The sequence below is a fragment of the Lactuca virosa genome, chromosome 2 (genome assembly GCF_052849685.1).
Source record: "Lactuca virosa cultivar CGN04683 chromosome 2, Lactuca_virosa_CGN04683_v6, whole genome shotgun sequence".
Lineage (NCBI taxonomy): Eukaryota > Viridiplantae > Streptophyta > Magnoliopsida > Asterales > Asteraceae > Lactuca > Lactuca virosa.
In genome coordinates this window covers 4303330-4375418 of record NC_136427.1, presented here as the reverse complement: position 1 = coordinate 4375418, position 72089 = coordinate 4303330, and the positions used below count along the sequence as shown (strand labels likewise).

At 37.2% G+C, this 72089-nt stretch overlaps 1 protein-coding gene and 2 pseudogenes across 2 annotated transcripts; 2 read left to right on the top strand and 1 right to left on the bottom strand.

Annotated features, from left to right (window-relative positions):
• Window positions 1–31518: 31518 nt before the first annotated feature.
• LOC145156211 (homoserine kinase pseudogene) lies at window positions 31519–32942 on the bottom strand (annotated as a pseudogene).
• LOC145158838 (MLO-like protein 9) lies at window positions 32850–40360 on the top strand. 2 transcript variants are annotated; one of them, XM_079077689.1, is made up of 16 exons: window positions 32850–33113; window positions 33833–33939; window positions 34058–34115; window positions 34196–34419; window positions 35607–35723; window positions 35953–36013; window positions 36112–36200; window positions 36472–36546; window positions 37430–37518; window positions 37677–37726; window positions 38017–38057; window positions 38393–38566; window positions 39184–39219; window positions 39304–39371; window positions 39464–39524; window positions 39932–40360. In XM_079077689.1, the coding sequence occupies exons 1-16, from the start codon at window positions 33107–33109 to the stop codon at window positions 40163–40165; spliced, it is 1491 nt and encodes a 496-aa protein (XP_078933815.1). In that variant the 5' UTR covers window positions 32850–33106; the 3' UTR covers window positions 40166–40360. The 2 variants fall into 2 exon arrangements, with proteins under 2 accessions (XP_078933815.1, XP_078933814.1); XM_079077688.1 differs by having other exon boundaries at window positions 33745–33939.
• Window positions 40361–46511: 6151 nt separating this feature from the next.
• On the top strand, window positions 46512–65072 carry LOC145156210 (uncharacterized; annotated as a pseudogene).
• The last annotated feature ends 7017 nt before the right edge of the window (window positions 65073–72089 follow it).

Genomic DNA, 72089 nt, shown 5'->3' with positions numbered 1-72089 from the left:
ATATAACACGGTAAGTACAAAGCTTAGTGAGTTCCCCAAAATACCACACACATCTCAGTAGCCTCTCATGGCTATACTCAGATAAGACCCTCCGGTCAATGTGTCTCAGTGGGACCCTCCGGTCCCAACTCAGTAAGCTCATAATAACAACACTCAGCATAAATCACAAAGACTTAATGCAGAATATCAAATACACAGATAAGCACAATAAACAACTCAATCACACAAAGGTACCACTCAAGTAAATATAGTGAGAAGACTCACCTTGCAAGACGTCAGCAAACTCGAACTCAAATCACCGGTCTAGCCTCCGCCTAACATACACAACAATTATCCCTAATTAATCACAGCTCTCAAGAGGCTACACTAACTCCCAGAAGGGCAAAAGACCATTTTACCTCTCAATGGCCCTAAATGTTCATAATTTGAGCCAAACCCTAAAAGTCAACAAAAATTAACGGTAGGGAGTACGCCGCGTGTACTAGCTCCTTATGCTGGGCGTACTCAGCTGCCATGCAAATATCGGGGGTGCGTGACCCCTACGCTGCGCGTACTGGAATTACGCCCGGCGTATGCTCCAGTTTCACCCTTCTCACTTGTTTGGTCTTAAACAGTTAAGACCTTGGCTCATCTCTCAGATCCAGACTCTCTAATAGCTCTTAACCCATAAAGTCAGGGACTTTAAGCCTTTGCATGGCTGGAAAGGTCCCAAACACACAAAACATTCACCCTCTTATGACAAAAAGCACATATCTCATGCATGGCTTGATCCCAACGTCCAAGATAGGATTTTTATGACACTACACCACTGAATATACTCAAAGGGTGTGGATCATGGTCTCTGGAGTACAATATCACATAAAGTCTCCAACTTTTGGGACAAAACCCTAGAATACTCTACTAAGATGCAAAAACCAAAAGAGTGAGAAAGCTCTAAGCTTTATACCTCAAAATGAAGCTCCACACTAAGATAAGCTCAGATCCAAGTCTTGAAATCCCACTCCTTCTTCTTCAAGACTCCTTCTTCACTCCAAAGAAACTCAAGAATGCTCCCAAGGTCCTCAAATGCACTCACAAGCTCTAAGAACGAAAACTAGGGTTTAGGAGGTTTGGTGACTGAGAATGGTGGCCATCATATCCTTTAAATAGGGGTCTCACCCTAAATTAGGGTTTTCACTCTGAGCCTAGTACACCCAGCGTACCCTCTGGTATGCCCAACGTATTAGGTGGCTTCCGCATCAAATGCACGCATATGAGTACGCTGAGCGTACGCTCGCATACGCTCCGCGTACTCATTCACCACCTTTTCTCATAAAGGGACTAAAATGGCCAATTACTCAAAAGACCAAGGGTTATGAGGTATACCTGAAATCGGGATGTTACAATTCTCCCCCACTAGGATCAGACTTCGCCCTCGAAGTCATGCTCCGAAAATAATTCAGGATGTTGCTCTCGCATTTCTGACTCCGGCTCCCAAGTCGACTCGGACCCTCTATGATGTTGCCACTGCACCCGAACCAGGGGCACCTCTTTGTTCCTCAGAACCTTCACCTTCTGATCCAAAATCGTGATCGGCCTCTCAATGTAATTCAGGCTCGCATCCACCTGAATGTCCTCTACGGGTACCAGTGTCGTCTCATCGGCTACACATTTCCTTAACTGGGACACGTGGAAGGTGTTATGAATTTGACTCAACTCAGCAGGTAGCTCCAACCGGTATGCTACCCTACCCACTCTGGCGGTCACTCTGAAAGGACCGATGTACCGGGGCCCCAACTTTCCCCGCTTCCGGAATCGAATCACCCCTTTCAATGGGGATACCTTCAAGAGTACAAAATCTCCGACCTGGAACTCCAGCTCGGATCTTCGCTTGTCTGCATAACTCGTCTGGCGACTCTGGGCCGTCAGTAACCTCTGTCTAACTTGCTGAATCTGCTCAGTCGTCTTCAACACTATCTTAGTGCCACCCATCACTCGTTGCCCTACCTCTCCCAAACAAATGGGAGTCCAACACCTCCTCCCATAAAGAAGCTCAAAGGGAGGCATACCAATACTCGAATGATGGCTATTGTTGTAAGAAAACTCAGCCAAGGGAAAATAAGTGTCCCAAGTTCCTCCGAAGTCCATCACACATGCTCGCAGCATGTCCTCAAGCGTCTGAATCGTCCGCTCGCTCTGCCCGTCTGTCTGCGGATGGTATGCGGTGCTGAAGTGCAACCATGTACCCAACTTCTCATGATTTCTTCCAGAACCTAGAAGTAAAGCGCATGTCTTGGTCTGACACTATCGAGGTCGGAACTCCATGCCAAGCTAGCACCTCCCTCACATAAATCTCGGCCAGTCTCTCCGCAGAAGAACTCTCACTAATAGCAAGGAAGTGAACACTCTTCGTCAACCGGTCCACAATCACCCAAATCGCGTCAACCCCACGTGCAGTTCTCGGTAACTTGGTGATAAAGTCCATATGAATCTGTTCCCACTTCCACTGGGGAATCTCCAGAGGCTGTAATGGACCATGTGGCCGCTGGTGCTCCGCCTTAACCCGACGACAGGTCAAACACCTCTCTACAACCCATGTCACGTCCCTCTTCATACAGTGCCACCAATAGTCTCTCTTCAGATCCAAATAAATCTTAGTGGCCCCTGGGTGGATCGAGAATCTCGATCTATGCGCCTCCTCCATCAGAATACGGCGAGCTCCACCTGTATAAGGCACCCAAATCCACCTATGGAAGGTCATAAAAGCCCACAACTGTCCGTCACAAACCCGGACGCCTGCCCAACCACACGCTCTCTCTTGCGGTTCTCCGGCCTCATAGCCTCCACCTAGGCCTCTTGGATGGTATCTAAGACTAGAGTCATCACTATCATCCTCATACACACATCTCGGATCGAAGCACTCTCTGCTCTGCGGCTCAAGGCATCGGCTACCACATTAGCCTTGCTTGGGTGGTATAAGATCTCACAGTCGTAGTCTTTCACTACATCCAACCATCTCCTCTATCTCATATTTAGATTGGGCTGATCCATCAGATACTTCAGGCTCTTATGGTCTGTGTATATGGTGTACCGGACACCATAAAGATAGTGGCGCCAAATCTTGAGGGCGAACACCACTGCCCCTAACTCCAAATCATGAGTGGGGTATCTCGTCTCATGAGGCTTGTTGGGTCAAAATTATGGTTTATACTTTGCTTTTCTAGGAAAATGTATTTTTATGTCTAGGACCGTAAACAACTCAGTGTTTACGGTTGTGTTGATTTTTTTTTTAACTTTTCTAGTTTTTGTTTTGTTTTTATTTCTCCCCTAAATTTGTGCATAGAGGAGAAACGAAAGTAAATGCGCAAATTTAAACTATCCTAAAAAAAACCAAAAAAAAATAGTGTTATTTCTGTTTTATTTCTTTTTCAGAAAATATCAAAAATCCAAAAATATTTTGTTTCTGTTTTATTTTTTTAGAAAATATAAAAAATAGGGGGAGAAATAAAAACAAAACAAAAATTAGAAAATTTTAAAAAATCCAAAAACATTAGAAAATCAGAAAATCCAAAAATATGTTGTTAATGGAATGTGCTTGCAGGTGATGTGTTGGGAAGTGATATCAACAAGTGTAACAGGCAATCTGAATCCGTATAACGTACCAAAGTTGAATTGTCTAGGCTCTGTGTTCGATGCGCTGGTAGGCACGAAAGATTTAAAATGAACTTGACTAGGCATAGATGAACTTAAGGAATCTAGAGACTTGAAAAATCTGGACCTAGATAGATCCATTTAGCCTGACAATACGACGCTCCGATAGGTTGAGCAGGGAGATATACATGAGAATCTGCGGATACACTAAATAATTTGTATCTAGAACCTTGGGTTAACTCTTCCTCGATGTACGGACTCTGTCCTTAATTCCAGTATTGATGGGGCGACTGGGGAATTCCGATAAAGTAGGTCTGTAGGAAATTGTTTTCTTGCTTTCTTTTTGTTAGTCATATGTTGCCTCCTCTGCGTGATCGAAAGATCCGACCTGGACTGCAACATATGCAATTCTATTTCTCTGCATCTTCTATCTATGCAATTCTTCCTATCTGTTAGTCATATGATGTCTCCTTTGCGTGATTGAAATACATCCGACCTGGTACACAGCATATGCACCATTCTACTTCTCAATCCCTCTAAATTTGGTTAGTCATATGTTTCACCCTCTACGAGATTGGAAGAGATCCGACCTGGGTGTATAGCATATGCATTCTAAATTTGACTTCTCTCATAATAATTGTCTGCTCACCTAAAGTAAGGAGTACTTTGGAAGTTCCTGATTATTGGGGTATGTCAGTAAGCGGGAAACATGTTCTAGTACATTTAAAATTAAACAATCACTAGGTTTTCTGTAGATCTCGCTGCTCAATTTAGGTGGACAACAATATCTTTGGTCGTCGTCAGCTGAATGGTCCTTTAGGAATATTATCTAGGAACATAGGATCACATTGTCTTGTTACTTGTAGTATGTCCTAATTTTTTCACAATCTCTCGTGTTTAAGTGGACCACAATACCGGCGATTGACCAGATCTATTCATGAAGGGAGAGATACTGATAAACGGATAAAGGTTGTCGAAAAACTTTGATCCCAAATCACCCTTAAAGTTAGCTATTATTTTTGTTTTTTGTTAAATTTGTTCATAGTTTTCTTCTAATTTAAAAATTAGGGGGAAAAATAAAAACAAAACAAAAATTAGAAAATTTTAAAAAATCCAAAAACATTAGAAAATCAGAAAATCCAAAAATATGTTGTTAATGGAATGTGCTTGCAGGTGATGTGTTGGGAAGTGATATAATCATGTGATAACAGGCAATCTGAATCTGTGTAAGGTACCAAAGTTGAATTGTCTAAGCTCTGTGGTCGATGCGTTGGTAGGCACGAAAGTTTTTTTTTAAATGGACTTGACTAGGATCAGATGAACTTAAGGAATTTAGAGACTTGACAAATCTTGACCTAGATAGTTCCATTTAGCCTGACAATACGACGCTTGGGTAGGTTGAGCAGAGAGATATACATGGGAATCTGCGGATACATTAAATGATCTGTACCTAGAACTATGGATTAAATTTTCCTCGATGTGCGAACTTTTCCCTTAATTCCGGTATTGACGGTGCAACTGGGGAATTCCGATAAATTAGGTCTGTAGAAAGTTATTTTCTTTCTTTCTTACTGTCAGTCATATGTTACCTCCTCTGTGTGATTGAAAGATCCGACCTGGACTGGAACGTATGCAACTCTGTCTTTCTGCATCTTCTTCTATGCTATTCTTCCTACCTGTTAGCCATGTGATGTCTCCTTTGCGTGATTAACAATCCGACCTGGTACACCGCATATGTAACCTTCTACGTCTCAATCCCTCTAAAATCTAGTTAGTCATATGTTTCACTCTCTGCGTGATTGGAAGAGATCCGACCTAAGTGTACAACATATGCATTCTAAATCTGACTTCTTCCTTAATAATTGACTGCTCATCTGAAGTAAGGAGTATTCTGGAAGTCCTTGATTATTGGGGTATATCAGAAAGCGGGAAACACATTCTAATACAATTAAAATTGAACATTTTTTAGGTTGTCTGTAGATCTCACTGCTCAATTTAGGTGGACAACAATATCCTTGGTCGTCGTCAGCTGAATGGTCCTTAGGAAGTTTATTTAGGAACATAGGATCAAAATGTCTTGTCACTTATAGCATGTCCAAAACAAGTTTGTCACAATCTCTCGTGTTTAACTGGACCACAATACCGCCAATTGACCAGATCTATTCATGAAGGTGAAGGTACTGATAAACAAGTTAAGACTGTCTCACAACTTTGATCCCAAATATTTTTTGTTTTTGTTAAATTCGTTCATAGTTTTCCTCTATGCACAAACCAAGGGGGAGATTGTTGGGTCAGAAATATTGGTTTATACTTTACTTTTCTAGGAAAATGTATTTTCTGTAATGAAATAAGTGTTTGCGGTTGTGCTTACGGCCGTGAACTGGTTCACGACCGTGAACCTGTTCAGGGCCCTTGTGCACCATATAAATAGATGTCAAGTGAGAGAGTGTACGGCCAAGAGGAGAGAAGGAGAGCATATTGTAGAGAGAGAAACTAGAGAGAAGAATAGTGTGTGTGTGTGTGAATCTCTTGTAAGGATCTTTATTCATATCATCAATACATTAGATTCATCTTATTCTTCTTCTCATTCTCTTCTATTTTGATCTGGCATCATCCGTTTGATTAGGATTCCGCACCATCAAACGGATCTGATTGATACACAAGCAGATTGGGGACTTACAAGTGGTATCAGAGCTTGGATTGTATTAATCAATTTTGTCAGATCTGGAGCTTATTTGATTGTATTTTTGAAGGATTTTTGCGTTTTGGATAGATCTTGGCAAAATAGGGGGGTTTGTTCTTTGTGTTTTTGATAAAAACGAGTTTTTGATCAAGTTTTAGAGCACAAAGAGGTGAAAAACGCTGTTTTTCACGACATCTGAAGCAGTGTTTACGACCATTGAAGGGTTTACGGCCGTAATCAGTTTGCGGCTAGGATTTCTCGTCGTCGGCGGCATTTACGGCTAGGGTTTCTCGGAGTTTACGGCCCGAAGTTCACGGTCCTCGGTGTGCGGCCAGCCTCGCACGTGTTCGGTCGAGGCATGTTCGGTCACGTGTATGGCCCGCGGCTCACGGCCAGCCACACTTCGGAGTTCACGGCTCAGCCTCGTCGTCGCATCGCATCGCGCCTCATCCTCGCATCATATTGCAGTCGCATCCTCGCACGCGCATTTGAAAAATAGGAAACGATTATGGGGCTGCCAGGATTCGAACCCGGGTGCTTCGCTTCAACACCCCAGCGCATTTTCCACTTGATCTAGCTTGCTAGATGCTTCTTTCCTTCCCTTTTTAATTCAAATATTATATCTTCGGTTCATAATTTCGCATTTTTAACACATTTAACCCAAAAATCAATTTCCTTTATTTTTAAATTACATTTTCAACCAAAAATTTTAGTTTTTAATTTTTGACTTTTATTATTGACTTTTGACCTTAAATATTGACTTTGACTTTCAAGTTTGACCTTTGACTTTAAACCTTGACTTTCTCGTTTGACTTTCAAATTTTCAAATTTAGCTTTTCGGTTTGACTTTTCAAGTTTGACTTTTTAAATTTGACTTTTAAGGTTGACTTTTGAGTTTTTAGTCAAAGGGCATTTTTGATAAACAATGAGCTCCTCAAACATCCCGGTCACTGAAGTTTCATGTTTTCAATCTTGTGAAACCACTATTAAATTTCTTCGTGAACAAATTGAGTTACTAAAAAGGGAAAATGAGGACCTAAAGTACAATGGATATCAACTTAGGAAGGCACAAAAACCCCTAAAAGAACAATTTGAGACCAAAACCAAGGACTTCCGAAAACTACAAGAAGAATATAACAATAAATGTGCAAACTATAGATATGTGACAGAACAACTTGCTGAGTTAACTGTTGAACTTAACACATTGAAAAATAAGTTTGAAAATGCAGATTTTAATTTCAAAAAATTTGATGTGTCAAGTGAAGTAGTTGCGTCAATGATGGAAAATAGTTTGAGATTTAAAAATAACCAGCAAAAGGGTTTAGGGTATGATAAAGTGCCTCCTCCTTTTAATCACACCTATCAGTACAACCCTTTGACAAAAGAGGAAATGGACAGAGAGGCACATCTCAAATATGGCAAACCTGTTGTATTTGTGTCGGGATGTGGTCCTCAGGTTGCAAGTACTAATGCTTCTACTTCCTCTGCAGATCAACCACTAAGTCATTGCAAGCAAGTAGCAGAAGAGAGTGTGTCTGATAATAAAATTGTGTCAAAGTCTGATGACTTAAATTTTTTTGATATATTTGATGATATCTTTGATAATTCTGTCGTGGTTGTGCCAGAAAGTGTTGAGCTGAACGATTCTAATGCTTCTACTTCTTGTGTAGGTAAAGTAGTAGAGGATGAGGACAAGGAGAACATAATTAATTCTAGTTCTACAAATTCTGATGATTCTCAAACCAATGTCTCCTTGAACTCTGAATTTGTTGCTTCGAACTCAGTTGCTTCTGATCAACCTGCTGTTGAGAAATACAGGCCACCAAAAAAAGCGATACAGAATGCTTGCTGTAATTGTGCTTGTGGGAACAATAAGAGACAAGGCATGGACACGCCACCAGGGGCAGGAAGAAACAACTTCCCAGTGAAGAAAAAGACATGTTTTCACTGTGGAACACCTGGACACATTGCCAGAAATTGTCCTAATCGCACATACATTCCCTACTATGCACAAGGCTGGCAGAACGCGCCAAGAGGGAGATTTTCCAAAAGAAACCCTTTGAGGCCACGTTCAAACAATGGCGACTAGAATGCCACGAAGGGCAAGAGTTCAACTCCCAACAACAAGAAGGGTATGCCGACCAAGAAGTCAAATCCAAGAGATGCTCCAGCGAAATCAAGATTAGTCAGATCAAAGTCATCTCAACGATCGGCTTCAAGTTCAAAATCAAGTGTCATGGCACCCATCCGATCCAACAAGAAATGGGTTAAACCCAACTACAGATGGGTACCAAAGGTTGAATCTCCCAAATCATCTAATGCGTCTAATATTTCTTCATCTTCTGTTTGTGATAAACATGATATTTCATGGGAGAGAGTTCCTTGCACAGATGAGAAATGTCAACCCAGTTTCAAAATGGACTGGGTTCCAAAGACCAACTGATCCTGCACTATGTGCTGGAGCAGCTATGGAGGAATATCATCAGACTTTGATTTGTTGATAGTAGTTGTTCCAAGCACATGGTAGGGTACATCTCTCAACTGTACAACACTCAGAACATTGTTTGGGAGTATGTGTCCTTTGCGGGAAAGGAAGAAAGGAGAGGATCACATGGGCTTTTGTGCTTAACGATGTGAAGAATTTTCGGATCTGTTCTGAGATTATGCGTGCTGTTCTCAGACCTTCTGGATGCAAATTCAATCGGTGACTTACGGTTTGAGTTTTCTTCTCGATACTCCTGAGTTTTTCTTAAGCTGATTCGCTTCAAAGACAAATTTTTGTTTTAGGATAGTTTAAATTTGCGCATTTACTTTCGTTTCTCTCCTATGCACAAACTTAGGGGGAGAAATAAAAACAAAAAAAAATTTAAAATTTTAAAAAATCCAAAAACATTAGAAAATCAGAAAATCCAAAAATATGTTGTTAATGGAATGTGCTTGCAGGTGATGTGTTGGGAGGTGATATAATCATGTGATAACAGGCAATCTGAATCTGTGTAAGGTACCAAAGTTGAATTGTCTAAGCTCTGTGTTCGATGCGCCGGTAGGCACGAAAGTTTTATTTTAAAATGGACTTGACTAGGATCAGATGAACTTAAGGAATTTAGAGACCTGACAAATCTTGACCTAGATAGTTCCATTTAGCCTGACAATACGACGCTTCCGTAGGTTGAGCAGAGATATATACATGGGAATCTGCGGATACATTAGATGATCTGTATCTGGAACTGTGGATTAACTTTTCCTCGATGTGTGGACTTTGTCCTTAATTCCGGTATTAACGGGGCAACTGGGGAATTCCGATAAATTAGGTCTGTAGAAAGTTATTTTCTTTCTTTCTTACTGTCAGTCATATGTCATCTCCTCTGTGTGATCGAAAGATCCGACCTGGACTGCAACATATGCAACTCTGTCTCTCTGCATCTTCTTCTATGCTATTCTTCCTACCTGTTAGCCATATGTTGTTTCCTTTGCGTGATTAACAATCCGACCTGGTACACAACATATGCATCATTCTTCTTCTCAATCCCTCTAAACTCTAGTTAGTCATATGTTTCACTCTCTGCGTGATTGGAAGAGATCCGACCTGAGTGTATAACATATGCATTCTTAATCTGTCTTCTCCCATAATAATTATCTACTGTCACACCCCTAAACCAAGGATGGCAGAAACATCCGGGGGTGAAGGACTTCATGTATAGTATCACAACAACAAGTATAATAGTGCTCAAAGTAAATACAACCATCATAAATATAATTGAAAAAGTTACACCATAGTATGTGTTTACATGTTTCAAATCAATTACACTATGATGAGAAAATGAAATGTTTGACGATTTAACGTCCCATCCTCAAAAGCTGTTGATTTCCCGTTTCACTGATTTCCTGAGAATACAAGTAGTTTTGGAAGAGTGTCAACAATTAAGTTGGTGAGTTCATAAGCTTTTGAATGTAGAGTTTGAAAACCCTGGTTACTACCAGTATGTATAGTATGTTCCGTTCGAAAACCCTTGTTTAGAAATGATATGTATAACCAAGAAAAATCCAATATTCTTCCTTATAAAATGTCATGTAATCTTAAATCCCAAGACCGAGAATATGTGTGTGTTTTGTACTTATAATGTCTATAATAGTGATGTGTTTTCAAAGAAAATCCAATATTTTCCTTATAAAAGTCATGTAGTCTTAAATCCCAAGACCGAGAATATGTGTGTGTTTTGTACTTATAATGTTTATAATAGTGATGTGTTTTCAAAGAAAATCCAATATTTTCCTTATAAAAGTCATGTAGTCTTAAATCCCAAGACCGAGAGTATGCAGTTTTAGATAAATAAAACCGCTTTTTAAAGTAGAATTTTCCCGTAAACTTGAAAGATTGTTAACTCCCTATGTGAGTCGTTATAACCATACTACAATGAGAAATAACCTGCAACAATGTTTTCCAGACGTTAAGATCCTATGACTCTTGTCACCCGCAGACCTGGAGGTCCGGCTGTAGCTAGCAGCGAGGTGTGGGGTGTCAATCCCAATATAGATCTATACACAATTATCACGCTCTCCCTACAAGAGACTCTGGTTATAACTTACAGGAATTTGAACCCGTACTCTAAGAGTACGATGGAAGAATTGTCTCACAACTTACATTAACTAGTTTACATATAGTTTGAGTATAAAACCTCTTCCGTGGTGGAAGTGAAATCACCTTTTTATGAAATAAATTAGTGATATGAAATCCATAAACTATTACTATTATAGTTGATCATGTAGTATATGAAAAACCCATTTGTTTTGAGTGTAAAACCTTTTTCATGTAGTGTGCTTTTATCGTAAAATCCATAAACTATACTTATTGTAGTTTATTATATGTGTTCGAAATGAATGAAAACCTTATCAAGGATGACTACTTTCTGCTTATGATGATAAACTAACAAGAAATACATTCAACATTTAGAAACTTATTGTTATACACTTTGCTCAACATACTACAAAGTGTTGTTAATATTGTAAACTATGTAAGTAGTCTTTAACTTATCTGCACTGTTTTAGAAAAATCATAGAAAAATAATACGAAGTCAAAAACTGAATCCGTAAACTCTGAGAGTTTAGAGAATGTGTCTAGTTTATTCCTAATTTTTATTATCATTTTTAGAATTCCCTAACTTGCTACAGTGATAGGCAGTTTTGTAAAAATCGCCATAAATTGTAGAAAAATCGTATGGAGATGTGCAAGTAGTCATTTTAAAGGTATGAACCTGAACTATTTGAATATTATATAGTTTTGAAATATATTAATTATATGTTGGTCAAAACAGTCCGTGAATAGGACTCAACTTTTCTGATGAAAGCTGTTGTTTGAATTTAGTTAAGTTTTTGGTGTTTTAACTTGTATCCCACCCCCCCCCCCTAAAACTTGAAGAAAACATGAAAATGTAGGGGTATGAACTCACATTGAGTGATTTCTTAGGGTGGATGTTGAAGGGAAGGAGTTTTCAAGTCAAGAACACTTGGGAGAAACTTGAAGATTTGAAGACCTAGTAACAAATATGACAATATTTGTGTGAGAAATTCATGACTTGAGTGAAGAAGTGTATGATAATCAAGTGTAGAATGAAGTTACTTACCAAGAGTGGATGAGAAGTTCAAAACTTCCTAGAGAATCTCAAAATCTTGGAGAGAAATGAAAGAGAAAAATGTGTAGCTTAATGTGTGAGTGAAAGAGAGTTAGGAGATGTGAGAAGAATATGGACTCTTTTGTTGTGTGGGGTTTAGTGAAACTTGTGGGGGAAGGATAAGAGTACAATGAGTGGATGTGACAACCGTCAAATTTCGGTCAAGTCAAAGTCAAACAAAGTCAACAAGTCAAACCGGTTAACTCCATTAACCCTTGTATGTTAGGGTTTACATTATACAATTCGCTATTTCAATGAGAAAACATCATTTGAAAAATTCATGTGTTTGATTTTCCTCAGCCTTAACAGTGCTAAACAACGAACCAAAGCGATAAAACACTATTGCACAATCATCGGGATTGTGTAAGACACTAAATCATGGCTTAACGGGGTTTATGGACCTTTCGTTGCGAAGCCGGACACTCAAAAAGATCACAAACGAAACCTCTCACAATCTCTTTCACTCAACCTCTATCTATTAAAATCTCTCCCAAATCTCTCCCGAATCTCTCCCAAAACTCTCTCAAAAGTTCCTTTAAATTTTTGTAATCATTCGGGCCATCCCGACCCTTAACTGGGTCAAAAACCACTTGAAACGGGGTAAAACGGGTAAAATAGGCTTAAGGACCCAAAACTGAAGCTTCAGGACCGAAGTCCCTGTCATAAAGGAAGACGACACACATTTGTCTGTCGTAACCTTACGACGCGCGTGTTGATGACACGCAATGAGTATCAAGGAAGCCCCTGTCATAAAAGAAGACGACATGCATTTTTGCGTGTCATAATTTTTCCGGTTTTTCGACAACGACTTTGTTTTAGGCCCATTTTTCATCATTTTAACGCGGGATTTTTACCAAAAACTTTATTTTTACAGTTAGAACTCTATATTTCAGTAATCCCCACGTTTTTTGGGCCATTCATACCAATAATTAGTGGGGGAGGTGCTTGAGGTGGAAAGATGACTTTACTTTACTTTATGTCACATGCCACCACTCACACCCACTACATGGCCAACTCTTTTCCACTACATGACCAGCTCTTACCCACTACATGACCAACTCATACCCACTACATGACCAGCCCCACTCCTTGTCTAAGTATAAAAACCCATCCACTCTCTTCATACTTCTTTCATTCTCTCATTCTCCTCCAAGGATCACACTCCAAATTCTCTCACCATTCTATCTCAATTCCAAGACTTCCAAGGCTGATTATCAAGCTTTCTTCCACTCTTGGTAAGTATAATTCATTCTTCTTATGATTATTACACATCCTTCTACTCAAAATCATAAGAATCTTACACAAACATCGTCACCTTCATGTTAGGTTCTCGATTCGTCAAGGCATCTTCTAAGTGTTCTTGGGTTGAACACTTCTCTTCTCCAACATCCATCCTCTAATAACACATAAGGTGAGTTCATACCCCTATATTTTCATGTTTTTCTTAAGTTTTAAGGGGGGGAATACAAGTTAAAACACCAAAAACACAACTAAACTCATTTAACAGTCTTCAACAGAAACGTTTAACTCCATTCACGGACTGTTTTGGTCAATCTAAACATTTTAGTTTTCAAAACTGTTTCAGACGCATATAGTTCAGGTTCTTACCTTTAAAATGACTACTTGCACATCACCATATGATTTTTCTACGATTTATGGTGATTTTTACAAAACTGTCTATCATTTCAGAAACAAAAACCGGACCAGTCTGTGAATATGAATATTTTCACACAAGTTGGAGATCACTAAAAATCATGAGAAACTTTATGAATAAACTAGACACACGTTATAAACTCTCAGAATTTGCGGTTTTTGATTTAGACCTTTGATGATTTTTCTATGAATTTTCTAAGAACAGTAACAAAAACGTTATTACTAGAAAAATACCATCAATTTCATTTACGCCTTGTAACTCGTTGAGCAAGGTGTATATCATTATGTAATCATATATTATTACATTATATGTCATTTTGTCTTGGTAATTGGACATACATCAGAAAACAAATGGATTTTTACCTTCACAAGTATGGTAAATAATTAATTTTTATAAACAAAGTTTACATCCGTTATACACAAACATTTGGTAAACTATGACAATTATAGTTTATGAACACTACTACTACCCTTGTTGTGATAAACTATAATAGGTATAGTTTATGATACATTTACATAACAAACTATAATTTGTATTAATACTCTATTCTCGTTTAACAGTTCCTAAACCAAAACTATTAATTATATTAGGTTGTACGTCATTTTGACCCGAACCGTCTATCGTACGACACACACATTTCGTTTTGGGACTAATGTGAGTAATCTACCCCATATTTTATAATTTTCAATACTTTTGGGGTGTATCATGTGGTTCTAATATGTTCCAACTTCATTTTATTGTTTTATCACAATTGAGACATTGTTGGGACATTTATACGTGAGTCATTAATTGTATAACTATTGTTTGTTTACGCTACATGTACTTGTAGTGCATTATCATTTTTAGTCTAATCTCCATGACTATGCCCGTATTCTTGAGGTACGTTATGGACAATAATAGCGCTATTGGGTTGACCACCCCGCCTTGGGACGCTAAGGTGATTGATCGCATGTGGTTGAGTGTGTTTGATGATTAGATGCTCCATCCTATATATATTATATATATATATATATATATATATATATATATATATATATATACATATATATATATAGGGTGAGGACTTATTGTTGTTGTTATCATTTGTTAATCAATTTTGGATTTATAAACCGTTATCTCAAATACAATTGTTTGCCGACTTCAAAAGAAAACAAATTTCGAATTATAAATGTTTCAACTTCACAAATTTTCTCTACTAAAATTAGATTACTCACCAACTCTCGTAGTTGACATGTTTTTACCCATGATGCAGATTTGAAGAATGAAGTTGATGAAAAATAGGTTGTGCCTTAGAAATCCACAAGACTATTTAAATTTGATGTAATAAATGTTGTTCGTATTTGGATTTGTATTTGTATGTTGTGGATCTTGTTCGCATACTTAGTACTTAATTGAATCTAATCATATTATAACATAGTTGTCATGAGACTTTGAACAATATATTACGCCTTGATCGATTCTGACAAGGATCGGGGTGTGACAGTGGACAAGGCTGATGTGAATAGTGACTGAGGGTGTCATGGAGTGGGTATGGGAGGTTGCTTGTGTCATAGCTTTAAGGCAAAGTCAACACTCCACCTCAATATCTTACCCACTAGATATTATTCTTAGACATAGATTCCCCTCAAAATGTTTTTAAATTATGAATATTTAGGGTCTTATATGTCAAAATATGAGTTTGGGTGAAAATCCCGCATTAAAATCACGAAAAATGAGCTTAAAACGGAGTCGGGGTCGAAAACCGGGAAAAAGTTGCGAACATCCGAAGTCTGGGCCGGAGGTTCGGTCCTTGGTGCTTAGAACCGAAGGGAGTGTTCGGCTGTTGATGAGAACCGATAGGAGTTTCGGTCCAAGGGTCTCGCAAGCGAAGTCGTCAGAAGGGAACCGAAAGCGAGAAGCGAAGCCGAAACGAAGGCGAAGGGAGGTTTCGGGTTCGGTCTCGGTGGTTCGGTTTGCTCGGAGCAGCTTCGGCTCGTCAGGGTCTCGGTCCGAAAGGGACCTTCGGCTTTGGTCCTAAGTAGCTGACTTCAGTCCTAATGAGGTGTTTCGGTCTTAGCAGGGTTCGCCTCTAAGAGGTTCGCTTCTAAGAGGTTCGCCCCTAAGAGGTTCGGCTCTAAGAGGGTTCGGCCCTAAATGGCTGTTTTTCAAATAAACTTCCCGTTTTGCGCGGTTTTTGATTAAGTTAAGGGTTGGGATGCCCCGAATGATTATAAAAGTTTTGAAAGAGATTTGGGAGAGATTTGAGATAGAGAGAGATAGAGCGAGAGAGATTGAGAGAGACTTTGTTTGTGACCTTTGCGAGTGTTTAACTTCGAAATTCAAGGTTTGTAAACCCCATTTTGCCTTGTTATGAGCGTTATATGCCCCCGAAGGGTATGTTTTAATGTTTTATCGAGTAGTTCCATCACTTACCCTGATTAGGGTTTAGATTTTCTGAACACGTGAAGACTCAAAGTGATACTTTGCATTAAGATAGTGTGTTGTACAATACTAAGCGCGATGTAAACCCTAATATACAAGGGTTAAATGAGTTGACCAGTTTGACTTGTTGACTTTATTTGACTTTGACTTGACCAGAAATTGACGGTTGTCACATCTGCTCATCTGAAGTAAGGAGTATCCTGGAAGTCCTTGATTATTGGGGTATATTAGGAAGCGGGAAACACGTTCTAATACAATTCAAATTGAACATTTTATAGGTTTTCTGTAAATCTCGCTGCTCAATTTAGGTGGACAAAAATATCCTTGGTCGTCGTCAGCTGAATGGTCCTTAGGAAGTTTATTTAGGAACATAGGATCAAAATGTCTTGTCACTTATAGCATGTCCAAAACAAGTTTGTCACAATCTCTCGTGTTTAAGTGGACCACAATACCGGTGATTGACCAGATCTATTCATGAAGGGAGAGGTACTGATAAATGGATAAAGGCTGTCTAAAAACTTTGATCCCAAATCACTCTTAAAGTTAGCTGTTACTTTTGTTTTTGTTAAATTTGTTCATAGTTTTCTTCTAATTTAAAAATTAGGAGGAGAATTAAAAAAAATTCAAAAAATTCAAAAAATTAAAAAAAATTAAAAAAAACAAATAAAAATCAGAAAATTCAAAAAAAAAATCAAAAAATATTGTGTGCTGAGTTTTATTTTAGTTTTGTTTCTATTTTTAGCTTTGTTTGTCTTGAAAAGTGAATTCAGATGTAGATGAGACTCATGGAGACTGTATCAAGAATTTCTGAGCCAAGACTTCATCCGTGAGTGTCGAAGAATTTTCATTCAAAGGAGCAAGAAATGAAGATTATTCTTTCAACATTCATTCTTTCAACCCTAGAAGCAAGGTCAAACTGTTCTTGAAGATTATGTGACAAGTTGCATTGAAGCCTCCTCAATCAATTTGCTGCTATCTATGTACCTGCTAAAGTGATCCAGAAGATTCGTTCTCCCTGATATTCTCTCTGAAGATTCTCAAGCTGAAAGCGCTATCTTTCAAGAATCTCTACAAAAAGCCTCCTCACCTAATGTGCGTTCAATGTCAAATTCTGAAGAAAATCCCAACTGCTCAAGATGAAGTCATTCATTGAAGATTCATCAAGTTCATCTTGAAGTTGTGAAGAATTTGAAGATTAATGCTGAAGCCAAGCTCCCAATGAAGATTAAAAAGAAAAGCCAGCTACTTTTTAGGGGGAGCTTGTTGGGTTAATTAGAAAAGAAAGCTATAAACCAAGGGGAGGATTGTTGGGTCAAAATTATGGTTTATACTTTTCTTTTCTAGGAAAATGTATTTTTATGTCTAGGACCGTAAACAGCTCAGTGTTTACGGCTATATATGTGTTTACGGTTGTGTGTACGGTCGTACACGGGTTTACGGCCGTAAACCCGTGTACGGCCAACTGTCTCATATATATAGGGTGAGGAGTGCTAGAGAGTTTAAGGCTAGAGAAGGAGAGCATATTGTAGAGAGAGAAACTAGAGAGAAGAATAGTGTGTGTGTGTGTGTAAATCTCTTGTAAGGATCTTAATTCATATCATCAATACATTAGATTCATCTTATTCTTCTTCTCCTTCTCTTCTATTTTGATCTAGCATCATCCGTTTGATTGAGATTCCGCACCATCAAACGGATCTGATTGATACACAAGCAGATTGGGGACTTACAAGGCTTTAGTTGCCTCGACGCATATGCTATCACATGACCCCTCTGCATCAACACTGAACCCATCCTAGAAATGGACACATCACAGAAAACTACGAAGTCCTCCACTCCCTCCGGAAGAGCCAACACTGGTGCTTCGCACAATCTCTGGCGAAGAGTCTCGAATGATGCCTGCTGCTCAAGCCCCCAAACAAATGCAACGCCCTTCCGGGTTAATCTGGTGAGAGGAACCGCAATCTTGGAGAAATCCTTGATAAATCTCCGATAGTAGCCGGCCAATCCCAGAAAACTCCTGAAGGCTGTCTTTTGAATATCCTCCTCTCACACTCTCATCTGGTGATACCCAGATCTCAAATCAATCTTGGAAAAAAAAGATGCCCCCTGCAACTGATCGAACAAATCGTCGATCCTCGGAAGTGGATAACGGTTCTTGACCGTTAGCTTGTTCAACTCCCAGTAATCAATGCACATCCGATATGAACCATCCATTTTCCTGAAAAAAAAAGGATCGACGCTCCCCACGGCGAGCTACTCGGTCGAATAAATCCCTTCCCCAGCAGCTCCTGAAGTTGTGAGGATAACTCCTGCATCTCTGGCGGCGCAAGGCGATAAGGTGCCTTGGCGATTGGCGCTGCTCCCGGAACCAAATCAATCCGAAACTCCACTTGCCTCTTAGGAGGCACACCCAGTAATTCCTCGGGAAAAACATCAGGAAACTCGCACACTATCGGAACCTCGGAAATAGAACTCGACCTCTCTGACACAATTGGCGTATCCATCACATACGCCAAGAAACCCATACAGCCCTGCTGTAAGCTCTACCTTGCCCTGGCAGCAGAGCAGAAGGCTGACCCGGATCTGGTACCCTCGCCATACATGGTATGCACTCCCCCACCAGGGTCTCGTATAGTCACCAACTGACGCTCACAGTCGATCACTGCTCCATAACGCCTCAACCAATTCATGCCCACAATGACACAGACATCACCCATCGTAATCGGTACCAGGTCAATCGGAAACTCGACACCAAAAATCTCCAGCACACATCCACGAAACTCATCAGTAGAAAAAACCGGATGCTCATCGGCTATAGAAACCCTCAAAGGTCGACTCAACTCATCGCATCGGATACTTATATGACGACTAAAAGCTAAAGACACGAAGGATCGGCTCGCACCCGAATCAAATAACACTAAAGCAGATACAAAATTCACAAGAAATGTACCTAAATATAGCACAGAATAAGCACAATAAATCTCATAAACGAAAACAATAAATAAATACGTACCAGCCATAACATCAGGTGATGTGCGGACCTCCTCCGCTGTCAGCTGAAAAGCTCTCCCATGAGCCTTCGAAGCCTCGGTCTTCACCGGTCGAACATCAGCAGCACACAAAGCAGCAGGAGCGGAACCATGAGCTGATCCCTGAACAAGCTGAGCGCACTCGGCCTTCCGATGGCCGGTCTGATTGCAGTGAAAGCAGACTGCAAATCCCTTGGGGCAATCCTTCGCCATATGCCCCTCGTTGCCACACTTGTAGCAAATCCCCGCGCTGCAAGATCCCTCATGACTCTTGCCGTACTTGCCACAAGTGTGACCCTTCTGGCCTCCTGATCTCGACTCGGCGGGCTTAGCCCACTTGGATGCCGGCTGCGACTGCACCGGCCGCCGGTCTCTCCCTTGAGACTCCGCATCCTCCCTAGCCTGGGTTTCCAACTTGATCTCCCTCCTCCTGACATTTGCCTGAAGCTCCGCAAATGTCCGATAAGATGAGTTCGCCATGAACTCTCGAATATCCCTCCTCGGAATGCTCAAATAATGGCTCATGCGTGCCTGCTCAGTCGACACATGCTCAGGGCAGAACAACACCCTCTCATGAAACATCCGAGTAATCACAGTCATCGACTCCGTCTTCTGTCTGAGAGACAGAAACTCCTGGGCCAACCGTTCCCTCTCCACCGGTGGAACATACTCATCACGGAACATCATCAAAAATCTCTCCCAAGTCACTGCAGTATGCTCTGCAGGAGTAAAGTTGGTTGTCACAAATTTCCACCAGTCGTTCGCTCCCAAGCGAAGCTGGTTTAGTGCGAACCGCACCCTCAAATGCTTTGGGCATGAACAGGTATAGAAACATCCCTCGATGTCAAAGATTCATCTCATCACAGAAATCGGATCCTGAGTCCCATCAAACTCTGGTGGCTTCGTGTTGCTGAACTCCCGATACAGCAACGATTCACCCCTTGCGACCTGGCAGCAGCGACAGCTGCGGTGGCTGCAGCAGCAGCCGCCTCTGAAACAGCAGCATATCGCTCATCAAACGTCGCGATCAGAGTGGTCTTAATAGACCCAAACATCTCTGGAATAGCCTCTCGAATGGCTGCGGCCACCTCGTTATGAATCATCCTGTGAATCTCGTCATCGCTAACTCCACTGCTCTCTGGGGTGCGGCACATATCTACCATGATATCTCTGAAACACAACACAAAATCATCAGCGACTCGCTCGAGTATACTCACACTCGATCACTTGCTCCTAGCACCCTATGGATTCGTACTTTGGCTGCTTGCAGATCTAGTGCTTTTAGTAGTACGGGCCCAATACTACCTTCCACACCAACTCCGTAGTCACCCGAAGTCCTCCTCCTAGGATTCTAATTCACAAATACTCTATCTCTCACGACTAGCAGACTACTCTCTCGGAAGACTCCTCTCAAGCTCCTCCAGGTATCTCCTCCTAGATTATCTCTCGACTCGAAACTCAACACATACTCAGAGCAAATAGCAGATAACACTGATCAAGAACATCTCCTAGGCTAAGGCATCACAAATCAGGAAACTCTAGCCCTAGAATATGAAATACCTAGCCTAATTCTATCATGCAACCCTAACAAAACATTTCGAAATATCTCATAACACAAAGTAAGGGTATCTTAGGAAATCATCGTTTGGGCTCTGGCTGATTGTACACACCACTCCAACTCGTTTTCTCTTAAAGCTCTTTCTTGTTTTAGGAAAATCATTTCTTTTGAAAGTTTTTTTTTAAATCCTCGGTTTGAGTCCAAACGCACCCGGAGGTGCATCTGAATCCCTCAAACCAAGGCTCTGATACCAACTTGTAACACCGAAATTTTTCAAACCAGATTTTTCATTTTTAAACATAAAAATCACATGTCATATTTCCCGAAAATCTCAAGTATCAACATTAACACAATTTATTTAGCAAAAGTTGTTTATCACATAAACCAGGATCCTCAAAGACATATCTCCAATGCGAGTGTGTGTACAATCAAGCCGGGGGCCTTCCCGCGATCATTGGAACTACCTGAAACACATAACACATAACACGGTAAGCACGAAGCTTAGTGAGTTCCCCAAAATACCACACACATCTCAGTAGCCTCTCATGGCAATACTCAGATAAGACCCTCCGGCCAATGTGTCTCAGTGAGACCCTCCGGTCCCAACTCAGTAAGCTCATCATAATAATACTCAACATAAATCACAAAGACATAATGTAGAATATCAAATACACAGATAAGCACAATAAACAGCTCAATCACACAAAGGTACCACTCAAGTAAGTATAGTGAGAAGACTCACCTTGCAAGAAGTCAACCAAACTCGAACTCAAATCACCGGTCTAGCCTCCGCCTAACATACACAACAATTATCCCTAATTAATCACGGCTCTCAAGAGGCTACACTAACTCATAGAAGGGAAAAAGACCATTTTACCCCTCAATGGCCCTAAATGTCCATAATTTGACCCAAACCCTAAAAGTCAACAAAGGTCAACGATAGGGAGTACGCCGCGCGTACTAGCTCCTTACGATGGGCGTACTCGGCGGTCATGCAGATATCGGGGGTGCGCGACCCCTATGTTGCGCGTACTGGAATTACACCCGACGTACGCTTTAGTTTCACCCTTTTCACTTGTTTGGTCTTAAACAGTTAAGACCTTGGCTCATCTCTCAGATCCAGACTCTCTAATAGCTCTTAACCCATAAAGTTAGGGACTTTTAAGCCTTTCCATGGCTGGAAAGGTCCCAAACACACAAAACACTCACCCTCTTATGACAAAAAGCACATATCTCATGCATGGCTTGATCCCAACGTCCAAGATAGGATTTTTATGACACTACACCACTGAATATACTCAAAGGGAGTGGATCATGGTCTCTGGAGTACAATGTCACATAAAGTCTCCAACTTTTGGGACAAAATCCCTAGATTACTCTACTAAGATGCAAAAACCAAAAGAGTGAGAAAGCTCTGAGCTTTATACCTCAAAATGAAGCTCCACACTAAGATAAGTTCAGATCCAAGGCCTTAAATCCCACTCCTTCTTCTTCAAGACTCCTTCTTCACTCCAAAGAAACTCAAGAATGCTCCCAAGGCCCTCAAATGCACTCACAAGCTCTAAGAACGAAAACTAGGGTTTAGGAGGGTTGGTGACTGAGAATGGTGGCCAGGAATGAGGCCATCATATCCTTTAAGTAGGGGTCTCACCCTAAGTTAGGGTTTTCACTTTAAGCCTAGTATGCCCAGTGTACCCTCTGGTACACCCAGCGTACTAGGTGTGCTTCCGTGTCAAATGCACGCATATGAGTATGCTGAGCATACGCTCGCGTACGCCCCACGTACTCATTCACCACCTTTTCTCATAAAGGGACTAAAATGGACAATTACTCAAAAGACCAAGGGTTATGTGGTATACCTGAAATCAGGATGTTACAATATATCAAGGGAACCCTGGTAAAGCTCATTGGACTGCGGTTAAGAACATTCTTAAGTACCTACGGAGGACTAAGGACTGGGTCCTTACCCTCGGTGGGAGTGATGAATTGAGAGTGACAGGGTATAGCGACACAAGCTTTCAGACCGACATAAATAATTTCCGCTCTCAGTCGGGCTGGGTGTTTACCCTGAATGGAGGAGCAGTGACATGGAAAAGTTCCAAGCAAGAGACTGTAGCTGATTCAACGTGTGAATCAGAGTACATATCAGCAAGCGAAGCATCCAAGGAGGCAATATGGTTGGAAAACTTCATCGGAGACCTTGGAGTCATTCCATCCATAAAGGAGCCTATGGAGATTTTCTGCAATAATGACGGGGCTGTTTCCTTAACCAAGGAACCGAGGGATCATGGAAGATCCAGACCTATCGACAGAAAGTACCACTTCATAAGTCATCAAGTAGAAGAAGGACACCTCGTGGTGAAGAGGATATCGTCAGAGGACAACCCAACAGATCCCCTCACAAAGGGACTGACTAGGGTTAAGCACTTGCAGCATGCGAGGTGCATTGGGCTAAGGGACGATATTAGTTTTAGTGATTAGATAAACCGAAACTTGTAATAGCTAAATTGTAATTGACATTTGATGATTGAATAAAAGGAGTTTTATATATAAGTAAAGTTACTGTCTTGTGTCAATCGTTTACTATTGTTTCACTTTGCATGTTTTGACTTCCAGAATAATAAGATTTATTCAAACTATCCACAGTCGATCATACGTTGGAAGTAGGTATGAAAGAAAACTGTCATGAGTTGGCTTGTAGATTGTCTAAGGAGTTAGGCATAGCAACAGGTTTGCTACACCATTCATGAGTACTTCTAAAATAAGATTTGAGTATTAGATCAACCCGCGCTCACTTAAACCACTTCATGGAATTTATCACGAGTGAACGTGAGACGATAATATCATATAAGTCTTCAAAACAAGATATATGAGTTGTTGACTACAATTTGGTTATGCATTGATGGCACGAAAACGCATCAGTAACTTGATGTTATAAAACGTGTCGTTGTGCATGATTTAATGAGTAGTTAGCACAAGCATATAATGTCGAAGTTTATCTGTTTCGTTTATCCTAAGAGGATTAAAAGCGATATCTTGGTCCCCTCGATGATTCTATTTTAACTTATGTGTCGGGCCCAGTCAGAACTAAATTGATGTGTTCAGTTATGTTCTATGTCTGACGAATCGGAAATCGGGAAACAAACTGCTGGACAATAAGAATGACATTGCTCCATGTATTTGTCCAGCTGATATCTTAAGAACAGAGGATTATATGATCCCTTATCTAAAGGATGCGTCACCGACTAGGTCAGAGTTGACAGCGGCTTTTGAAAACTTACCATTGCTAAATCAGATCTTGAAGTTACATTGGCAGCTATAGTTATTAGACTTATCCAAGTGGGAGACTGTTGAATTTGGTGTCTAAGCCCATAACTATAACTGGGATGTACTTGACCCGATTGTAGCATGGTCCTTTTGGGTTGCCTTCACCAGTGCAATTTGATAGGATGGACTTTTTGAGAATAAGGTTATTTATGGTTTATTAATATATTACAAGTATAATATATTAATATTTAATTAGTATTGATCAAGAATTAATTTGAAATTAATTTTGTGGTCAAAAGAGACTAATTAAATATATGGGGATTGATTATGTAAATAAATGATTCTTGTAGTGTGGGTCAATGATCCATGATTATTTAGGTGGGCTAATCCAATGAGATAATCCATGGATAGTCCATGGAGGTTAAATCCATGGAGCATGAGAATGTGGAAAGTCATGGGTCATTAGGGTTTACAAAGTGTAACCATAGCATGTGCAACACTATAAATAGAACCCCCCATGGACCAAAATCGGTTGCCACATCTATTGAAATAAGTAACTTATTCTCTTAAAACCTCCTCTTGCATATTGGTGTTTGTGAACCATTAGAGGCATCACACTTGGGGTGCTCAAGCTTTCAAATGTCAAGAACTCTACCCTACTCAGTAGGTAAGCATCCAAACTAAGTTTTTATTAAATAGCTTCAACTGTACGCTAGCTAGGGTGAATGCTTTGGAAAAACAAAATGCATGTATAATTAGAGAAAACATTGATCCAAAGCATTTAGGGTTGCATGTGCACCATAGGAGTGTTATAGTGATCAAAACCCAACATTTCATGCACACACTTTTGTGATATTTCAGGGACTTTTGGGGTAGGATCTTGCTTGAGGAAATAAGAGATGTGGAAGAAATTTCGGGACTTGCGGAGCACTGGGATGAATATATCAAAGAATTGAAGATTTTGGCTTTTTAGAGAAGTACATTGTCGTGTGAATGGAAGCCTTGTATTTACACGGGCCGTGTAAACGAAGATTCTTGAGCATCGCACTTTGAAGGCCCGACCAATTTACGCAGTGTATTTTTGTATTTACACGGGTCGTGTAAATGATAGTGTTAATTTACACGGGCCGTGTAAACGTGGTCGTGAGTTAAAAACAATTTTTCTTCTTTCTTAAATGGTGCAACCAGTTCCATTGGAAGTTAAGTCGCTTTTAGGAGTTCTTGGGATGATTTTCTGGAAGAATTGGAAGTCAATTAATACTTGGAAACACTTGAATTTCGTTTGGATTCAATTTGTAAGAATTTAACTTCAATTTATAGATTTGTGTTTTGTTCTAGTCATGTGTGGCTAGAAACCAAGACTCTCCAACTTCATGTATTGAATATTGTGTGTGATTCCAATCATGTGACTTGGTGTTTGTTTCTAAATGTTATCTAGTGAATTTGATTTTGTTTCAATTGAAAGTTTGATTTCAATTCTAGTTCTTATTGGCCATTTGAGTTAAAGGTTGAATCATCGAATTATCTATTATGCAAAATCCGTAATTGTTTTGTAAAATAGAACAAGTAACAAACACTAAATTGAATTTCTTAGAATGATTCTAGTGTAAATCAAATTCACACATTCTTACGCTCCCGTGCTTATGAGGAGTATTGAATGTTGTTGGTAAAATTCACACAAAGCATAATGCAATCTCTCCACCTAATTCTAAGAGCTTGTTTAGATAAGATTGGTAAGGTTAGAATTAATCAAAGAGTTTATTTTGATTAATTAATGTGGTGAATGGGAATTGCTAGAGCTTGTTAGAATTTCTAAGTACCAACTTAGATAGAATTAAACAAATATCATTTCATACTTGGAATCACATTGCTAGTTAGTCTTGCATGGAGTTGGAGTATCTACAAATCTTGAATTTATTTTATTTAATCAATTTCTTACTTATTACTTCAGTTCTTTGTTTGAATCATTACATATAAATCCCCCATCTTTTGTGATCACATTTGTAACTTACGCAAAAAGGGTATAAGCACTTGTTCCGTGTCTCTGTGGATCAACCCTACTTACCTTGTATTACATTTTTAGTGTAAAGTAGTAGTGTTTTTGGAGTCATTTGTACCCCTTTATTTGTTGGGTTTGACATGCCTAACAAATTGGCGCTGTTGTCGGGGACACGGTGTTACTAATTGTCACAACCAGCAAGTTAGGGTTAAGATTTAGACTTCTTGTACGAAACCATTCCTTCTATGTAACCCTATTTCATCAAGGTAGTGAAATTCAAACTACCATGCTATTTAGGTTCATACGTTCATACATTGTGATTCAAGCCGAAACAACCTCATGCAAGTCCAAAACTCGATCTAATAAGTCAAGTCCAATCATTTTTGGGCCTTAGCCCAAGAATTCTCGGCCCAAAACCCTTATTGGACCAAGACTCCTTCAATGGGCCTTGTTAGGCCGAAAACCTCCGATTGGGTCGGAAACTCTTTTGGGCCCTCTTATCGGGCCAAAAACTCTTTTGGGCCAAGCCAAAAATCGAAACCATTTCTTTTTGGGCCGAGAACCCTATGGGTCGGTTATGGGTTAATAAAAAAAAGAGGAAAAAAGGATTGGATAATAAGCAATGCCACCTCATTTTTGTCTAGCATACCTACAAGCCTTTAACCTCCATGCATCAAGGCATATATCCCATCAAACTCTAGCAAGGTCAACCCTCTTCCCTCTATTCTCTTATACTCTCGGCCTACCCCCTCCCCCCCTCCATACACCTCACAACCTCATTTTTCCTTGACTTAGCTTCAAGAAAACTCTCCTCCTTCTTCTCTCAAAAATCTCGAGTTCATCATCATCAAAGATCGATCCTAGGCTTATTGGTAAGTCCATGTCAAACTCAAAGTGTTTTATTACATGTTTATGCTAAGAACATTCCATTTACACACTTCTGTTGTGTGTTAAGCTCTTAGAAACACCACCATTTCGAGAATCTCACCAAGAACACAAGCTAGGCTCGGAATTCCCTTCTTCTTCTTCTTACACCACTCGAAAACTCCAAGGTGAGCTTCATACCCCAATTTTTTCGAGTTTTTCATACTTTGGGGGGGGGGGATACAAGTCAAGTTTTCATTTAATCGTTGGATGATTGCATGGACCAATGTGTTAACCTTTGGGTATTTGCATGAACATGGAGTTTACCTTATACATCTTCATAAAAATCATGAGAAATGTGTTTGATAACATATATATTGCATGAAAACTTGTGGATATGGGTTATACACTCAAAAATAGCAAAAATGAGTGTTGTGTTCAAACATATATAACCTAAACTTAAACATCAGCTTTCAACAGAAAAGTTAAGGTCTATTTAAGGACTGGTTTTGCCATCTTAAACTTAATATTTTTCAAAACTATTTAACATAAAAATATTTCAGGTTTATAACTTTCTAAGGACTACTCGCACGCGTTCATACGATTTTTCTACAATTTTTGGCGATTTTTACAAAACTGCCTAACATTTCAGAAATGATTTCGGACCAGTCTGTGAAGATGAACATTTTCACACTGGTTTGAGACCATTAAAAATTATGAACAAATTAGACTCATTTTCCAAACTCTCAGAGTTTATGGATCCAAATTTCGACATATGATGATTTTTCTATAATTTTCTAAAAATAGGGACAGAAAAGTCAAAAACTAGAAATTGTCCCCATCATATTAAAATGTTTTATATTTGTGCTTAGATGTAAGTTTATGTGTTATAATCTTTTAAAACATCTAGACATGATAACTTACATATGTTTATATATTTGATTATATAAATGGACTTAATAAAACATTCATAATAAACTATAATTGGTATAGTTTGGGAGTCACAAACCACACTTTCATTTTAGAGAACATATAATTATTCAAAGGTATAATTATTTCATTTTACAAGAAAAATGAGTCATAGTTCACGTAAATCTGTTAAGGCTCTTGTGAGACTTTCCTTCGCCGTACCTACCTAGCGTACACCATAAGTCCTGTAGTTATAACCAGAGTCTCCTGGAGGGAGAGCGAGGTAATTGTGTATAGATCTATACGGGGTTGACACCCCCACACCTGAGCTGTTCGCTACAGCTTGTAACACCGTAAATTTTCAAACCGAAATTTTCATTTTTAAAATACAATAAAACTCATATCACATTTTTTCAAAAACCACAATATTCTCAATTGTCATCAAAATCCACAAAGTAAAAATCACTATCCCATAATCATAAAAATACTCTCGCTCCAGTGTGTACTATCAAGCCGGTGCCTTCCCGTGATCCTGAGAAGTACCTGAAACACATAACACATAACACGGTAAGCACGAAGCTTAGTGAGTTTCTCAAAATACCACACATAACTCATTAGCCTCTCATAGCTATAATCAAATAATACCCTCTGGTCAATGTGTCTCAGTTGGACCCTCCGGTCCCACAACTCGGGTGGACCCTCTGGTCCTAACTCGGTAAGCTCAGAATAATACACACTATATATCACCAGGACATAAAACAAGATATCTTAATACACAGTATAAGCACATAAGACCCTCCGGTCACACATAGATTACCACTCAAGGTAAGTATAGTGAGAAGACTCACCTCGTAAACAAGCAAGTAATAACCTCGTTCATGAATCTCGAACTAGCCCCCGCCTAACACATAGGATAATTATCTCCAATTAATACTCTATTCACAACTCTAAATAAATCAAGGCTATTCTTTTTCTCTCAAACTCTTGGAATGGGTAAAAGACCATTTTACCCCTCCATGGCTCTCTTAACCCTGTCTTGACCAAAACCCTAAAGTCAACATAAGTCAACGCCCGAGTCAACAATCCATGTTTGACCCGACTCGCCGAGTACATCTAGGTGACTCGTCGAGTCCACTCCTTTTCCTCAGAAGTCTCATGAAAGCCCAACTCAGCTCGTCGAGTTGACCTCCAACTCGGTGAGTTATCGCATGATCAAGCTCATCGGGACAAACCCGAACCGACTCGTCGAGTCAGTTCATAGACTCGGCGAGTCCCTTCAATCTGATTTCTCATTCAGATATTTTAAAGCAGATCTATCACTTCAAACACTAGATCTAGCATCCCAAGACTCGATTGTCACGTAAAGCTTCGATCTTTACGTTCACGCATGGTATTTTTGCTCCAAAAACCAATACATGTTCTCACAAGGTGTTAAGCACAATAACCATCATATGGATGAATAAAATTGGGACCTTTGGACTTTAGGGACCTCACAAGGTCCATATCTGAGGTCTAAACCTCATGATAACTCAATATGCTCGAAGTCCCAAATAAAAGGTGGTAGAAACCCTAATCTTCCATAACCATGAGATCTAACCAAATAAATGAGTTACCTTCCACTTGAAGCTTGGGACGAATTGGCCCTGGATCCCACAGTTCCTCCTTGTTACTTGCTAGAAAAACTCCTCATATCCTCAAAAGATGCACTAAAATTCCTCAAGATTAGCTTTGAGACTCTCTTAGCTCACTACACTCGTTTAGGGTTTCACACAGGGAGGCTGGGCAACCGGTGAGGCGCAAATGAGAACATAAGTTCTCTTAAATAGGCCCCAAACCCGAGGATTTAGGGTTTCATCTCACAGCGCCAACTTGGCGAGTCGGCTCTCTGACTCGTCGAGTTGGTCACTTAACCCCCCGTGGCCAATCACGACTCTACTCGACGAGTTGAGGCACCAACTCGTCGAGTTACTCAATAAACCCCAAAAATAAATATATAAATAATATACCTGGGAGTCCGGATGTTACACAGCTAGACGAGGCCAGTCTAAGGTGACAAATATCTTACCGAAACCGACGCCTGAAGAACGTCATGACAGGCATATCAGTCATATTAAGCATGGTTATAGCGACTCACATAGGGAATAACAATACGATTTTGGTTTACGGGAAGCTTACACTTCATCGGCTTATTAAACTATAAAGCTTCAAATCATTTTTCAAGTATTCAGTCTCTTACACTTTCGGTCTTAGGGTTTAAGACTACAGTCTTTCTTACATCAGAAAATATTGTATTTTCTGGGAACGTTCACTTTACTTTTACAAACAAAAGATAACAAAGTACATGCATGCATATATCCACAGTTTTGGAACGAGACTTACAAATCATTTTCATAGAAAATGTCGGATTTTCTGAAAGAACTACGAGAACTATTCTAAACAAGTGCAAAACCATTTTTATACAAAAATGCTTATGAACTCACCAACTTTTTTGTTGACGCTTTTCAAAACGACTTGTATTCTCAGGGATTCAGTAAAGTAACAGGTAATCAACTCTGCTATGAGGTCAAGTGGTGCAACCTTATGAAATTTTACTTCTTGTCACTTTTGTGTAACTGATGAACAAGTACAATATGTAAACAATGTAAGTATGTATTCTCAATGCATGTCACCTGTAATGCTATGTTTCATTCATATTCAGTTGTTATGGTACTATACAATGACGTCATCCGCCCCCGGACGTTTCCGCCGTTCCAGTTTGGGGGTGTGACACTAATTGTTTATGCCTAGATCTTTCCGTACAGGTACACCACTGCCAATTGACTCGAAGATAGAGAAGACTGCAAAGAAGTTAAGGAAGCAAACCAAGCTTCGTAAGAGGTGACCGGGCTCCGAGACTTCTTCATCATCTACCCCCCCAGTCATTAACATTTGGGATCTTCAAAGTTAGTAGTTCCTTTTTTTTTCAAAATAAATATCTTTATTTATATATGAAATGCTCATTTCGAAGTGTTTAATGTCACCGTTTTTCAATCAAATGTTTGATTTCATGGCCTAATATATATATATATATATATATATATATATATATATATATATATATATATATATATATATATATTACTAAGTTTGAATAACGTTTTGTTTGATTTAAGTAAAAACTGTTTTTTTTCTTCTTCTTGAAATTCCATAATTGTTCATTTGATTTCAAACTTTTATTATGTAGTTCTTTTTTCCCCAACTCCATAATTTCAGTCCGGAATCCGAAATATTGGTGTGGACTTCTGGAATGTCAGTTTGAAATGTACTTTTTTATGATAAAAAGTATTTATTTTCTCTGTCTGGAATGTACCTCCGGACTTGGTGATTTTTTTATTTACCAAAAACATTTTTTTGGTTATTTTCTTCAAATACACATTACATTATTAATAGATTATTTAATTTTTCTTGATTTATCTTGAACCAAAGTAGTTTGCTCTAAATCAGTCCTATAACTTATTTCCGTGCTTTGTAAGGGAATCAACTATGAAGTGATCTGTCTTTTTAATACCTTTAGCATATATTAGACAGTTTCCTACGTCACTTAGACATTTTTCCATTTAAAATTCAAAATCATACATTGACTATTTCGTGGACAAACTTATCCTATCGACCTACAGTCATCTAAGAAAAAAAAATACAAACCTTTCAACATTCAAGAGTAGCTTTCCTGTTTCCCTTGTATTACTTAAAAAACTGAGCCACAGACCAAAATTCATAAAAATGGTCCATTTTTACTTCATTAACAAACTCATACAGCTTACCCTATTATCATGATTCATTAAATTTATCTTCATAATTATCTTGAAATGCTACTAACCAGTCTAGCACCAACTCTGTAACTCTGTATAATTGCTTCACCATAGCCAAAGCTTTCAAATTCCCTTCCGCCATGAAAGCTTCCACCATCTTCTCCCCAATCTCCTTCCTTTTTCCCTCATCATCTATAACGGCCACCGTAGTTGGCCCTGCTCCACTGATCGTACACCCATAAGCCCCTGCCTTAAGTGCAATCCATTCCCAAAATCAATGGCACCCTCCTCGGCTCCATTATCTTATTAGAAGACAACGCCTTTCCAAACCCCTTCAGATCTCCCTACAAAATTGTTGCCACCAACGCACCCACTTGACTATTGTTCCATTCATGGTGCAACATTGTTATCTCTTTTGGTAACCACGCCCTCGTCTTCTTCGTTGGCGCTTCGAATTATGGATTCACCAAGACAAAGCAGAGGTTTTTGTCGACCTAACTGCAACATAATCAACAGTAAAGGATTGTAGTTCCAAACGAGAATGAACCAACCGTGATTGTCGGCACGTTATAGGCGTGGTATCCGGATACTTTAACTTTCAGTTCCAGCCCTACGAGGACTAAATACAATGTAGGTAACTTTCCACAAAAAAACTCATTAACAACGGTTACCGCAATGACGACGCTAGCGACGTTGGAACCGAGGGGGAAACCTCTAGAGATAGAGAGAGGCCAACAGATCGGATGTTAGAGCATCCTCATGAGGATATGACAACAATACCAATACAATCACAGATAGGGTTTTTGTTGAGTTTATTGGCAGAGTTGTCGGTTCCAATGATTTTGGTGATTGAGACCTCGCTAGAACTTGGGGGGCAGTTTTGAGGGTGACATAGTCTCCGATTTTGATTTTTAAATGAATTTTGAGAAATGAACAAATAGTCAAAATGTGATTTTGACTTTTAAATGGAAAAATGCTTAAGTGGCATATGAAATTGGCTAATATAGGTTAGATGGACTAAAAATACAAGTCACTTTAGAGTTTATTCCCTCATAAAACACAAAAATAAGTTATAGGACTGATTCCACAATGTCAAAATACATCGTTGGGCCAATGTGTCATTTCCCATTAAAAAAAAACAACAATAACTGCAAAAAAATAAAAACCATTAAGGACTAGATGTATACAAACTGAGAACCTAACCTAACTAGGTGATATGATCGTAATTGGAGTAACCGATTATAATAATGTTTCAATATGTACAAAACAATAAGTTCTAATGCTTATTTTACTCTTATAAAATTAATTTTTTTATTTTATTTTTTTTATTTTATGCAAATGAAATCGCTCAAAATAACCCAAAATGCACAAATACAAAACTTGCCGACTCACGGTGAAGGAGAAAAACCACCTGCATTTTCACGACATCAAAGAGAAGCATATGCATATGCTTTACATAATACATAGCCATGGACGCATGCAAGATACCTGCAGATTTACAGGTCTTCTTTAAGATTGAAGTCCGTTCGAATCTCTACTATCCAAGCCAATGGAGATCGGAGATTTCAAGGATCGAGCGCGAAATACCTTAATATATTAGCAAATATCTACTCCGAAATCAAGTTCGCACAAGTGATGAAAGGTATGAATCGTCTTCATCACTAAATAACTTCATAATTTCGTGCACTTTTTTTGGTTTATTTGGTGAAAAGCCCCCTGTTTGGTTGTCGAAGGCAATCAAAACCACCAGAGTTGGAGGTCGGAAGTTTTTTTCCCGAATGCCCTAAAATTGTGCTTTAAAAATCCGATTTTTTTATTTATATTTTTGGAAACATTGCTTTCGCTTTAGTAATGAATTTCATTTCGGGCTTGAATTAGGATGAAAACGAGCTTGTAATTGGTCCTACTTAATCTTCCCAACGAATCTACACGTGTTTAGGCTTTTATTTTATTGGTGTCTAGATTTTTGCCAAATGTCTTCCAAAAGAAATGGTTAGAAATTGGAATGATGATTATTATGATGATATAACATTACGAAGTTTTATGCTGGATTATGTTTTTGTAAGCATAAATCGTGTGGCCATGGTTTGAAACCACATAACTAAATTCCCTATTAACACTCTCGTTAATCCGTTCTTCTTCAATCATAACAAAAAAAATCCTATCTCACGTTTCCATTTCCAATCTAATTTTTTTCCTTTCTAAACAAAATCGAATCAATGGGAATTCTTTCAATCATCGATTGCAATTAAATCGTCTGCATTTCATACTAGAAAACACCAAGAAACAATCAAGAACAGATTAGAAGGAGATGATCTTGAAGCAATAACGTCGATCAGAAATAACACATAAAAATGGCAGGTGAACGAGGGTTCGATCAAACGGCAACGTGGTCCATTGCCGTTGTTTGTGCAATCATTGTCATAGTTTCAATTGGGTTGGAGCATGTTCTTCATAGCGTACATCATGTAATTATCCAAATTCTCATCATGAAATCACATAAACACGATTTGATTTTGTTGCACCTTTCTCATCTACTATTTTCTGTTTTTAGCACCTTTCTCATCTACTATTTTCTGTTTTTAGCTTTTTAAAAAACGAAAAAAAGCAGGGCTGTTGGAAGCACTTGACAAGATTAAAAATGGTACCTTTTTTATATTCTTTTTTATTCTAAAATTAAAGGTATAGAGTTTAATTTAATGATGTATTTGGGATTGCATGCAGAGCTTATGGTACTTGGGTTTATTTCGTTGCTTCTGGTGTTTTGCCAGAACTATATTGCATCGATTTGTATTTCAAAGAAGCTTACGAAGGATTTCTTGCCATGCAAGAAAGAAGATTATGATAAAGAAGATGGAGAAGGTGGTTATGATGAGGACGCTAAGAGGAGATTATTGTGGTATGAACAAAGAAGGTTGGGAGGAGGTGCTCCGGTAGAATGCAAAGAGGTAACACTTTGATTAATTACCAATTTGCCCTCGTTTAATTTATTTCTCCATCCGCTTTCCCAAAGTTTTGGTTAAATTCATTTATTTAAGTATTTCATAATGTATAATTTTATGATTATTTACTTATACTTGTACATACGTATTAATTTACATGGAACCGTTTTTATTTTTATTATTTTTATAAAAACTTTAAGAATCTGTATACAATTATACTAGTTTTTATTTTTATGATTTTTATAAAAACTTTAAGAATCTGTATACAATTATACTAGGTGTGAGACCCGTGTAATACACGAGTGTTTTCTTTTTTTTTTTTTTTTTTTTTTTTTTTTTTAAGATTAATATATTTTGTTAAGCATTACATGTTTAATAATTTATAAAACTGAATTTGGAAAAAATATCAATATTAACTGTGAATGAACCAATTTTTGTAAGGTTTCTGCAAATTATTGTAAATTCAAAAGGGATTGACCGAAAATTATGGTTTTCAATTAGGAAAGTTGATTTGAATTTAAATTGAATTTAATACATTAATTGACAAATTACGTGAAAATTTATGGAGACATTTAAGTTTCCTTATTTACTTTATTATATTTTTAGATTAGATTTTTTTTTATAATTTAATAAAAAACCAAAAAAACCACAATTTGCCAAGTGGATTTAAATGAAATTGAAAAAATTAAAAAAAAATGACATGTGGTATATTGAATTAGATGATGATATGTGGCAAAAAAACCTTCATTTATTAGATAGGATGTACGTATTAATTTTTATTTTTTATTTTTGTAGTTCATAAATGTATTTTTTTCATTTGGACTCTAGCTAAACACAACCATTATTTGTTAAGTCGGTTTCAATTTCTATATCATATATTTATGAATCTCTATCAAATCACCTTTCTTTAAGTATCTCATAAATTTATAATTCTTATATGTTGACGTTGTAAAAAAAATCTATATTATTTTTATTTATATCAACTATTTTTATTTAAATATGTCTTGAATTTATCAAAGCTATAATCTCCATGTTTTTAAATGTGTTTTTTTAGAATAAAAAAATATGTACAACTGAAATGATGTTTTTTGGAAGCTAAAGACAAGTAACAGTTATGATTTTAACTTTTCATATTCTAACAATTATAATGATTCATATACAAAATTTTAATCCAAATGCATTATTGTGATTAGGGATATGAGGAGATTATATCAGTTGCTGGATTGCATCAATTGCATATCTTTATATTCTTCTTGGCTGTGTTTCATGTAATTTATAGTGCCTTCACAATGATTTTTGGAAGAGCAAAGGTTAGAATCTTAATTTTATTCTTACATATTATAATAATGTTTTTTTATTAAAATGTTACATTGGATGCCATTGACTTATTTGCAAAAGTCTTAAAATGCACATTCAGCCTTAAAAACACACGAATAAGGCCATGGAATTCTAATAAAATATGATGATTAAAAAACTCATTTAGTTATTTTTAAAAAATGTTGCTCACTTAAATAAAAGCTACAATTTTTTTGAATGCAGACACGTAAGTGGAAGTTATGGGAAAAGGAGATTTTGGAGGAACTTGTACCCCATGACGCAGGTACTATTTATATTATCATCATGTATTTGCTATGAATTTAGTTGATTTTTGAATAACGATGATGAATGACTAAATTGACCCTATATGCTCATGTGCAGATCCATCAAAGTATAAGCTTACCAAGGAATTATCTTTTGTGAAACATCACACTGGTTCTTTTACCAGTACTCCTGCAATGTTTTACCTTGTAAGGGATTTATAATAAAGTGAAATAGTTTTATAATCACCAATAGTTTTTTAAATTAATGAAAAAAAATAACATACACAAAGTATTTTAGTGAGTAATTTCAGGCAATTTCAATGGTAATTTGTAAGAAAACTATGGGTACGATAGTTATGAGCACTCACAATTGCATACTTTAGTGTTCTTTTTTCTGTAGTTTAGAAAATATTATGATGATTAGAAAACTCAATTACTCATTAAAAATGTCTCTTTATTTATTTATTTTTAATTTCAGGTTTGCTTCTTTCGGCAATTTTTTACATCAGTTCGTAGATCAGATTACTTGGCTATGCGCCATGCTTTTTTCTCTGTGAGTTTTACAAGCCTAAAGAATTAGTGTCATTTTTTATGTATATCTTGATTAACATTTATAACTATTTTAGTTTTGATTTATTTTTCTAAGACACCCTTTGTAGTTGCAAAAAAAATCTAGAAGAAAATAGTATTTGTGTAAGTTCAAATATTTTTGTCAAAGATTTACGTGTATACTATTTTATTTTTTATTTTTCTGCAACTGCAAAATTCTTTTAGAAGTTATATAATAAAGTATAATGGTAATATTTTTATATTACTCTGTGTATTATTCCTTTAAGAGTTATGAATATTGTCACCATCATCGCAATTGCTAAAATCCCACAAAAGTTTTGTGCTTGAAAAACTTGAACATATTTTCTCAATTTCCTGCTGTTAGAATAAACCTACACTAATGTGGCTTTAGGACTATTTTGGTAATATATCTAAATTAGAGGTATATTTACGTTTTATGCCCTGAACTATGTCATGATGACAGAAACAGTCCTCAAACTAAGGTGAGACGTTACTTGGCGATCATGGTTTTATGGAGAAAAGAAAACTAACCACCCTCCATATTTCTGAAGAATATCTCACATTAGTTGGAGGACCAATTGTGCATTCACTATATAAGTCAGGGTGCATACAGTAAATATACCTCTAATTCAGATTTCATTACAAAAATGGTCCTAAGATTTCATTAGTGTAGGTTTAATTTGACATTTGCAACTAAAATGGTTCTTTAACCTAATACCAAATACATTGATTATAATGTTTTAAGCTTTACAAATATAATATTTAGTTAGGGTTTCTATATGTATTTTTTTTTTATAAATGTATTAAGATGTAACGCAATAATTACAAACATGTCTACTATTTTTTTGTTTCCAATTTTGATATAGGTTCATTTGTCTCCTGGGAGTCGCTTCAACTTTCAAAAATATATAAAGAGGTCGTTAGAAGACGACTTTAAAGTAATTGTAGGAATCAGGTAATTATTTATCTGTAATATCTTAGTATTTGCCATTATTGCATTTTCGAAAAATATAATGATAATTATATAACGAAAATAATATGCAATAATTAAAAAACTGTAACATTCTTATTTTTATTTATTATCTATCTGACCATTTTTTATGATGCTTCCAGCCCGATATTATGGGCTACCGCAGTGCTTTTCCTTTTTGCAAATGTTGATGGTGAGATGTCCATTTTTTTTTATATTTAAAGGATAAATAAAATTTTAATCAATGTATTTGGTTCGGTGTATTAGCCATGTACTATATTTCCAAAAATATAAAAAATGTCATAGTTGCATTACCATGATACTTTTAACTTGTATTTATTTTCATTTATACTTGTTAACTACAATGCTTTTTTATACATTTTTTTAAAGTACAATAATTAAAACGTTCACACCAAATACATTGATTAAAAAAGTTATTCACTAATTAATTTTCTATACTCACTCTGTTGGAAACATTTGCAGGAGCTCGTGCTATGACTTATCTCTCTTTGTTTCCTGTAATTGTAAGCATCCATCTCCTATATTCTTTCATTCATATTCTTACTGGAATAAATTAATTGTACCCAAAATAAATACAATAATTTTATTTGAATTTTTTAAGTTAAACAAGACCTTTAATATGTTGGGTAATGCTCGGCTATAATAAAGTAGTAGCAACATTAGTTTTGGCCCATAACACTTGTCTACATCAAAGCCTCAAAGGAATTGGAATATCTGACGACATGGAATGGAATTCAATTATCAAAATTGAAAATTTTCTTAAAATTTAACTCGTTTTTTTTTTCAATATGTATATAATTAAGGGTATTTTAGTCTTTTAACAAAAAAATTGTTAAAGATTCTGTTAGCGGTTGGAACAAAGCTTCAAGCAATTGTAACACAAATGGCGGTTGAAATTCAAGAACGACAATCGGTGACACAAGGGATACCTGTTGTGGAACTCTCTGACAGACACTTCTGGTTTAGTCAACCTAGACTTATTCTATACCTTATTCAACTCACCCTCTTTCAGGTACATATTCTTTCATCTCCTTCTATTAACAACCTACTTCCATTTTATTTTACAACATTGTACTTTAAAAAAATGTACCTAATCATACCAATTTCCACTCCTATAATTGGGTAGATTTTTAAGACTATATCGCCTTCATAAGAAAAAAGATTTAACTAAGTACCATGTTGTAATAGAAAGAAATGAATGTAGGATGCTACAATATATAAACAAAAAATATAACATCGTACTTTCATTTCTTCGTATTACGGTATTATACTTTGAAAAATCTACCGAAATTATACCCAAATACAAGTACCATGCTATAATTGAGTAGATTTATCAGAGAATAATGCCTTAATAAAAAATGTTGCAATAGAAAGAACTGAAAGCAGGATGCTATAATAAACAAATAAATGGAAATACGTTGCTATTTCTTGCATTTAGCCTTTTGCTTAAATGAAAAAGACAAAAGTATGCTAAAGTGACATTATTTCCTTAGTTTTGTTGCAAAAAAACCAACATGGAAGTTCTATATATTGCTCACTCTTGCATACTTTATTGTTATTATTTTTAAATAAAACCATGATTAATAAATGCAAATAAGTGATTTATTTGTTTTTTCTATTTATTTGCAGAATTCATTTGAGCTAACACATTTCTTTTGGATATGGGTAATTATTTTTAATCATTCCAACTTTGTTCATTAAGTTTCATTTTTTTAATACTACTTGAGATGTCCTTTTTATCTGTTGCAGTATGAATTTGGCCTTGATAGTTGCTTTTACGAAAATCCTTTTCTTCAATATGGTAGAGTCATTATAGGGTAAGTTTGATACCGATTTCTTAATTTGTTTCTTTAAATTAGATTATTAATTATTATAAAGTTGTGTTGATATTTCACGTTTATTCTGACAGAGTTCTCGTGCAAGGCTTATGCAGTTACAGCATACTTCCACTCTATGCCCTTGTTACTCAGGTAGTTGTTATATTCCATATGATACAAGTCTGAGGTTAAATCATAGACTTATTATTCCATATGATAGAAATAACATCATACTTTCATTTTTTAATTTATTTATTATAGCGTCAACTTTCATTTCTTTGTATTACAACATTCTACCTTTGTTTTTTTTTTCTTATCAAGACATTTTACTTAGAAAAATCTATTTAATTATAACATTCAACTAAAAAAGATAATTTTCATCAAGACTTTGTACTTTCAAAAATCTCCCAAATTATAGCAATAGAAATTAGATGAAATTTGATATAATAAGGTAGATTTTTCAAAATACAAAATTTTGTAATAGAAAGAAAAAAATGAAAATACATTGTTATCTTTGATTTAAGCATCTAAGTAAAATATGTTTATTATGACAAATTCAGATGGGTTCAACAATGAAGAGGTCTATTTTCGATGATCACACATCGAAACATCTAATGAATTGGCATGAGCATATTAAAAAGAAGGACAAAGGACACGGGAAATCAAAGAGTACAAGTGAGCCACCTATAGATGCTCAAGTCAAAGTCAAACCAAGTGACATAGGAAAGTCAACAACTCCAAGACAATCTGCCAACATTGTTGCTAGTGTTGACATACCCGATGATAAAACCTAATAATTGTTACAAAAATGTTGGTAATTTATTTGTTTTACAAACACACAAAATGTGGCTTTTGAATTATGAAGGAGTTATATACAGGTTGTTTCAAGTCTTGTATTTTGCTTATGTAGTATAGTTACATGTTATTAAGTACAATTAATATTGTAGTGACTCTTATATTGTATAATAAAAGTGTATATCGTTTGAATTCGTCGTTTTGTAATATAAAATCTGTCTAGCCTTCTATTTTCCTCGTGGATATTTATGGGTTTATTTACTTTCTATTGTTTTAAGTTACAATTGTTGGTGTTTATGGTCAAATATGTATTTTATACGATGGCCACATCACCATTGTCTATTTATTTTGTCTATGTATATTTACTCTGAGTTCAATACCTTGGGTGAGACGAAGAAGACAAAAGAAATATTGGGTCTTATTCAAAAGAAGAGACCGTGTGGTTTCCAACCTAAAATGATGAAAATGCTCCCACATGTGGTAATAACGGGCAAAAGTAGATGGAAGTTAAGTTGACGGACCTAAACCACAAAACAATTTTTTTTTTTTTTTTTTTTTTTTTTTTTTTTTTTTTTTGTATTTTGGTCAGGTCAAGCGCATTGTCTAATAAATGGACTGAACCTGCATGTTTTTATAAACCACAAGGGAAAATGACTTAAAAATGTAACTATGTTTCAATTTTGTACAAAAACACCATTTAAGTGTACCTTGTTCAAAAAATACCATCTAACTAAAGAATTAGTTCAAAAAATACCATCTAAAATCACATTTTGCTCTTTGATTCAATGTGGTAACTGGGTGGAGATGGGAATGGCTGACTTGGCATCTTTCTTAATGTGTGGATTATCTAGTTGGCATGGAGTTTACAGGTAGGATATATCCCCCCTTATAACCCATCGTTGAAATAAATTAGGGCAAAAATCTCTACTCCTCTGTAACGACTTCCTCCTTCTTCCATGGCGTCTTCTTCTTCCTCTAAATCCGTCATATCCAAGTCAAGAACCAACATTTCAAAATCTAATCTTGGTAGAAAGCATTGTGATTGTGGGTACATTGCTCGAATTTGGACATCAACAACCAAAGCTAATCCTGGAAAAAAGTTTATGGTTTTTCCATACTCCTTGGTAAGTTTAGCTTAAATCTTTTTATTTCCATCTCCTAAATAATTTCTTGGTTATGTGACTTATTTTCCTGAATATGAAGGATCGAAATAAGGAAAGTTGTAAGTTCTGAAAATGGGTTGATGATGATGAAGAAGAACTAGAAACAAACTTAATCGAAGTCAAGATTTCAATATTGGAAAATGATTTGAAATCTTACAAGATGAAGACAGATGATGATGGTATGAGTTTTAGAAAAAAACTCGATGAAATGAGCAGGACATTAGAGATTCAAAAATGTTGTTTGTGGATACTTTTTGTTCTGCTTGTAGTGAAATCCATGATGTAGTATAGGGAAAATAAATGGAATGGCTGATTCCAATGTGTTTTGTAAAGGGATGCTTTTGTAGCTTTAATGGTAATGTAATCAAGGGCATAATGGTAATGTAATCAAGGGTGCTTTTGCTGCCCTTTAATGTTTATTCTATTTTCTTTGTTTTGTGTTTTTTGAATTTAAACACATTTTAACTATAATCGTAACTATAATGGTAGTGTAATTGTAACTATAAAAGTGATGTATAACAGTGAATAAATGGTTTTGGTATAACAGTGAAGGCTTTTTTGATATAAAAGTGAAGGAATTAAACTAAACATGGGTATATTGGTCAACAGAGGAGGCTGCGAACTAAACAGGGGGTATATTGCATATGAACTTGACAAATGGGACAAAAAATAGGTCATGGTATGTTGTATTAATATGAGATCAATGAGATGGGACAAAAGGGCATAATTGTCAATTTTATCATTTTGGTTTTTTGATAAAACAAAAAAAAATGATATTGGTATAACAGTGAAGGTATTAAACTACATAGGGGTATATTGGTCAACAGAGGAGGCTGCAAACTAAACAGGGGTATATTGCATATGAACTTGACAAATGGGACAAAAAATAGGTCATGGTATGTTGTATTATTATGAGATCAATGAGATGGGACAAAAGGGCATAATTGTCAATTTTATCATAGAGTAGAAACACATGATTACATCAGCATATGGCTGGTACAAGTTGGACGATTTTACCCCTTCCAACAGTTGATACATCCACATCTAATTAAAAAATTTAACAAGGTAGAGGTAATTGTGCAAACTAACATTAAACAATAGTTTTATGTGCAGTATGCACCAAAAGATGTGCCTTTCAAAGTTTTAGGCATAAACAAACATAAGTTTTATGTGCATTATGCACCAAAAGATGCGTCTTTAATAGTTTTAGGCATAAACAAACATAAGTTTTATGTGCACTATGCACCAAAAGATGTGCCTTTCACATTTCAGGCATACACAAACACACGACCTAACTTAAATTAACTGGCTTTCCAATATTATCCCCAGTACCGCCCACCCTTCTCTTCAGCTTCATCTTTATGATTCTCTCAGAAGGGCCTTTTCTCTTCTTCACACTGCTAATGTTTTCCCTGCTTCCCCCCACATCAGCAACAGGTTCATCTACCACATAACCCTCCTCCTGGTCGTCAACTTCATCTGCCACATACTCCTCCTCCTGGTCTTCTATGTCATCCGCTACATACTCCTCCTGATGGTCTTCTACTTCATCTGCCACAAACGCGTCTTCTGGTACTTCATTTGTAACTGCATCAAGAGAAAATGTTTGTGTATTGTAATCAAGAGAAAATGGTTATGTGTATTGTAATTAAGAAGCCAACCTTGGTTCAACAATGGACATGTTCTTTTATTGTGACCTTCTTGCTTACAATGACCACATTTTGGAATCCCTCCCTTCTTACTAACAATATGCCTTCCTTCTTTTTCCGTAGGACATTTCTTCCTATTCACCTTTGGTCTCCCAGGCAGCCTTCTACGTCTTGGTGGCAAGATGGTATTGGCAACTACAGTTGGCCATAAATCAGCTCCATTAATTGGCTTTATTGTATATCTATAGCAACTTCCAAACATGCCTGTTGTGAACCAAACTGAAACATAGTCCTCTACATTCCCATTCAAAAACAATATTGCTGCAATGGCATGCAAAAACGGTATCCCACTAGTCTGCCAGGATCTGCATGCACAAGTTCTGTTGTTCAAGTCAACTCCATATCCTTCATGCAATAATCTGACCTCATATTGTTGTGGACCACTTGGAGTAACTTCCCAATACATGTGATGAAATGTTATAGAAAATTAATTATTTTACCTTAAGTAAATTAGCTTTTGAAGTAAGTAACAAACCTTTGTGCTTTTTTCAAATCCTCAATCCTCCTTCTGATGGAGGGACAGATTGGCAAGTTCCATTTTTCTCCTTTCTTCTTTTGATTGAACATTCTCTCCATGACATAGACTCTAATTTCTTCAAGCATAGTTATTATCGGTTTTTTCCTTGCCTCTACAATTGCAGAATTGAAGGATTCTGATATGCCATTCTCTACGGCATCACAACACCTATCTTCCAAAAAAATGCCCTACACCATGTGTTTGGATCTCTTTCCATCAAGTGGTCATAAGCATTTATGCTAAGTTGCCTAATTTCCCTTATTGTAGCTTCAAATGTTTTTTGTGTTGTAGACTTTGCAGCAATCCAAAAAAGCCTCTTAAACTCAACACCTGTAAACTTTTTCTTAAAGTTGGTATAGATGTGCCTAGCACATTGCCTATGCTCACTTCCTGGCACTCTCTCCTTTACAACCTCAACTAGACCCTTATACTGGTCAGAAATGATTGTTAGCCCTGTCCCATCTCCCATCTCAATGTCATCAAGTAGTAGATCTAAGAACCACTTCCAAGTTTTCTTGTTTTCAACTGCAACTACAGCCCATGCCAGGGGATATATTTGATTGTTGGAGTCCCTACCAACAGCTGCTAATACCTCACCTCTACAAATACCCTTCAGAAAACATCCGTCAATACCAATCACCCTCCTACACCCTTCAATCCATCCATTTTTGACACCCTTCAAGCAAACATACATCTTCGAAAAGTACACTGTAGAATCAGGCATAATATCTACATCTATTTGGACCGTTGAATCCGGATTAGCCCTCAACAACTCAGCACCATAGTTCCATATCTTTTCATAGTGTCCCACCAAACTTCCCTCAATTTCATCCAATGCAAACCTTCTAACATTTCTACATTGCCCGACACTCACATTAAGACCAAAATTAGTCTTTACCAACGCTTTCATTTTCTTGTAACTAAGCCTGGGCTTTTCCAATATGTCACGAATTAACATTTTTCCAATCCACCTAAATATGACAATTGACCCCAGATTTATTGCTCTACAACAATTATGTTCATCAATTAGTGACTTGATTTGGAATGAATTTTCTTGGCTCAACCAAGTAGCCCACAATCTAAAAGGGCAGCATGCCTTTCCTTCAACTTTACTACACCTAACTAATAATCTGTTTCATCATTTTTTTCATACCACAATTTATAAACATTAGAAACAGCATAATTGGTAATCATTTGCTTAAGTTCATAACGATCACAAAATTTCATACCTAAGACAGGTTTCATTGTATCCCATTGTTGGTTAGGATCATGAACAGGAAAGTAAAATTCATCTGTGCTGCTACTATCTTCATCATTAACCCCTCCTTTTGGAATAACATTTGTGTGGGCCAAAAACGGATCTGTAGATTTCTTTAATGGAATAACTTCATCATCAAGTTCATGGTCCAATGATATATCATCTGACATGACTAAGTCTACATCATCCTCATATTCATCACTTTCTGTGTCCCCTTCTTCAGCTTTTTCTTCGTCAATCCACTCCATGACTGGCTCTTAATATTCATCAATGTACACATTGATTTTACAATCATTGGCATACCCAACATCAAGAAACCTTACATAGTCATTATCATCTCTTAGTTCTCTCAATCCATCTACCACAGACCGATTTTGAAGACAATAATATACATCATTGCACCTTTCCTTGGTTAATTTTCGAAGCTGTAAGATGAACTCCTTAAACCTCATGTTTTTGAAATCAACTCCCGTAACGGATTTTTTTCAAAGGATTGAAGTACACTAATGGCTTAGGGACAAAGTTCCCACCATGGTAAACATCGACAGTAAGCATACCTTGCACCTTGAGGGAAAAATCGGCGTGAAAAGCGAACCCTAATTTCACCGTCTGTGAAAAAACCTCCAACGTTCTATGTGATTTTGATTTTTGCGAAAGGGTTATTCCACGTAATAGAGGGAGAAGCCACGTAATTGTTTATTTTTTTTCTTCCCGGTAACATTTACATCCTCACCGGAAGAACTGGTTACCACACTGAATCAAAGAGCAAAATGTGATTTTAGATGGTATTTTTTGAACTAATTCTTTAGTTAGTTAGTATGTTTTCAACAGGGTATACTTAAATGGTGTTTTTTGTACAAAATTAAAACATAGTTACCTTTTTAAGTCATTTTCCCAAACCACAAGCACCATTTCTACAATTTTTTTCTTAAATCAAATATAACACAATTTCAATTGCCCCACCATCAGCGACGACACCACCACCGTTTACGTCCGCTTCACTTCGGCCGATCGGCGCACAGGAAACTTGTCCTCAACAACAATGGACGATAGATAACAACAAAACCAAACACTGTAGCCCGCATGCCGCTATGATTTCAGTAATTGTTTGAAAAAGAAACACCCTGCCGGTGCAATATCCCTTTTCGATTCCGCAGTTTCTGATAACCGCAAACCATTAAAGGCAGTGGATCTTCTTTTGAGCTCGTAAGGGGTCGACGCCAGCGATAACCAACCCTCCAAGGATGTTTGATTTTCGAACCTCTGTTTTCAATGCTGATACAGTAACCGATCTCCGTAAACATTTATGCAATTGCTTGAAAAAAGTATCCGAACCATCATTAGCTGTTATATGGAGCTTCAGTGTGCTTTGGAAATTGTATCTCTAAGCTCTCATATAAAGATGGGAATGTTGGGTTTTTTCTTGGTCTGAAAGCGGTAGAGCTATAGAATATTTCAGCTGCTGCTCCGATAGTTAGAACAATTACGTCTGCTTATTGATGGATTTCCCAAATTTTCAATTCCATTCCACACATAACTTACTACAAAAGACGTTCTCAAGTGCTCATTGATCGTAGCAATACCATATCAAGATCAGAAAACACGAGTTCTTACACCATCAGATATTCTCCACTGTGCTCATGCCATCATTAAGTCAGCCTTCTTCAGGCCATAAAGCTGGCAAATATAAAACCCAAGATGAAAGGGGAATTGGTGACAATGCACTTTAACTGTATGATAACATGCTGCAACTTAGCAGCAGAACTGCACCCCTACTGAAAAATCTCTTAATTTGGATACTCTTTGTGATGCTAGATAACAACATTGACGAAGATAAGTTCCTTCATAAGCTCAAGGTTTTTGTAAGGAAAAAGTGTAAAATACTTGAATTTGATTTTGAAAACCCATTGTAATTTCTAAGGGAGGTCGTGTGAACAAGACTCGGGCATTGATTGCAAAGATGGAAACCCAAAACAATGTAGTGTATAGCAAGAAGAAGAGTGAAATTGATATAGTGGTGAAACAGATCTATTATTGAGGAAATGTGTGAGTTGTCAGTGAAGTTATTGCTGGTTGGAGCACCAAAGAAGTCAACGCTAGGCCAAACGCAAATCAGAAGCTGATAAAGAAGCTTCCTTTTGGGAAAGCCAATGTGAAGGGTGTGGTTGAAACTGGCAAGAATGTGGGGCATCCTAAGGTTGGAAGGAACTTCATTTAGGTTCTGTTTGTTTTTTCGAAGCAAAAATGTCTGAAGTCTGCGGACCACCTCTGCAACCCTCTGTAGCAGAAGAGGGGGACCAAACGGCTGCAACATGTAATAAAAAGTCTGTTTGTTTTTTAACCTCTGCAGACTGCTGCAATAAGTTGAAGTAAGGTGTGAAGAGGTTTGAAACAGAGGGTCCAGTGTTGCGCCATGCATCACACACACAACAGTTTTTAAGTCAGAAGTCTTCTGAAAAGCAAACAACTGCGGAGGGCCATGTGCTGCGCGGCGCAACAATAAGTGGTCAGAAATGGTTTTTAGAAAAAACAAATATCAAAGAACCAAAGCTAATGTCGCCAACTTGGTTGTCATTGTTTTCTATTAAAATAAACTTTGGTTTGGAACGATGGCCGGTGAAAACATTGACAAGTGTCCAAAAAAGGGTTGCGTCACAACTTGTTGCTCGTCTACTATAAGCCCCAACTCAGCCTTGATTTCTTTTAGTTGAATTGCTTTATTAGAGTTATCTTGTCTATTTTGGGTCTAGGGGTAGTTTGCTCTTTTTGATTTTCTATCTGTTTATGTGGGACCACTATCTTTGTCCCAGGTCTGTTTTTGGGACCACAGTCCTGTCTAGTATTTATTTTCCTTTTGAGGCTATTGTTTAGGGTGCTAAGAATTATATTGTTGAGAGCTGTGTTCTTCTTTGGAGAGTCCATTCCTCTGGAATGAATGGGATTATCATCTTAATATTATCAGTTCAAGAAATGTATCAGGGTCTATCATTTACCCGCTATGTCTATATAAAACTTTTAAATATTAATATTCTCTTAATCATTCAAACTTCATATATGTTTTTGGATTTTCTTTATAAAACATAATAAATAATCCCTGAAAAGCTGATCATATTGAAAATCCATTTTGTTAATTTCTATTACCATCATTTTCTATAAAGTTATCAAAACTTTAGCTGTAGATAATGAGATCGACACTTTCTATATGTTACAATTACATTATTGGTCTATGGGCCAAAGCTAATACAACCATACTCAATGAAATGAATTTATGATGCATATAATGGCTTGATTATAGATTACCCTCAAATTCCCTTTGTTATCTTGTTGGCTACTATGCCATGTATGCAGGTTTTACGACAAGAGGAAATTTTCAGCAATGGATGTCGCTACTGAAATAATAAAACAAGTTGTTCAGGTTCTCATGGATCCTGTTAAACAGCATCTGGGCTACATGATTTCCTACAGAAAATATGTGGTCGAGATGCATACCAAAATGAACTATTTGAATGTTGCAAGAGCTGGCGAAAAAGAGCACTTGGACCGGAACATAAGAATACGTCTTATGGTGCCTGACCAGGTTAGCCCTTGGTTGGACAAAATACAAAATATTAATGCAAAAGTGAAAAACTTTCCAAGTGAAGACCTCGATTGTCTCGATTTCAAGAGTAGGCACAAACTTGGAAGCAAAGCCTCCAAGATAATCAACGAGATAGATAGTATCACAACACAACTCTCTCTGATCAAATGGACTGATGAGAAAATTCCTTTGGGAAGAATTGATTCCACCATGACATCCACCTCTACACCATCAGGTGATCACAATGACTTCCAGTCAAGAGTGCATACTTTTACAGAAGCACTGAAAGCACTCAGACCCGACCACAAACCTCATATGGTAGCCTTATGGGGGATGGGCGGAGTGGGGAAGACCACTATGATGAAGAAGCTGAGGCAGACTGTGTTGAAATATTAAGCTAGAGTTAGTTTTTAGTAAATGTCGTTTAAAGAAAGATGGGGCAGTTACAAGTTGGTAGTTATTGCTCTAAGGGTTGCAAAGGTTACACAACCATTGTGATGGTTCGAGAATATGCCAACCATTATGATGGTTCAAGAATATGTCGTATACTCTCTATATATACATGTAATAATCTTATGTAAAGTGTGTTGATTAGTGATTAATAATAAAAGCTTTTGTTTTCTGTACAAGAATCTCTCTTTCTATCTCCTTGTCTTAATATGCTTTCTCCAACAGACTGTAGTTGAAAAGAAAATGTTCAGTTATTTTGTTATGGCTGTTGTAGGGGAAAATCCGGACATCAATGCTATTCAGGAATCTATAGCAAGTTACCTGGGTATACAGCTAAAGGACCAAGCTAAACAGGTAAGAGTCGACGAACTTCGTCAAGGGTTTGAGGCCAAATTAAAGGGAGGTGAAAGTAAGTTCCTCGTAATACTGGATGATGTTTGGAAGCCGGTTGATTTGGAAGATATTGGTTTAAGCTGTTTGCTAAATCAAGGCATCGACTTCAAGGTATTGATTACATCACGGGACCAAGCTGTTTGCACCGAAATGGGAGTTAAGGCTGATTTGGTTCTTAACGTGGGGCTTTTAACAGAAGCAGAAGCACAAAGCCTTTTCCTCCAACTTTGGGGACCTTCTGATGATGTTGATCCTGACCTCTATAACATAGCAGAAGAAATTGTAAGGAAGTGTTGCGGTCTACCCATTGCCATCAAAACCATGGTCTGCACTCTTAGAAGTAAAAACAAGGATACATGGAAGAATGCACTTTCTTGTTTACAACACCATGACATTAACACAGTTGCGCCTGCTGTTTTCAAAACCAGCTATGACAATCTCCAAGACGAGGTGACTGGAGCTACTTTTTTGCTCTGTGGTTTGTTTCCGGAGGACTTCAATATTCCTACTGAGGATCTTTTGAGGTATGGATGGGGCTTAAAATTATTCAAGGGAATAAATACTATAAGAGAAGCAAGATACAAGCTGAACACCTGCATTGAGCGGCTTATACATACCAATTTGTTGATCGGGTGTGATGCTGTTAGGTGTGTCAAGATGCACGATCTGGTGCGTGCTTTTGTTTTGGATATGTTTTCTAAAGTGGAGCATGCTTCAATTGTCAACCTTGGTAGCAGTAAGCTAGGGTGGCCTGAAACTGATATTGATGTGGGTGCCTCTTGCAAAAGAATCTCATTAACATGCAAGGGTATGATTGAGTTTCCTAGTGACCTCAAATTTCCAAATGTATCGATTTTGAAACTTATGCGTGGAGATAAGTCGCTGTGATTTCCTCGAAACTTTTATAAAGAAATGGGAAAGCTTCAGGTTATATCATCTGATCATATGAAGTATCCATTGCTGTTCTCATCACTTGAATGCTCCACCAACATTCGAGTGCTTCGTCTCCACCGATGCTCATTGATGTTTGATTTTTCTTCTATTGGAAGCCTTTCGAATCTGGAAGTGCTCAGCTTTGCTAAATCTGGCATTAGATCTCTACCTTCAACAATCAGAAATTTGAAGAAGTTAAGGGTACTGGATGTGACAGGTTGTGGCGGTCTTCGTATAGATAACGGTGTATTTAAAAATTTGGTCAGACTTGAAGAGCTCTATGCATGCCCTTTTGATTATCATGGAGAGACCATCAACTTTAAAGGTGATAACTGCAATGAAGTGGTTGAACGTTGGAAAAACCTTTCTGGAATTTGACATCTTTGAAAATGATGCTCATTGGAAGAATCTATCATTTGAGAATCTTGAACGATTCAAGGTCTCGATGGGAGGTTCTTTAAACGAAGATTATGATTTCATAACAAGAAAGCACTCTTTAGAAAACACGTTGAAGTTGGTAACCCAAAAAGGTGAACTAATGGGATCTAGAATTAACGAGTTATTTGAGAAAACGGTGGTGCTGTGTTTAAGTGTGGATGGTATGAATGATCTTGAAGATGTTGAGGCGAAGTCTTCACTGCATCCTCAGTCCTCTTCGTTCTGCAATTTAAAAATCCTTGTTGTTTCAGAGTGTGCAGAGTGTAAGCGTAAATATTGTAACAAAATAAATTGTTTTATATATTTTTAGTATGGTTGTTAGGCTTGGTAATCAAGCATTTATGCCCTGTAATTAAGGCAGAATCTTTGCCTTATAATTGATGGTATTTCCTTTTTTACCCTTGTAATTACTCTGTATATATTCTGCAGTATATTGATTGAGACACCCAAGTTGGGGGTTTTTCTCTTCACTGTTATAGTTCTTCTTCTCCATACGCTTTCTATATTATCTTCTCTCCCCTGTATAGTCTTTCATGATATCAGAGCTGGTCATGGATTCTGAATCAACCATGACTAACGATTCTGGCTCATCAGGAATGACTAATTCTCAATCTCTTCCCGTTTTCTACAACCCTAATGCCATCATGGCTCACACTCATCTTACCAAAGAGAATTATGTAAACTGGAGTACCCTGTTAAAAACACTTCTACGAGCCCACCAACTATTATTTGTTATTGACCCAAACCCACCCCCAAAAACCCTTGCTGATGGTAAAGAGAACCCAGATCACCACAAATGGAAGAATGCAACCGACCTGATCTGCTGCTGGATAAAAGGCACTGTTACCCCTGCCATCCAACCTTACCTAAACTCGTGTGACACTGCACCTGCAACGTGGAGTGTTCTAGCAAAGCGTTTTGGCTCCATATCGGCTATCCAAATTGAAAACTTACAGGACCGTCTTCACAACCTGAAGAAACCAACTGACCTCTCGGTTTCAGATTATCTTCTCCAACCCAAAACTATATCAGATTCCCTCACTGCTTAATGAAAACCTCTTGAAGACTATGAACTTATTCAGCGCATTCTTGGTGGTCTCGGTGCTGAGTTCAAAGAATTTCTCACCTCTATGTCCTCATCACATATCCGACAATCACTTAATCTTGATGAACTGACGGAATTGCTTCTTAAAGAAGAAATGTTACAACAAAAATTTGCAATTCCGGTTGAGCAGACTACAGCCCTAGTTGCAACTAAAACCTCCCCTTCTCAACCTCAGTCATCATCTCGTCCCAATAACAGCGGGAATGGTAATAGGGGGAGCCGTGGTCGTGGTAACCCTAATTCTGGTAGAGGCGGCAACCAGGGAAGAAATAATTGGGTTGGACAACAATGGAGCAATAGTTATGGACGAAATTATAGAGGTGGACGTGGTGGTGGTCGCACAAGAGGATCATTCAGAGGAGGAAGTTCTCATGGCAGGGGAATTTTACCCACTCCATCTCACCAGGGGCACTTTCCTGACTACGATTCTCCATGCCAACTTTGCTATCAGTATGGTCATGATGCGAGAGTTTGTGCACAACGTAACAATGTTGCATACTTCTCACAATCTGAACCTTATGTCTTGGACTCGGGTGCTACAAACCACATGACACCGGATCCCTCTAGCCTGTCCGATTATTCTCATTATACATGTAAAAATTCAGTGATTTTTGGTAATGGCACAAGCTTACCTATCTCTCATATTGGTAAATCTGCTTTCCTTCATAAGAATCGTTTCTTTAAGTTGAATAATGTTTTGTTTATTCCAAATTTGCACAAACCTCTATTGTCCATTCACCAATTTTCTAAAGATAACAATTGTTTCTTTGAACTTGACTGGTGTGGTTTTCGTGTTAAGGACATTCAAACGCGGGAGATTCTTCTAACTGGTCATAGTTTTGGAGGTCTATATCAGCTGTCATTCAATCCAAATACACCTCACAGTCCAGTTGCTCTCTTAGGCGAACGGTCAACTCCCAACACCTGACATGATCGCTTAGGACACCTCTCTTCTAATATTCTTAAAGTTCTTTGTAGCAAGTTTAATTTACCAATAAATGGCAAACTTTCAGAAACACAGTGTTGTCATGTATGCCCCATGGGAAAATCAACTAAAATAGCTTTTGTTCCTAGGAATTTTAATGTTTCTCATCCTCTTGAATTGCTTCACCTTGATGTTTGGGGCCCTTCCCCGGTTCTTTCTATGAATGGTCATCGTTTTTACTTATCAATAATCGATGATTTCTCTCGTTATGTGTGGCTTTTTCCATTGTTTCATAAATCTGATGTTACTAATGTTTTTGCCACTTTTAAAACACAAATTGAGAATCAGTTATCTAGAAAAATCACAGCTGTTCATTCTGTTAAGACTATACAAACCGATGGTGGTGGTGAATTCATTAGGAGGCAATTTAAAGCTTCTTTGTCAAAATGGGGAATTAAACATCAAATCACTTGTCCCTATACACCTCAACAAAACGGTGTAGTGGAACGAAAACATAGACACATAGTCCAAATGGGTATATGTCTTATGACAAAATCACACGTTCCATTTAAGTTTTGGCTTGAAGCATTTAGCACTACTGTGTACCTCATCAACAGACTCCCAATGCGTCAATTAGATTTTTTCTCTCCCTACCAAAAACTTCTCTTGCGTGACCCTGATTATCGCTTTCTCAAAGTCTTTGGATGTTCATGCTTTCCTTACATTCAGCCGTATAATTCTCACAAGCTTATGCCAAAATCAACTCACTGTATTTTTCTTGGCTATATAATAATACTCGCAAGGGCTATAGATGTTTGGACTTAAAAAATGGTCGTGTTTATATTTCACGACATGTTGTTTTTGATGAATTAGATTTTCCTTTGAGAAATAAAAGTGCAGGGTCTGTACCTGGTCAAACACAGCAACAACTGAGGACCAACCATATGGCTGAAGATATGCAACACTCGTTTTCAACCTCACCTGCCACCTCACAACCCAACATTGCAACAGCTCAAAACTCTACAGAAATCCACAATCCAATTATTGAGCAAACAACTCCCACCCCAAGCTCAATTCCAACACCAGATCCTTCAACACCAACCACGCCTACAACAATACCAGGTGACCATCAACATACAAGCTTTGGCCAGACATCACAAGTAAACTTCACTCCAGATACATCTTCTTCACCAGCCACCACTGCATCATCTTCACCCAAAGTTCAAAAAGTCACTCTTGAGTTATGCACTCCCTCACCTGCCATACCTGCATCTTCAAATATTACACATCCAGCCACTGAAAGTCCAGAAAGTTTAAACCCAACCCTCAAAATCAGGTCCCTTGCTGATATCTACCAGAAAACATCACCCCATCCATTGCCCCATGGTCTGATAGCCACCAAATTAGATGATGTGTTTTCTAAACCTCGAACGTTTAAACAAGCATCAAAATTTCCTCATTGGCAACATGCAATGCAAGAGGAAATTACTGCCCTACACAAAAACAAGACTTGGCACCTTGTTCCTTCTCAGCAAGGTATGAATGTTGTGGGATGCAGATGGATTTTTAAGGTCAAAAGAAAAGCTGATGGCTCCCTTGAACGCCACAAGGCTCGATTGGTGGCACAAGGGTTCACCCAACAGGAAGGACTTGATTATGCAGAAACATTCAGCCCGGTGGTTAAACCATCAACAATTCGTACTGTTCTCTCCTTAGCCCATGCTCAACGTTGGGATATCAAACAACTGGATGTCAAAAATGCCTTTCTCAATGGCATTCTTCATGAAGATGTTTATATGAAGCAACCACCGGGATTCATCTCTAAATCCTTCCCAAATCATGTGTGCAAACTAGACCGTGCCCTTTATGGTCTCAAACAAAGTCCACGGGCATGGTTTCAACGACTTCATGATTTTCTATTACACCACGGATTCTTTAACAGCCAATCTGATTCCTCTTTATTCATCAAACACACGAATGAGTCTACTACCATTCTTCTAATCTATGTCGACGATATAATTATCACCGGATCCTCTCCTTCCGCTGTTTCCTCTATCATTGATGTGATATGCAACACTTTTGACAGTCGTCGTCTTGGCAACTTACATTATTTCCTTGGCATTGAGGCTACTCGAAATTGCCAAACTTTGCAGCTAAGACAGACTAGATATGCTCTGGATCTTTTGGAAAGATTCAACATGACTGGATGCAAGCCGGCTACTACTCATAGTGCTCCCAATTCTCGATTGTCGTTACATGAGGGTGACCTACTTCCAGATGCTACTGAGTATTGCAGCATGGTTGGTGGCCTACAATATCTCACACTTACCAGACCAGACATTGCCTTTTCAGTAAATCAAGTATGTCAATTCATGCACCAACCTCATACCTCTCATCTACAGGCCGCTAAACGTATTCTACGGTTCATTAAAGGCACACTACAGGAGGGTTTGTCATTCTACGTGTCCACATCTTTTCACATTCGCGCCTACTCTGACTCAGATTGGGCAGGAGATCCGAATGATCGTCGATCTACAACAGGTACTTGTATCTATATTGGCCCAAATCTTGTATCTTGGACCGCCAAGAAACAGCCGACCATCTCTCGATCAAGCAGCGAAGCTGAATATCGTGCCCTTGCTACTACTACAACGGAACTTAGATGGTTCTCGTACTTGTTTCGTGAGTTGAATATCTTTCTTCATCCCCCCTCTCTCTTTTGTGACAATTTATCAGCTCTACATATGGCTCGCAATCCAGTATTTCATGCCCATACCCGTCACATTGAGATAGACTATCATTTCATAAGAGAATTGGTCACTCGTGGATTTTTAAAGCTACACTATATATCCACTGATGACCAGTTAGCAGATTTGTTCACAAAGGGCCTCTCTAAAGTCAGGTTTAATGCTTTATCTGTCAAGTTGCGCCTCCCTTACGGACGTCTTACTTGAGGGGGGGTGTAAGCGTAAATATTGTAACAAAATAAATTGTTTTATATATTTTTAGTATGGTTGTTAGGCTTGGTAATCAAGCATTTATGCCCTGTAATTAAGGCAAAATCTTTGCCTTATAATTGAGGGTATTTCCTTTTTTACCCTTGTAATTACTCTGTATATATTCTGCAGTATATTGATTGAGACACCCAAGTTGGGGGTTTTTCTCTTCGCTGTTATAGTTCTTCTTCTCCATACGCTTTCTATATTATCTTCTCTCCCCTGTATAGTCTTTCATGCAGAGTTGAGATACCTTTTTACACTCAGTGTTGCAAAAGTTCTGTCAAATCTTGAACATCTTCAGGTTTTTGATTGCCTGGTTATGAAAGAACTCATACATACCAAAGATAGAGGAGAAGAGACAATTACATTCCCCAAGTTGAAGCTTCTATTGTTGAGTGGGCTACCAGAGTTATTGGATTTGTGGGATTTGTGCCAGAATGTCAACATAATTGCGCTACCACAACTCAAGGAGTTGAGAATCAGCGGAATTCCAAATATCACAAGCATTTATTCCAAGAATAAGCCGGCAACATCTTGCTTGTTAAAGGAAGATGTAAATATGTTTTTATGTTAATACAATTCAAACAATCTTTTCAATTAGAATTTTCAAAAGAGGTTGCATTCACATGGTGTTTTTTGTTTAATAACCGGTGAAATATATATGAAAATTTATTTGTAAGTTGATTGCATGGTGTATACTTTTTAACGGGCTATAAACAAAACTTCATTATTTTTTAGGTTTTGGTTCCTAAGTTGGAGAAACTATACATTGAGCATATGGGTGGTTTGGAGGAGATATGGCCTTGTGACTTTAGGACGAGTGAGAAAGTTAAGTTGAGAGAGATTGAAGTGGTTGAGTGTGAAAATCTTGTGAACATATTTCCATGCAATCCCATGCCATTGTTGTGTGAGCTTGAAGGGTTTAAAGTCAAGGATTCTGGTTCCGTTGAATCGTTGTTTAACATCGACTTGGATTGCATTGGTGAGACTGGAGAAGGCGGCAACATCAACAGTTTGAGAAACATTGAAGTAGAGAAATTAAGGAAGCTAAGGGAGGTGTGGAGGATAAAAGGTGGTGAAAATAACTCTTGTCTCCCTATCCGTTGCTTTCAAGTTGTTGAAAGCATAAGTATTGAGAGTTGTAAAAGATTTAGAAATTTTCTCTCACCTCTTACCACTGATTTTGATCTCGGGGCACTTATCTACATGAAAATAGATGATTCGGATGGAATCAGAAGAAAATATGGATCGGTGGAAAGTAGCTCAGGGCAAGAGGTATGGTTTAATGCATTTATTTTTGCATTTCACAAACTACCGTTGCTTATCAAAACAAATTACCAACTCCGTCTCTTTTTTGAAAAGATTTCACATTTTCTTCAATAGATACCCAATTTTTGTTTGGTGGGTAGGAACTAATGAAGCTTTTCATGATTTTTTATTCAAATAACAAAAAATTCACTCTTTTAAGGACAAAATTAGTAGGAATGTTCTTAAAATTGTTGACCAGATATTCCTTGAAGGAATACTTAAAATCAAAATAATCCTTCTCAAATTTAATTTTTAAGAAAAGGACTTGTGAATAGATATACAGTTACAAATCGTTGAGGTATTCAACTTTAGCTTGACTATTAAAGTTACTAATTACATTTCTTGTTGGGATATTTGTGCAGAATACTTTATTCCCATCATGTCTCACACACTCATTTCATAATCTCCATAATCTTAAGTTGGAGAGATATCTAGGAGTAGAGGTGATATTTGAGATCAAGAGTACTCCAACAAGTCAGGATAATCAACAACATATACTTCCCTACCTTGAGAATTTGGAAATAAGTTATATGGAGGGGATGAGTCATGTGTGGAAGTGCAACTGGAATGAATTTAATTCATTCAGAAACAACAGTCAGAATCTCCATTTCACAACCTCGCAACCATAGAAATGAGAAGGTGTCATAGCATTAAGTACTTATTTTCACCTCTCATGGCAAAGCTCCTTTCCAGCCTAAAGAAAGTTGAGATAAAAGATTGTGATGGTATTGAAGAAGTGGTTTTAAAGAGAGACAGTGAAGAAGAAGAAGAAAAAAAATAACATCTCCATCTACATCTACCCACACAACAATCACCACCCTCTTCCCTCTTCTTGATTCTCTCAATTTATATGGCCTGCGAAATCTCAAGTGTATTGGTGGTGGTGGTGCCAAGACGGGGAACAATGAAATATCTTTCAGCAGTACCACTACAAATACCTCCTTTCTTCATCAATATAAGGTACGTTTTTAACATTTTCAGCTACTATTCATTTTTTTTATTTAAATCCGTTCACTACTAGAAAACAGCCCTTTAATGACGCGCAAACAATGACACGCGGTGATTTACGATACACAAAAGTGTGTGCCCTAAAAATAATGTCATCTCTTCTAAAATTTGAAGGATAAAGGACACGCTTTTGTGCGTGCCCTAAATTTAATGTCCAACAAAAAAATTAAAAACACGGAGGTCACTTATTTAAAAATGGGCATCATCTAGAAATATGGCTTTATATTTTTTTAATCAAAGGCGCGTTCTCGTCTTTTGCAGTTGGGGGGAAACGAAAATCCCAAAAGTTTGAAAGGCCGCCATTGTTATCCTCTACCTTATTTCCATCGTTCTTTTCTATCTCTCTCACTCTAATACCCAAAAAAACCCTAATATCATCACCAATCCTCTTTTCTCCCACAACAAAATCGCAATATCACCAAATCTCTGATCCCGTCTTTTGAACAGATCAAACCCGCAGGGGTTCTCGATTTCTCTATGTTGATGTGTGGTGACAAGAACAAAAAAAAGAGTGCAGCGCCTCTACCTTTCAATTTCATTTGTCGGTTACTTCAAATCGACTCTTTCTTTTTCTCTCACAGGGGTTTCTTTATGCGTTCCCTTCACCTCCGTTGATGTCGTTTTCCAAGGCCTGGATAATCAGCATCATCGGTAAGTGGATGCTTGCGTGCTTAATTCCTCTCAACCCTACATCAGCCTCACGTGATAATGTGATTCACGAAATGATGTCGTTTTCTGATGAAAGCTGCCTTCTTGCTTGCTTCCGGTCAGCCTGACATCACGTTGAGATGGAAGACTTGGTGGTGGGTTTTCCTTGTGGTCGGTGGAGTTTCTCCCAATGATGCTTTCCACTCTTACATCCCCTTTAATCGACACCTCTTCTTCTTTGCTGCTTACTCAACCTAAATCAGGTAATACCGACACCGACCTAGCGGTGAGGTTTCCTTCTTGACAGTGGTGGAGTGTTTCCCCAAAGCTAGTTGGTTTGAAGCGCCGATGAAACGTGCCCTTTCCACCTCTACTTCCGTTTGCCGACTCAGCCTCTGTTAATACTGTCTATTAATAGCTTCAGTCGCCAGCTCCTGATGTGGGTTTCAATGTAATCTTTTTATATTGATTTGCATATATACAGATTTCATCTCCTTATTTTTTTTGCTACTTCTCTCTCTAGACAACGCTTCAGGTGAAGTTTGAATTTAATTTATTATTGTATTCTCTATGCTTTAGGATGCTTGCAAATTCAAGGGTTTGCATGTTGGTGCTTCATAGTTGATATCCCTTATTTATTAGGTATTGTAGGGATTGGTCTTGAAGAGGAATGAAAACCAGCGATTCATGGTTCAAACATTTGTCGAAGTCATAGTAACAGACTATATATATCTGATGTCATATCGGTTCTTTGTTGGACCAATGTCTTCTATCTTGTCCACTAGACAAAAGGATAAAAGTTTTGATGCTTTCACTTTGTAAGATGATATATATGCTATCTGTTCTTGCAATTACAGCAAAACGTATTTCACTTTGTGATTCTACTTGGTGCAAATGTAGAAGACTATGCCTAATCCACTAATTGATTCCGTTGTTCTCTAGAAATTTGGTTAGGGTTTACTAACCCATATATGGTTTTAACTGTTTTGATTCAGTTCATCTTTATATTCTATTTGATTAGGGGTTATTGTTAATAACCAAACAGTAGCCAGAGGGGGAAGAAGCATCAGGGGAGGTAGGAGGTAACCAGAACAAAGCGATTTCAAACTGTTACACCTTCATGCTAACTGAAATATGGAAGTTTCTTGCCAAATTGAAGAGAGAAAGAAAGGTATCTGTTTGTCTTTCACAATTTCATTTTTTTCAGCGTATGTTTTGTTTTTTCATTTTTATAATAATTTTCGTAACATTCTTATTTGGTTACAAATATTTTGATTTGGAAGTGCAGTAACTAGCTTCAATTGACAACAGGCTTCTTCTAATCCTCGTGAATGATTTGAAGTTGTATTTAGTGGGTTGGTAATGGTTTATTCCTACCCTCTGTTCGGGACAGCTGATATTTCTGGCTACCGTTCTTAGCAACAGGTGAGCAAAAAAACCTGTTCTAATTCTATTGCAGATTTAGTATAATTAAAAGAATAATCTTTATTGGTCAATGTTGTTTTAACTAGTTTTTGTTTCCCAAAGATTCAATAGAATATTGGATTTCCTCTAGAGGAGAAGGTCAATATTTGGTTATTTTGGGCACTGGTAAGTAAATGTAAATCCCCATAGTTTGGTCAAACTACATGAACTCATGTCACTGCTTTCTCAGGGCATACATTCTTGAAGATTCGTATAATCAATAAACATATCTTCATTGTTTTTCTTGTGCAGCTGCTGTGAGGAAGGAAATCTCTGATGAGACTGATCGTGAGACAGGACGAAGCAAACAGATTTCATCAGTTCCTATATATATCTCAGTATCTATTCTCCTAATGGTGAGATATTTGAATTTTTCTTGAAGATAGTATTATTTACTTTAAGTTCTTCACTTATTAACAGTTAACTCACCTGATAAAAGTAGATGTTGGTGAGTTTAGCATCTTAAATTATTATTCTTATTTTTTTTCAATATTAGATAACTTTTTGTGTCCATTAACTTTTCCCTTATCTCACACTTTTGTGATTCTTGATTCTTGAAAGTAAGCTATTTTCATCATTTTCTTGGTCAACTATGGTCAGTCAACTATTGAAAATATACTTATTGAAAACATGTGAATGATATCAGGTGGGCTTACTAGGGAATGGTATCAGTTGTTATCGAGGGTTATTTTTGACAAGGGAGCTTTGTATCTTTGGTTTCCGAGATAAGTTCTATGAGTTTATTCTGGTCTATATACACACATGAATATATGATTATTTTAACTCAGCAAAACATGTGTTAATTTTTTTTTTAAAATTGTTTCATACAGCTTTATCAAATTCAGTAACCAGTCCTCCAAATTCCTGTTTAGTTCAAAAGAATTCTCCTCTGTTTGGTTCCTGATTAATCTATTTTATGTTGCAGATAACATTATTTGCAATATCAGAAGACAATATACGGATACAAGAACGCAAGCAAACTTATGGAAGCTAAAGTCTAACCACAAACAAGAATTACATGTTCATACCGAACAAATGTCTCTAGTTGTTGAATGGCGGAGAAGATCAGGTAACATTAGTTCAACATGTAAAATAATGTATCTTCATATGTAAAGTTATACACTAAAAGTGTGTTTTAGTTATCACTGATAACCAAAATCTTCATCTGTTGGTATTCATACTCTGGTTTAATGTTGCTTTTGGTGATTTCTGAAAGCTTAAATTCTTCCCACTTTTTATTATCAGATATGCTGGAGAGAATGATGAAAGCACATAAAAGTGCTTTCCCAGTGTGGGGATCCGATACTCTTGAGTTAAATATATATATATATATATATATATATATATATATATATATATATATAGAATGGTTAATTGCAATAAATAACAATGTACTTTCATTTTCTTGTTTATTATAGCATCATACTTTCAATTTGTCTCAATAAGAAAAACTGAGAGTATAATGCTATAACCATTGTGTTAGTAAAAAAATAATGGAAAGTACAATGCTTTAATAATAGTAAAAAAATACTTTTTTTTATCATCCAAAATAGCTTGATGGCAAATAGGGTTCTCATGTTATTGGCTATGTCATCTAGAAATGAACCAAATTTATCATCAAAGATTCTCACTGAAGCAGCTGGTCATTTCTTAAAGAATTTAAAAAGTCAACTTCCACAAACAAGAATCCTAGCCATTTCTGCTTTGAACATGATACTAAAAGAGTCACCTTACAAATTATCACATGAAGAACAATCAGATTTACAAGAAAACACAAAGTCTTTCCTTTCTGCTGCTTTGATAGAACTATAGAAGTCTCATCTCCAAGAATGCCATCATAAGTTACTCCAGGAGTTACTGGATAGAATGATCCATCCCACTGCCCATGTGAGTTTTTTACGATTTTACCCTTGAATACATAATGGGCGTTTAATTGTTTAAGTTCAACATGTTAAGGGGAAAAAAGGAGCAAGGGCATACTTAGTTTTCAGTTTTGACCTTGTTTTTTTAATAAATTACAGGTGGTTCCATTGTTAATGAAAGCTATTGGATGGCAAGGAGGAAGTATACTAGCCCTTGAGACACTAAAACGTGTTGTGGTTGCTGGAAATAGGGCATGGGATGTACTTGTTGCACAAGGTCTTAGGTCAGTAATCATGTTGTGTATCTAAAATCCAATCGCCGCCATCGATCCAAGTCGACCTCGATCCAGATCAAGGTCACCGAGGGTTGTTAGTTTTATAGGAATGTATAACCCATGTTAGTAATGTATTATTTTTGTTTAACATTTGAATGATTATTTGCATGACATTATAATTTGTGCAATTTATTTTATTTTTTGTGTATGAAATTTTATTTTATATTATGAGACATTAAATGTGTGATGTAATTTGAAAATTAGTAAAATTACAAAAAATATATATGATTTTTAAACATTTAAACTTTATGACACGCAAAAATGTGTGTCGTCTTTCTTTATGACATGAGCTTTAATGATACGCAATGCAAGTCGTAAATGTGCGTCGTTTTACGACACGCGAATGCGTGTCATCTTCTTTATGACAGGGCCTTCCTTGACATGCATTGCGCGCCGTAAATGCGCGTCGTAAGGTTACGACGCGCAAAAGCGTGTCGTCTCTCGTTATGATAGGGCCTTTCTTGACACGCATTTGCGCGTCGTCTGAGCGTTTTACGACACGCATTGCGCGTCGTAAAAGGCTGTTTTTCTAGTAGTGGTTTTCTCTTTGGAATATCCTCCTGATACTAATCATATTCTAGAAAAATACAACATACCCTATGACCAGAAGATATTGAAAAAGTTAGAGAATGTAATTGACTCATTAGTTGTTAATTATACAAACCCAACAATAAGATTAGAAGGCATAAAAGTGTCATTCATTTGAAAACACAAGAGATTGAAATTTTTACTGCTCATAATCAGATTCCTAGTTATTCATGTATGTGTATATGTATTTCCTACAATATGAAACTCAGATTTCTATTAAGTAATGCAACATGTCCCTAAATGACAGTCTATGATCGAGTTAAAATGTCTATTTTACCCTAAATGATATTTTTTAATTTCTTTTATAATTATATTTTAATTATTATATACATTAAATCATTAAACAAAACCTACCCCCACCCCCGTATCCTCCCTTTATCTTTCTCCCTCAATTCTCGTTTCTATTCTATGTGACTTCATCTCTTTCCTTTTGTCATTTACTGTAGTTTTCTCAAGTGGATGGTGTATCTTGGACCTTATGCCAATACCCTAGAGAGATAAAAATATAATATTATGATGCATTATCAAGTATGATTCCATGTTATGCAGCAGGACAGATGCAAAAGCTTCAAGTGTTGGAAATAAAGTCTTGACATGGGATGAAGGAGGTGTTTAAAACAGTAGAAAGGATTAACAAGAGTGTTGTTATGTTTGAACCTCCCAACCTAAAGATATTGAATATCAAGGGTTGTAACCTTTTGGAACATATATTCACCTGTTCCACACTTGAAAGCTTTGTACAACTTGAAGAGTTATGGGTAGATAATTGCAAGGCAATGAAAGTGATTGTGGTGAAGGAAGAAGATGACGGAGTAGAGAAAACAACAAAGGCATCTTTTTCTAAGGTTGTGGTATTTCCTCATCTAAAGCGAATTAAACTAGAGTATCTACCAGAGCTGCTGGGTTTCTTTTTAGGGACTAATGAGTTCCGGTGGCCTTCATTGGATAATCTTATGATAAAGGACTGCCCACAGATGAAGGTGTTCACAGCTGGTGGGTCGAAAGCTCCACAACCCAACTATGTGGAAACAAGTTTAGGCCAATATAGTCCTCCTGGAAGTTGGTTTAATTCTCATGTGACAACCCTTACTACTGGGTACCATCAGGAGGTATAATTTTTTTATTATCATTTTTTTCACATTTATGATCTGACTAAGAAATCATGATGCCAAGTAGAAGCATTATTAAATAAACACATTGATACTAGTTTCTATAAAAGTAACCCAACTGAAACTAGTTTTGGTTGGAGTGGAGTTGATTGCCTTATATGATATTCTTTTTTATTTTTTTTGGCTTGTAGACCCCATTCCTGAGTTTAGAACGTACAAGCTCCTGGTGCCCTGCTGTTATTACTTCAGAAGATATCAACATTTGGTCTTTTCATAATCTGATCGAATCACATGTGGCATTTGATAGATCTGTTAAAAAGATTATCCCATCTGATGAGTTGCTACAACTGCAAAAGTTGGAAAAGATTAAGGTAATCTACTGTAATGTGGTAGAGGAGGTGTTTGAAGCGTTGGAAGTGATAAACAGTGGTTTTGATGAATCGCCACAAACTACTACTCTTGTCAAAATTCCAAACCTAACACAAGTGAAGTTGATGGGTCTATCTTCTCTCAAGCATATATGGAAGAGCAATCAGTGGACAATATTTGAGTTTCCAAACCTAACAAGAGTCTCTATTGATGGCTGTTATAGTTTACAATATGCTTTTAGGAGTTCCATGGTTGGTAGTCTATTTCAACTCCAAGAGCTATACATATTTGATTGCGAGAATATGGAGGAGGTATTTGTTGTAGAAGAAGAGGAGGAGGAATCTGATGGAAAAATGAATAAAATTGTGTTACCTCGTTTCAAGTCCTTAAAACTTGATAAACTTCGATGTCTCAAGGGATTTTGCATGGAGAAGATGGATTTTTCATTCCCATTATTTGATACTTTGACCATCCAAAAATGCCCATCAATAATGACTTTCACCACGGGAAATTTGTTTACTCCGGAGCTAAAGGGAATCGAAACAAGTTTTGGCTCGTATTATGTAGAGGAAGACATCAAATCCTTTATAAAGATGAAACAAGAGGTAGGTCTTTTGAAAGTACATCAATTGAAAACATGTCGTGTACTATTTTTGTTATATTTTTTCATCAAAAGCCCTGATATTTTCTCTATATTTTCACCTTTATCTTTGTTATATGTTTTATGTAGGACTTCAGAAGAAACTAAGTTTATTAATTAATGTCGTCCTTGTTGCCTATAACATTTTCTTTTCTATTTATTAATGTCTTATGCATTCACTTAAGCAAAGCTTTATAGAAGGGGGTAAGATGGGAAATCAACATCATTAGGGAATCTCCTATAGTAGAAGGGCATTTTAGGTGTAATTTAAGTTTGAGGGTTACCTTATAAGTACTAGGAATAATTAGGGATAGGTATCTTGTTTGTTTTAGAGGATTATTCCTTTTGGAGAGCGGCTTCTCAAATTTGCCAAACTATCCCTTTTTCTTAATGATTCGAGTAATATTAGAGGCTTTTGTGTTTGAATCTATTATTGAAATTGTTTTATTAGTCACTTCATAACATAATTGTCTTTCATTTGTGTTTTTCAGATCATGATGATGTGAACTCCTGCATTAGATTGCAAGTTAAGATCGAAGGAAAACATCAAGAATCATAGGAGATAAGTTATGATAACTTCAACCATCTGATATCAACATTTGAACACCATGGTACTTATGTCCTTGTTTTAGTTAAAGTTTGTAAGTACTCGATTCTTTTCCTTGTTGTTTTGAAACCAAACCGCATAACTGTTTATCATTTTTCATTGTTATGGTTATTGGTTAGTGGTATCTTGAATATTGTTTTTCCAGTAGTCAAACATTCTTTCTTAAAACTTTGTCTCATCACAAACTTCAATTTTTTACAAGAAACCTTAACTAGCACCTTATTTCAAGGTAAAAAATAAATTTCATACATAAAACGTCTCTGGATTAATATGTAAAGTTCCGCTTCCTTGCATATTTTTGTTAAAGTGATTGCCTTTTTCTCAATAATGGGAATAGTCACAAATCTAGCACCTTAATTCAAGGCAAGATTTCATAGAAGCCGAAAGAAAATTACTGATAATCGATTTTGGTAATTTAATTTCTTACATAAAACGTGTCTGAATTAATAGGCAAAGTTACGCTTCCTTGCATATTTTTTAAAAGTGATTGCCCTATTCTCAATAATGGGAATAGTCACAAACCAAGCACCTTAATTCAAGGAAAGATTTCATAGAAGCTGAAAGAAGATTACTAATAATCGATTTTGGTGATCTTTGTAGTTTGTAACTCAACTCAACTGTCATACATGTTTGGTTGGACTGTGTCTCTAACCCTTTGTTAGTAGTGATCCCTTTGTAATTCTAATCTGTTTTGTTTCTCATGTTCTCATTTGTTTATGATATACCCGTATTTTTCAATATAATGTTGTTCTAAAAAACCTACAAACATGTTGGGGTCGTATACTTAAATTTTCATATTTTGTTAATGTACAAGTCCATGGCCAGTGGTTTTTGAATCCTTGACCCTACATATACAAATGAAATAGATTCAAGAATAATGTCGTGGATAAGAAGAAAAGGTGATGTAGAAACAAAAAATAAAGTTTTAACAAGCCTTGAGAAACAGCTAACGAACCTCACCATAAAAAAACCAGGCCAAACAATCCTAAATGGATGGGGCATCAACATCCTTATGTGTCCAACCGGATCCACAATTATGTTTCCATTTGCCAACCATAAGTTCAACATGACTTTTTATGTGTGAAAAAACATTACTTTCATTAAGACCACTTGAGAAGAACTTACACTTTAGAGGGACTACTACATTTTGTTTTCTTGAAGTGTTTCTTGGATGCTTGGAGGGTTTGGAGCCAAGGAGTTCCACACATATTTATAGGTGTTACCACCTCCTCTAAGGAAGCTTCAAGATTTTTCTACTAAATAGACACATCTACAACATTCTAGAATCATCAACCATACTCTATATCTATTTACTAGCTTCTAGAATGCACTACCATGTCCTAGAGAGGTATAGGACGTTCTTGTATCTTCCATGATCTTCTAGAATGTTACATAACATTTCTAGGCCTTCCATGTCATTCTAGAATATTTTATAGTCTTTTGGCATGTTCTACAATATACCATAGGCCTCCATAATGTTCTAGAATCTTCCATATTATTTTAGAACACTATAACATCTTTTTGATAAAGGGCAGAACTTTATTAGGCTAAGCTTCATTGGGCTAGTGATGACGTTCAACACATCATCCCAGAAAAACCAATTTACAAAGCAAACAACTACAACAATCAAATTAAAGATGAAGTGAAACAACCTGAAGATGGGATATTTGTTTTATAGCAAAAAATATGCAAAAGACTTTTGTGTGTTCAAATTCAAGATGAACAAATGCAAGAAAGAAGATATACATATGAATAAGAATGAAGAGTTACATTACACAGTTAATGCCGACAAAAACCTGGAGTATGCAAATTTGGAGCAAGGGGAATAGTAACATTCCAAGAGCTACTTTGAGAATTTTTATTTGTTCTTGTTTCTTTAATAGACTAATTCTTATTTCCACCAATCATGAATTTAAAGATAGGCTCACATTTCCTTATTTTCCTGTCAAAAGTTGTTGCTTTAGGCTATGTCTTCTATTTACTACTTGTTCCCATTTCTAGCTAAATTTTAGGACCTAGTTTGCATATTTAATTTGCTTGTATTCATATTGTTTGGTTATTAATGAATTAAGAAAATTGCTTCAAGTATCTCTTTTTCCCCTGTCATTTTCTTAGGAGATTAGTCATCTCAAATTGACTCTTATCACCACTTTGTAGATTTAAGCTTGAATTATAAGCCTATTTAATAGGTTAAGTCTTTGTGTATTATGCATAACCTAAATCTACTCTTTGTTGATAAATTAATGTGCTCTATTATAGTTGGTGATGGTGTATGTTGGGTCTAATTGTGTTGCGTCATCGGCTTATGTTTTGTATCCGGATTGGGCATGTCCATCCATGATTAGCTTGTAGGGTTAGACTATAAATAATGCATGCATGTATGCGTTATAAGGTTAACGTTTGTGATTATTATCGTATTAGTTTTTGTAACCCTAAACACCTCTACAGTCAAAGTTCTTTATCGAGCTCTTCTGAGGTGTTAAAGCATTAATCATACGACATATTCAAAGCCATTCTTGTGTTAATAATTACGTTCTTAATTGTTTGTCTGCATAGAATCTATCGATCCTAACTGAACTTTGTTCTAACAATCGGTATCAGAGCAGGAGACTGTGTGATCAATACACATTCCTTCTGTATTCAGAATTCTTTAGGGTTTCCGCTTTTATCGTATAAATAGAAGCCGTCTTCTTTGTATCGACGACAACTCTGTTTCTGATAAAACCCTAATCTCTAGTTTACATGTCTGATGCTAGCAGCTCACCATGTCTCACGAAGATTCGCAAACAAATCCCATCAACATCTCAAACAACATTGGATCTACTACCAGGTTCCCATTCTTTACAATCAAGACTATGAAGTATGGGTGCATCACTTTGAAGACTACGTGGTTGGATCTGAAGACAATGGCTATCTCATATGGGAAGCTATCACACTTGGGCCGTTTGTTCACTCAAGAACGAACACGACAGTTAAGTCCCAAAAGGAATATAACAAGCTGGTGGCGGATGTAGACAAGATGCCACAGGATGAGAAAGACAAGTTGTTGTGTAACGTGAAGGCCATGAGAATGATCAGATTCTCCTTGCAATCTGACACTTTTCGGTTGGTTGGTTCATGCACGACGGCCAAAGAAATCTGGGATAGGTTGAAAGAACATTATTCAACTGATGAAGATCTAGAACACTCCATTCAAACCTTGCTGCTGTCAGAATTTGGAGTTTTCGAACAGAAACCAGAAGAAAAACTCATACAAACTTTCGATCGGTTCAATCATCTCCTAAGTAATATGATCAAGCATGGAATAGAAAGAAAGTTGATCGAGCAGAAGGTGACTTTCATGAACGGTCTGAGACCAGAATGGATGGCTGTGGTTTCAACCGTGAAAGCGCATGAACAGTTCAAATCTTACTCACTAGCGAAACTTGTGGGAATACTTAAGTCCCATGAGAGTGTAGTAACCAAAGAAGCGAAGGTAGTTTCTGGTGTGGGATCGTTGGCCCTTGTTTCAAAAGGAAAAAGCATTGCAGAAGAAGAAGAAGAGTCTGATATGTCTGAGTGTGACATTACAAGAGAGGAGTATGCTATGATGGTCACCAATCCAAAGAAGTTTGCACGAAGAAAATTTCCTGTCAACAAGAACCGAAACTGGCAGGGAAGTTACAGTTCTGAGAAGGTGAAGGATGAGGCGAAAATTTCTTCTCAAAAGGATGAAGACAAGAAGGAGAGCAAGCTTACAGGAGACTCTGGGTTCGACTGCAATTACTGTCACGGCAAGAACCACTTTGCCAAAGATTGCATGCTAAGGAAAATGGCTGAGAAAAGAGATGGTGAAGATGATGAGGCGTACTACATGCGCAAGTTGGAAGAGATCAAGAAAAAGAAGGCGGCTAACAGTTCTATGAATGCCTTGATTGTGCAGGAGAATGCAGATGAAGATGAGTTCGGTGGCGTTGAAGTTTGGTCAACCGATTCTGAAGATGAAGAGGTGAGAAAGCCCACTCATGGAAGAGCTTATGTGGCAAAGGATGTAGGTTCAGCTGGAAGATGTTTGATGGTCACAGCTGGTGCATCAACCGAAAGTACAAGTGAGGAACCAAACCTGATTGAGGACAAATGTTTTGCCGCCAAGCCCGTAAGTGACAAGATCAACGACTGTGATCGGCTGATCAAAAAGGTAATTCCATCCTTGAATCACATAAAGTTCCAGTAACAGAATATGAAGAAGAATTAAATAAATTAAAATTTAAATTTTCTAACTTAAGTGGTAGTCTCATGCAAACTCGCTTAGCGAATTCTAACCTAACTGACCAACTCAGCATGGTGTCTTCAAAAAGTGAGGAGAGAAGGATGTGGATTGAGCTGAAGGAGGTGGAATTAAATAGAGCTAGGGATGAAAGTATTTATTTTCAAAGAGACAATTTAAAGTTTTTAAAACAAAGGAATGTTTTTTGTTTAAATGCTAAGCGCTTATATACTAATATTGCTCAATTGCATTTAAGTTGTGAGATAGGAAAGAAGATTCACAAGATGATCTTGCCCTTCCTTGAATTTAAGGAGGATGAGGTCATCGCTGAGTGTGAATCAATAGTGTCCTCAGAAGAGACATCCATGTCTTACAAAATCGGACTGGACAAGATAGAGACCTTCATTGACTCTAAGGAACATAAATGTATGCTCAAAAATCTTTTAGATGAAAATGATAAGTTAAAAATAAAGTCCGAAACTATTCAATCATTTGACTCGTCTAACGCCAAATTAATTTCAGAAAATAAAATGAACTTAGAAAACACGTCTGAATTTGATGAGGAGAGTGAGATGAGCGAAATCTCAGTAGAAGATGTAGTTGATTGCTCTGAGTTTATGAAAAGCGAAACCGAGAATGAGAAACCCCTCATATCTGAAAATTCGGTTGAATTCGCTCGCCTGTCAAGGGACAAGCCACAGATACTCAAAGAGAAAGCCATGGTCTATCAAAAGGTTCAAACTGTACCGAATCAGGTCTCTGCAGTTACCGGTGTAACTGCAAAACAAACAGCAGAGTTGAAAATCTTGGTCGAACAAGACAATGCTGAAGGGTGTGACGATTACTTCTGGTCAACCCCAATTGACAACGCAGATGAAACCATAGGCTTATCTGAGCAAACTTCATGGAGGGTTAAAGGAAGATATGTTGCTGAACCCATCAACAAACCCTCGAGTTTCGACAAACCAAGCACAAGTGGAACTAAAGAAATCCCTGAAGAACCAAAGAAAGAACCGATAGTTCCAACTAGAACAACTGAAACTCAAAAGGAGAAGCCAAAGGCTAGCTTCAATATCCATAAATCGCAGAAGGAGTTAGCTGAACAGAAATGCTTAAGAAATCAAAGATACATGAAGAATCTAAATGAGCGAAAACGTCATTGGTAATCTCAAAATCCCAACTACGTTTCTCCAAAGAAAGAATCACTAGCTAAAGGAAAGGAAAAACTGAAAGGAAAATAAATTTTCAGTCCAAATTCCTACTATTCCAAAACTGGTACACAGAACCGAACGTCCAGTTTCTGTCCAAAGGTCAAGGCTAACAACCAAAAGCCTACTTTCGGTCCCAACAAAGGAACTCAGAACCGAAAGTCAAGTCTCGGCCCAAATGTCAAAGCTAACGACCGAACATCAACTTTATGTCCCAACAAAGAGACTCAGAACCGAAAGTCAAGTTTCGGTCCTAAGTCAAGTTTCGGTCCTAAGTCAAGTTTCGGTCCTTCCAACTCACAAAGCAAATTAAAACCACCAAATGATATCAAAGGCAAAGGAAAGCTTGATTCTGAGTTCAATAATAAGAAAAAGTCAGCTAACCCTAGGATTCAAAAGATAACACCAAAAACATCTAACAACACACCATCTAATACACCAACGTTTAAGCCAGATAAAACTAAAATCAAGGTGTATACCATCAAAAGAAAAGATCAAACCACTTTAGTAAAACGAACATATTTGGTTGATGTTTCTTCTGCAATTCCTTTGTCTGTGAAAAACTCACCAGGACCCAAGAAACTTTGGGTTCCTAAATCTGCTTGAATTTGCAGGTGATACGTGACGAGCAGTTCGATGACGAATGGTATATAGATAGTGGCTGCTCGCGTCACATGACAGGAAGGAAGGAAGAGCTAAGGGAGTTTCGGTCCCTAAAGGATGGTGGATGTGTGAAGTATGGCAATAACTCGTATGGAACAATCAAAGGATATGGGATGATAACCAACGGAGATTTCTCGATTCGAAAAGTAGCGTATGTTGAAGGATTGCAGCATAACCTCATCAGTGTGTCACAATTAGTTGTGGGAACAGGTTTGAAGGTTTCATTTGATGATGAGGGTTCTGAAATAATTGAGAAGCAAGCCAAAAAGGTTTTGTTAAAGTCTGAACGCAAGGGAGAGATGTATCCTTTAAATCTTAACCCAATTCGAGGAAAGCCAGAAATATGTCTGCTATCCAAGGCGAACACTGATGAAAGCTGGTTGTGGCATCGACGTCTATCG

Excerpts from the sequence above, each read along its gene's own strand:
- LOC145158838 (XM_079077689.1), top strand. Across the intron at positions 35,724-35,952 it reads TGATTTTTGGAAGAGCAAAG|ACACGTAAGTGGAAGTTATG; the intron begins GTTAGAATCTTA and ends TTTTGAATGCAG. Across the intron at positions 39,525-39,931 it reads TCTATGCCCTTGTTACTCAG|ATGGGTTCAACAATGAAGAG; the intron begins GTAGTTGTTATA and ends TGACAAATTCAG.